A 60,948-nucleotide genomic window follows, 5' to 3' on the forward strand; every position below is an offset into this window, starting at 1 on the left:
ACATTTACTTCTTTTCAAACTTGTTATTTGTAGTACTATGAACCAAGACAAATAAAATTTACATCCTCTCGAGGTTTTTACAACTTTCTCTCGAGCTTTTTATACCCTACTATATACCCTCAAGTTACCAGTCAATTAACTTTTTTTTCACTTTTCAGACAACATTAAAATTTTCAACAAAACCCTTGTCTTGAAACAGAGCCAGTGGTTCCCAGCATAAGGAATTTATAATTATCTGGATCTAAAAGAAAATATTTGTCATGGCTGGAACACACACACAAAAAAGGCAGCAGAAACAATCTGAACTTTGTATCTGAAAATGCAAACAGCATCAGGTCAGTGATATAATGAGTTGTCTGCTTTGCCTGCCTGCACAGGCAGACAGAGCCGAGCTTGAGCTTGGGGGTGGGGACTGGTCTGGCGCACGAGTGTAGGTGGAACACGCAGAGTGGGATGAGTGTCAGGACGGGGTGTGTGTTAGGACGCAGTGTGCAGGGGCAGGGCTGGGACTGCTCCCAGAAACGCGCAAGGCAGAGGTGACGATGGCGCACAGGGGCAGTGCTCGCCATAGCAGTGGGCTCATGGCGGCAGTGATGGCAACAGGCTCGTGGCGCATGGGCGTGTGGCGCACAGGGGGTGGGGCGGAGCTGGGAGATGGCCTGACGCAGCGCGAAGCCGGGCAGCTCCGGGAGGCACGCGGCCAGTAGCCAGTGGACTTGGAGCCCAACCACCACATGAACTAGCCGCTCGCAGGATTAGGGTGCAGCGTTAAAGCTGAACCACGAAGACCTAGCTGCATGAGAGCCGAGACATCCTGTGGAGCCGGGAGGCAGCACAAGAGCCCAAAACTGCCCAAAGCAGTCCCACATGTATCTCTCAACACTATTTGGGCTCATTTCCCATCTTGGTGGGGAATGGGCTGGTGCACATGGCAGGGGGGAGGGGGAGGAGCCGGCGAGGAAACAAAAGTGATGGGGATGCTGGCAGGAAAGGACACATTCTCAAAACAAAGGCTTGAAAATAGAGTTTGTAAACTTGTCAGCAGTGTGATAAGCCATAGATAGGTATGGTTTTGGGGGGGACAGGAAGTGGTCCCTGAGATAAAATCTGGTGTGGAGTCTAGCCCACGGGGTTACAGCCAGATGAGGCAACCGACCGTGGTCTGCCAAGTTCAAAGTCGTCACTTTTTTACTGCAGACCGATCGGTTATTATATGGCTCCAAAACTCTTAACAGTTGGCCGTCATCAATATTATGAGTGGACTTCCATGTGGGTCTAGTAACAGCTCTACCCATGAGAACTTAAAAAGCTCTGAAGGACGGGAGGGTCTCTCAGTGTGGGTGGTCCAGAAAACTCTGCCTTGGGCTATCCGAACCCAAAGGACGTGAGGGTTTTCGAGTGTGGACACAGGTTGCCCACAAGGACCCTGCCTTGAGGTGAGGACGTGAGAGCTTTATGTGAACCCATGGAAAGGGGGAGAAAACCCGCCTGGGGCCTGGCCCAGTGGCAATCTCCGGGAGTTGCTCACCTGTGGTAAATTGGGTCGGTGTTGTTTGCGAACCAAGGAGCGACAAACTTACAGCTCCTGAGTGTAGAAGTGAGGAATTAATGCAGGATGCAGTGCGGTCCTGGTCCTGAATGGCATGGCACTCAAACTGGGAACCAGCCCCAGGAGTCTCTCATCTGCCATTCCTGGTCAGGGAATCATATGATAGAATGGTGGGGACTGGCAGCGACTGAAAAGATAAGAAGTATGAACTATAAATGACCTTTATTTTGAGATGCAGGGAGAGACCCTGATCCCCTGGGGTGTGGCATCTCCACCCCGGGGTCGGTGATCTCTCCATGGAACACGTGGAGTGAAGCACATAAGTAGCCTCGGTTTGGGGTGGAACTTAAGGGGGCATTAGGGATGCACAGGTAGCCCATTGGTCTTTGGTGCCAGAGCTAGATTCCTAAGGGTGGAGGAGATAGGAGCTCCTTGACTTTACCCGCTACAGTGTCCTGTCTGGGCCAAAATCCTTTCAGCAACTAATCTACAAAGCTTGTGAGGGCAGGTGGTGGGGAGGCCGTGGGCCCTCGTGAATCCTGCTTCAAGAAGACAGCCTTGGCCTGGTGAGATACTGGACTGGATGGAGGTGACTGCTGAAGAGAAGAGCAACCATTTGTTGACAAGCTGAAATAAGTACCTATTCTGTTTTCAAAAGGAAATGTCATGAGCCCAAGAGGTGGAAGTGGAAGCCTCTTCTTAATTTAGAGTACTTAATGTTTACTTCCAATTACTTGCAATTTTGTCTTTTGTTGGAAAAGCAAGCTGCGGACTGGTACACCGTGGTAGCAGCGTGGTACCAGGAACGCAGCTGAAGTTAGTACCCTATAGACCACAGGCACGGTCCCGTGGGGAAGCACAACTGCCAGCCGCACACCACACCAGGCGCTTCTGTGAAGAGGTCTAAGGAGCTCAGCCTGCACTCTCCTACAGTGCGGGGAGGGCAACTCCCAGAACGCCCCACCCCGCGGAGTCTCTGGAGCACTTACGAGGCGGCTGGGAAACCGGAAGTGGGCGGGGCCTCGCGCTGCTTCCTTCTTCCAGGGCCTCTGGGCAGGTGTTCCCAGCCACGCTTTCCTGCTTTCTCAACAAAGCGGTTTTGCTTCCTGAGTTTCAGCCAAGGTATGGGCCCCCTTAAATATTAGAATTTAAAGACACAGCTAGAAAGTGTGGGCCCTTGCAGGATCCCAGACCAAAACGGGGCTGCAGGAGCTCTGGTTTTCATGCGGAGTGACCCGAAACTCAATGCTATATATTGTGTGTGTGCTTTTGAAGATTAGGTTCCAGACACAAGTACAAGGCTTTCAAAACGTGATGGTGTTAGTGCACAATTTCTCAGGCTGTTCATGAAAGAATTTTAAATCGATACCACAGCATGCTGATTTGCACAGACAAACCTGATAAAACCAGTAATTTTTAAAATGAAATACTCAGGTGAAGTTACCAAGTATAAACTCAACCATGGCAAAGCATGTATTAAAAACATAATGGGTCAGATGTGGGCCTAACTATTCAAAAATGAAATACGAAAGGCCTCAGGAAACCTGGATTCTACTTCTACTTGTAGCACTACAAGGGTGATATCGCGCAAGTGGCATCTCAGACTTAGAATGGGTTGCAGCACAACATGATAGCCAAAACTAGCACTTTATAGGCTGACTATTTAAATGCAATGATGTCTTTGGTGGGCCACACATTTAAACTCAATTTCTCTGGCTTGAGAGTGTTGGAAATGGCTGATCATTCACCCAGCAGAGCTGAGAGCACCAAGGGCCCGTGCAAACACCCTGAGGGCAAGGTGTGCCCCAGCCCAAGAACCTTGAGCTTGAGGGGCCAGCTAGTTGAGCACAAGGGTGCCACATGACAAATGTATAAATAGACACATTGTGGTTATTGTAAACCCAAATACCGAGTTCAGTCATCTAAGTATTGTAATCCTCTTTCTAGTTTTCCTCTCAATGCAAAAAGTTATATTTGTAATCCCATTGAGACGTTATTGGAATCCCAGCCGATCAATTCCAATCTACCACCACCAATGCAACCCACAGCGAGAGTAAAGACACCAAGACATATCCCAAGTTAAGGGCAGCCAAGGGGTCCTAAATCCATTTCTAGTGAGGACATGTGGACAAAGTTCTCGGTCCGAGGCCTCTCCCAGCATTTATTATCTTGTGAAGAAAGAGGGGGGGGGGTTGCTCAGGGGTGAGACATAGTGAGAATGTCCAGGATTATTGAATAACTTGAGCTGGCTGGCCAGGTGCAAGGATGGCATCTCTGTAATTTGTAAGATAAAGATATGCAGAAAGATCAATTTATATAACCCAATTAAGGTAACAGTGGTATTGTTTTGGGGGGCTATCACTTCTGTTTGTGATATGCAAACTCTTCTGCCCTGGGGAGTCATAGCCTCTTATCTTGAGGCTCATACCCAGTTGACATTCCTGGAGCTGTTTGCTGTTAACATCTCACCAGCTCAATCCTGTGGAGAGAACCATGCGAGGAAACAGGACTGATGGCTATAGATTTTGCACATTAGCACCTCAGCTAGCCTTATTTGCAATGCTTAGAGCCAATTGAAGAGAGAAGGAAATACCCTAGCCAGCCTCTCACATATCATTGTAAGGAAATGAGTCCCCAAGTAATCAAAGTCACAGTAATTGTTTTGGATCCAAAGGGAGTCACTGGGGTTGTCTCTCACGTCTGTGATGGCTGCACATTAGCACCTGGGCTAGCCTTGTTTGCCATGCTCAGTTAATTGAAGAGAAGGAGATACCCTAGCCACCTTTTTACATATTGTTGTACTCTAAGAAAATGTTGCACTCCCTTCATTATTTTGTGTATTATAGCAAACCTGCAACGTGGCTTACTAAATGTGTTTGTTTTATCCTTTTCCCCTAACTAATATGTTAAGTGACCTAACTGATATGTTGAGCAATACTCCCCTCTGTAAAGAATTACAAGAATCTCACCTAATTGATATGTTAACCATTGTTGCCCTCTACAAACTACAGAAGTTGTGCTAAAACAAGCTAACAAGGGTTGTTAATCACTGTTAGGCGCCTCTATTCTCTGCTAAAGAGCTAAAGAAAACTAGGATGGCCCACTAATTTACACTTGTTTGAAATAACTTGCTTGTGTGCAGAGAGATTTGTGTATGAGTTTAACCCTTTACCTGACTTTGACACATAACTGCAGTTTTCTGTTCTGTATGGGGCCTTATTGCCTCCCTCTCCCCTCACCTATCTATCTAGGCCATAAAGAATTTGGGTTTCTGGTGACCTCTTCCTGACCCGGTGATGATCTGTCATAAAATGAGCCTGCCCCAATTTTAAGAACTGTTTAGCTTCAAAGAAATTACCGGGAAATACTATGGCCCAAACCCCAATCGGTGCTTTCCTTTTGTTGTGTATGCATCAAATGAGTTAGATATCAGATCTTTGTAAAACTTAAGTTTCAGCTTCTTGTAACTCTTGACCCCTTCACACCCACTAGCAAAAACGAGCTGTCCTGGGATAATTAACTGTCCACTTTCTTCTCCAAATATTGCTGCAGATGTGCCACTCCAAGATAATGTCAGTCTGTAAGATGGGAGTAATTTGAGAAACACCAGGAACTCCCGAGATTGTCAGAGCTAAGTGGACAGCAATACAGTTTCCAGACTCGGGTCAACAAGTTTGATGGCTCTGCAGGTTTCTTTGTTTCTCCCCCCACCCTTTTCCTCCAGCCTCTTTTTAAAGTCCTCCCTTCAGTCTCTGGGACACAGTCTCCAAATTGGCTCCCGGAGACTGGTCGCCAGGCCTGGAAATAAAGCCTTTGCCACCTAAATTTTTGGTCTCTTGCTTCCTTGGATTTTATACCAGGGCCTGAGTTATAACAATATCAGTATAAGGAAATGAGTCTCCAAATATTCAAAGTCACAGTAATTGTTTTGGATTCAAAGGGAGACACTGGAGTTGTCTCCCACAGTGATCAACGGTTCCTTTCCTCCCTCAGGAGAGAGGGCTTCGTCTGACCTCAGCTTTCTGTATATTGTCTTTCTCAATTGTCTTGCTGACCTTTCTCCTGGAACTTTGAGAGCAGCGCAGGAAGTGACACAGGAATCCAGTCTTTCTAAAGCTGTTGAAGTGCCACAGATCCTCAGGTGGAGAATAGCATATTTACTACTCTTGTATTAGCCTGGTTTTTAATTTAGGGAATCACACTTCCTCTAATTCATGTCCTCACTGGGTTAAACCACAGGGTGTTAAACTTAATGGGCAAACATTTTGATTTGTGGTTTTCTTGGAGTTACTATTACTGCTGTCTGGTAGCTACCCAAGGGGACCATTCAGGGTCTCTACTGATAAGCTGAGCTCCCACTGCTGAAGAGAGAATACCACTCCACCCGGCCACATCATGTTTTGAGGCTGTGGTCATGAGCCAAGATGTAGAAGGCAACAACTAGATTTGTACTGCAACAAATGCCACTGGGACTGTGACAAAGCTGACATTAGGAAAGCACTAAGAAAATCATCAAATGGGCACAGGAGTGTGCCTGGCTAGGAGGAATAACTTTCTTTTCTTCTTGTGCTGGGGTTGAACCTGGAGCTTTATGCATGCTAGACAAATACTCTCTCACTGGGCTACAACTCTAGCCCTGGGATGACTTATGTTATAAAGCACAGTAGGATAACTACACCAATTCAAAAGAGCTAGTAGAGAAGTTTGAATGTCCCAATACAAAAAGTAATGTCTGAGGGGATAGCTTTGTCAGTTATTCTTACCTGATCATTACACATAGTTTACATGTAAGGAAATGTAACAATGTATCCCATATTAAGTTACTAAGTCAACTTTAAAATAGCATCATAATCCAAAAAATGGGCATCTGAGATGAACACACACTTCTCAGATGAAGAAGTACAAACAGCAAATAAATTTGAGAAAAAATGTTCAACAGCATTGGTCATTGGAGAGATGCAAATTAAAACAACATTGAGATTTCACCTCACCCCAGAAAGAATGGCTACTATTAAATCAGTAACAAATGCTGGAGGGGCTGTGGGAAAAGGAACACTTCTCCATTGTTGGTAGCAGTGCTGACTGGTGCAACCACTGTGGAAACCAGTGTGGAGATTTCTCAAAACACTAAGATTGGAGGTCTCATTCAACCCAGCTATTCCCCTTCTGGGTATCTTCTTACAAGAATTAAAAATATCATACCACAGGTATACATGTGCACTCATGTTTATAGCAGCACAGTTTATAATAGCCCGGTCTTAGAAATAACCTAAATGCCCATCAACTGCAGAATAGATAAAAAAGATGTGGTACTTCTATATGATGGAATACTACTCACCCACAAAGAATGACAAACTGGACATTTTTATAGATAAATGGATGTACCTTGAGAACATATTAGTAAAGTAAGTGTCATGCATGTATAAATATCATAGTTTCATTAGTGACCAGCTGAAAGAAAAAAAACATGTATTTTGTCCCAGAGAGAATGACTTCAGCCAAAGCAGTGACTCAGGCAACACCTGCCTTTACTTTAAACCACTGTGAGCCATTCTGAGTTGACTTTTGGATGTCTTAGGAATTTTTGTGCTATAAAGTTTGGGTTTTTTACATAGGGATATCCAGTTGTTCCAGTATATTTATTGAAGACACAACCCTTTCTCCACTTAATTGCTTTTGCATCTTTCACAGAAATCAATTGTTATGTAGGTATCTATTTTGGGACTTCATATTAGTACCTTGGTGGTTTGTCTATCTTGGTATCAATGCCGTTTTGTCATGATGGGTATAACTTTGTGATAAGTCCTGGGATCAGGGAGAGCTGGAGCTCTAATTTTGTTCCCTTATCAAAGTTATTTAGACTATTCTAAGTCTTTTGTATTTTTACAAAAATGTAAGAATCAAAATGTTAATCTTTATGAAAAATGTTAGCATTTTGATAAAGGATTGTTTTCTGATCTTTATTAGTTTATTTTTTTTATTCTTTTAATTTCTTAAGATAGGATATTTTATAACTTCTAATAAATTTACTTGGGTGTTCTGATCTTTATTAGTTTATTCTACATTTTTGGTTTTATTCTGTCTTAATTTCTTAAGGCATGATAAGAGATATTTTATAACTTTTCTAATAAATTTACTTGGACATTAAGAAAAACAGCATTATCAATCGTTTGTCAAGACACTAATACATATGTTTCTGTGAACTCCAAACAGTAAGGCTTCTTAATAATCTTAGAAACCACAAAATACACTTACAAGAGTTCCTTAAAACAGGACATATCTTAATTATAATGCAAGTCTTTCATATTTCTTCCATTTGACTTAAATGTATCTAGAGCATTTTAAATATTTTGGGCCAGAAAACTCATTACTGTGCTATGAATGCAGGTTGTTCAGTAGCATCCTGGCCTCTTATCTACTAGATGACTGTCAGCTGTCCAACAGTGGTGCAACCAATGGTGTCTCTACATACTGCTAAATTTCTCCTAGTGATAACTACTGACCTAACCTCAGATATAAAAGCCTATTATTCTCAAGCACTTTTGTCATTATAACCTTTACACAACTGTCTTCAGTGTTTTTTCTTCTTTATTCATAAACAAGTCTGGCCAAGCAGAGCTTCAGATTTCAACTTTTGACAGATATCCTTCGAGTTGGATTTTTTTGCTTTACTCTTAAGGGATAGTCAGATTCCCATGTACTAGTGCTATATATTCTACAGAAATAGGTCTATACTTAATCACACAAAGTAGTAAAGCCACATCATTGAATGCTGCTTAAAGATGTGTACAGATAACACCACAAATAATCCACACAATAATTCAACAAGCATTTATTAAATGCCTAGTATGTGCTCAGCACTGTACTAAGCACTAAGGGGTGCAATAATACAAATGTGAAATATTCCTGCCCTCAAGGAGCTTACAATTTAATTCTGGAAATAAATACAAATGTAGAACTACGATCTAGAAAATAACTGCAGAGCAACGTATCAGTAAGTGCATGGATCACAGCTCAAACTGCAGAAGTGCTGAGGCAGCACAAGAGCAAGGAAGGCGTCAGTGTGCGGTGCAGTGCGACAGAGGGGTCACTCAGAAGTCATGAACAAAGACGGGTTTGGAGGGAGTAATGAACACGAGCTGGGGCCAAACAGCAAACAAACACAATACCACAAGAAAGGCACAGAGGCAAGGGCTGTAAGACAGCAGTAGAAGGCTGAAGGAAGTTTGCATGTGCTAAGTCAAGGTGAACATGCTGAACAGTAATGAGGCGGAAGCGGTTAGGCACAGAGGACAAGGTACCGAGAACTTGGCACACCTCTGCCCTGAAAGGAATTACCTGCTCAATATTGAGTAGAAAGGAGGCATGAAAATGGAGTTTGAGGAGCATCACTTTTGAAGTTTTATACAAGACAGGGATTCTGAGAGCAAGGAAAGTAGAAAGAATTATACTAACCTGGACTTTATGTGATGTGCACCTGCATGGAAGGATGTAAAGGAATCATAGAGAAGGCAAAGATTAAGGCGTAAGGAGACCAAGAATTGGGTTGACAGCAAGACTGTGGACAAGGAGAGCTGCAGTCAAAGACGATAGTGTATCTTTAAGGCTGGGATAAAAATAAAAGGTGGTGAGTCTTTCAGGGAAGAGTGGTTAAGCAATGATGCTATTTAAAAAGAATATGGGAGCCTGAGACAGTGATGTGTAACTTTAATACTGTTATCACGCTAGGAGACTGAGGCAGGAGGGTCACAAGTTTGAGGAAAATACAGGCAATTTAGTGATACCCTGTTTTAAAATAAAAAAGGCTGTAGCTCAATGTCAAGGCCCTGGGTTCATCCCTGATACTGCAAAAATAAAAAGAAAGTGACAATTAGAGCAAGAGAGTGATGAGTTTCGTTTTCAATACCAACTTGTGTACATATGTGTGGAAAATACCACAATCATGAGATATTAGCATAGGAAATATGAAGTCATTCAAATGTATAAGCAATATGGATAAACAAAGATAGAAAAAGTAGTGAGAAAAATAAGATACAGGTATATTTTTCAGTGACGAGCAGGAAAAAAAAACTTAAAAAACAAAAAAACAAAACAAAACAAAAAAACTAAACTAAAAAAAAAAAAAAAGCCAAATATTGAAGAAAAAGGATCCCGTGAGCCAAAGGAGAAGAGAATTCCCAAAACTGGGCAAAAAGTCAACAATAAGAGATATACATGAGATTAAGAAGAACACAAACTTTTAAAAAGTCTTAATACTTATACAATGGGATCCAGAGGCTATTTCAATGGAATGGTGAGTAAAAAAATGAGAAATGTTGAGACTAAATTAAGGAAAAACTGGTTAACAATGGATGACGTTTGAGCCGGCAATGTCTGAGGAAAACTAGCATGGCAGCTGGAAATGGGTGGTAAGGCGGGAAGTTCCCACATTTGTGCCATCCTCACTGTCCATCTGCCCAGCCTAGGACACGGGTAACTTTTTCCCTCTACAATTCTACTTTTCCGTAGGCAGTTTAGAGGAAATGTATCTGAATCTGTAAGTTATCACTGCTGCATCCTCCCAGTTACTTTTACGTGTTTTACTTTTGTAACTCAGTTTCCTAGTATTCATCAAAAGTATCAATATTTAAAGATGATATAATCTCAAATGCTATTTTCAAGTAATTGCAATGGATTTGCACTATACAGTGTGTTATTTACTCAGTGTCTCATAACCAAGTTTATGTGCTCCCTAAATGGCTGGCCATTGTTAAGTGTTCACTGTAGGTAGCAGAACAGTGGTCAGAAGCACAGGCTCTCCAGTCAGGACAGGAGGGCAGAGCCTTAATGTATCCATCAGGAGCAGGGAATGCTTCACATAGGGTTTGGCAGCTATCATTACCTAGAGACTTGGAATGAACCAAGAGTAAACCTAAACTGCTACCTAATAAGGCACCAAATTCTCCCATGCCACCCTGCCTCACAGAGAAGATCTCTGAAACCTACGGTGCCTCTCCAGGGACTGTTGGATGGCAGCAGAGTTATGGACGAACCATCTTATCATGTCAGGTGCTAAAATAAGAAGCTGAGAATGAGCCAAAAATACTAATGAAAAGTTCACTTCAGAGTAAAAGTATAGAGAAGTCTGCAAAATAGTGAATAGATGCTACACCATTAAGAGCTTAGAATATCACACAGTCTGAATGGTTTTCTAACATTTGGAGAACTTGCCAGATCTTATGAATTTAGTACAGAGTGTGACTATAGAGAACGACTTCAGCTTATACACTCCAAGTACCTGCAGCCTGTTTCTACTGTCTTATCACTGGGCTTTTTCTATACATACACTCAGTCTTTCAAGTGACAGTCTTCTCTCACATTCACTGACATTGATCTTCAGTGTAATATGAATCTCTCTAATCATGTTACTTTCTTGAACTTCTGAAAAAGTTTAGTAATTCTGAGATTTGAGTAACCTGGGTGTATATCACTCTGAGAACTGCTGCCAAAGGGAATGCTGCTCTGCTAAGAGCTTTTTACTGGAACCGAAGGGAAGGTTTCATCTGAAGTATTTGAGTGTGTGTGTACTATGCATGTGCACTTACACGTGCATCTTCCTCTGACAGTGGAGCCATCCTATGTGACAGCTGCACAAGGGGCAGCAGTGGGCCTAGGCAGAATCAGTACCACAGAGGGGAAGGCACAACTGACACACAGGGTGAGGACCCGGACCAAATAGATTTACTTGTTTCTGCTTTGTGAAAATTTCAAACACAGGGAATTAGGAATGGTAATCTCTATGTCAAAAAAAGAAGAGGGGCTAGCGATACAGCTCAGTGGCAGGGCGTTTGCCTAGCACGCACAAGGCCCTGGGATCAATTCCCAGTACCACAGAAGAGAAAGAAAAGTGAAGAAAGAAAAAAAGAAAAAACAAAACAAGAGGATAAATGACAAGGGAAGAATAGATACCAATGGCTTCATGAAACAAGTGTTCATAATCCTAGCATTGTTATTCATCAAGATGAGCCATAGGGGCACACAGATGTTACGGAGAAAATTGTGAATCATAGGATGACTCCAATGTGAGGTTTTTTTTTTTTTTTTGTCTTTTTCATTTTTATCGGTACCGGGGATCGAACTCACGACCGCCTGCTTGCAAGGCAGGTGCTTATGCTGCTGAGCTAAACCCCAGCCCCATGATGTGAGATTTTATAACTGATTTTTAACACATCGATCAGAAAAACATGATTTTTATACTTTTTCAGGACAGTAACAGTGTGAAACTGTACTTTCTCTTGGAGGCTTCATTAGAACCTATATAATTGGTCTTCTGAATACCCTGAATACAATTTCAAATTTGAGAGTTAAGTTTTGAAAGCACAAGTTATTCAATTCCTACTTCAGTGAATAAGTGGCTAATCAAATGGCAAAAATGGAATTCAATTAGGAGTAATAGAAGGTTTTCTTATGTGATTAAATGAACTTCTAAGAACGTTCCATATATTTGGAGAAATAGCAGCACCATTAAATGATAGTACTTAAAAATAGCACTTGAGAATGTGTAGTACTGACCAATTTAAAGGATACTCTATTTTGAATTCATAAGATCCGGCACGTTGTTTTAAATCATTCTCAAAGCCTTCACAGATGACACACAGTGCCTGGTGCTCACGTTCCTGAAGTCACAGCTGATCTGAGCTATACACTCTTCCTACATATTGCAGAGTTAATAAGTATGTCTTGTTAGTAGATTACAAACACTGACTAGTGATGGAATGTACCAGAATTCAAGATGAGGAATTGTGAGGTAAGATATCTGATAGATCAACAGGGGCATTAAATCGTACAAATGAATGGCAAGGAACTGATGGAGGGATGTGTGAGGAGCCGCAGCCGTCTGAGGAGGTGTGGGTCCAGGGCAACCTCAGCTGTGGGAGCCTGTCTAGTCAGGACATTTGTGCAGGTGGATGGGCACCTGAGATAGCAGCATGTAACAGGCCAAAGGGATGCTGTAAGTGTTTTGGAATGGATTCTTACGACTCCTTTATGACCCTGCCTACTCTCTGTCCCACAGGATGACATAATTAGGAGAGTGAAAACACTCTTTGTATCCCAGTGTACAGTGGAGAAATGGAAGGACAGAGGTCACCACAAAGGACAAATGTCCATGCTCAAGAGCAGCCAGGTTGAGTCTCCACTCACCTTTCTCTGCATCATTCCCACAACCATCACTAATGTGTCCACTTCCTTTGCTGACACAGGTACTGGGATGAGGGTGGTGAAGGATACACACAGATGCTCAGTGACTCAGTGGAGTCAGTAACGTGATAAATGAAGCAAAATGCTGAAGTGCTGTTAAAAATATAGCATTCTGGGTCTGCATGGGCATGTGGATTTCCACCAACTAGAAGGAACATTAGAATAAAAAGTGAAACACTTAAGCATATACAAACTGTGACTGTGAAAACTTCCCTAGAACTAGACTCTTAGAAAGCTAACTACAAGTAAGTCTCACAGCGGGGCTGCCCAGGACACTACAGCAGCTTCTCAGATGAGGAGCATGAGGGTACCTTCAGGGGAATAATGGGAGAAGGCATCACAGGGGATGGGAAGAAGCAGATGAGCTGGGAACAGCAGCCTCTCAAACCTACAGCTACTCAAAGTTCAGTGTTTCAAGCCATGATAAGCAACTTGCTCTAGTGCTATTTTAAGTTTCTAAGGGATGTGGTAGGCTGTTGGAAACTCTCCTCCATCAGAGCTCCAAAGAAGCCAAGCTAATCCACCTGGGTCTTATACCGGGCCCAACCTACTAAAGAGCTATTCTAACCCTGCCATTTCTAGAGTTGCCACTACATGATGTCAGCTTTGTTCTTGCCTTTTTATTTAACTACTGAAAGACTTCACCAGTGTATGGTTTTCATGCTGCATAATGCTCAAACTGTTATTAAGGCTATTCCCTAAACTCCTATGGATTCAGATTTTTCTCCACTGTGGATTCGCTGATGTCGAATAAGACTGGACCTCTGAATAAAGGCCTTCCCACACTCATTGCATTGATAGGGCTTCTCCCCTGTGTGGATTCTCAGATGCTGAATGAGCCCAGTGTTCCCATTGAAAGCTTTCCCACACTCTTTACATTTATAGGGTCTTTCTCCAGTGTGGATTCTCTGGTGTTCAATGAGGCCTGACTTCTGACTGAAGGCCCTCCCACACTCATTGCACTTGTAGGGTTTCTCTCCTGTGTGGCTTCTCTGATGGCCAATAAGATGTGAGCTCCGCCTGAAGGTTTTGCCACACTCATCACACTCATAGGGCTTCTCCCCAGTGTGGATCCTCTGGTGTCCAATGAGGTGCGAGCTATGGCTGAACGCCTTCCCACACTCACTGCATTCATAGGGTCTCTCCCCACTGTGGATTCGCTGGTGCAGAATAAGGCCTGCACTCTGGCTGAACGCCTTCCCACACTGGTTGCACTGATATGGCTTCTCTCCAGTGTGGATCCTCTGGTGCAGGATCAGGCCTGTGTTCTGGCTGAAGGCCTTACCACACTCCTTACAGTGGTATCGTTTTACCTTGTTGTGGATATCCTGATGGGAAAGCAGGGCTGACCTGTAACTGAAGGCTTTACTACATACGTTACACTGATAGGGTTTTTCCCCAGTGTGGATCCTCCAGTGTCGAACAAGGCCTGAGCTCTGAGCAAAGGTTTTCCCACATTCATCACATTTATGTCGTCTTTCTTGGGTGGGATTTCCCCGCTGCCTCTCTAATCTGCCCAGAAGGTCCTGGGCTTCTCCACGCTCCAGAACCCTGATAACATCCCCGTTGCATCTGGCAGCTGTCTCTCCATGGGGTTGGATTTCAGCAGATATTACCTGTTTTGAAGCTAATTCCTTGTTCTCATTACTGGTCTCACCACCTGAAACAAACATGTAATAAGTAAACATCGAGCCAGCGTAGCTTCCTGTTGGATATGCTAAGAAAAAGGAACACAGTCTAAAGTACATGGAACACAGTCTAAAGAACACAGTCTAAAAGCAGAAACAAAACTCTGTCCCAAAGTACCTTCATAACAGGCAGTTCTAGGCTGGGATAAAAAGAGAAATACCACAGGCCAACAGGGGAAGAGGGGCCATGGAAAAGGAGTTACTAAGGGGGAGTGAAGTTCGGGAAGGGACCAGCTGAAGAGCAGCGGAAGATGGGATGTGGGGAGGACCAGGGAATACTAAGAGATCCAATGAGTGGGGCAGAAATGGGCGAATACACAGCACAGTCACAGACAGGGAGGAAGCACAGTAAATTTAAGAGAGAAAATCCTATAAAGATCCAATGGGAACTAGGAGAAGAAATGTGTGAACCCAGAGAGTGCTAGAAAGATGCTAATTTCTGTAGGAGATAATGTGAAGGATTACAATAAATTTCCAACTGGCAAACAGAACAATGCCCAGGTGCAAACTGTGAGGAATTCCTGGCTTGGAGAACAAAGGTTTCAGTTTACACCTTGAAAAGTCTCAACCTTATAACCCTCTGTTGGAGCTGGAGTTTAATTTTGTATCCTCCAGAAAGCTCAGAGCTACTATATAGCTAACAAAGAAACGATGAAATCTTCAGTGTAACCATCATCACAGCTTCCTTACCCAGCGAGACCACGTGCCCACAATTCTCTGGCCTGTTATCTATACTCAGACTCTTCTTCACAGGATCAAGAATCCACTTCTCTTGAACAATGGATACAGCCACATCTTCAGTCTTCTCCAAAGTCTGAAACAAAACAAAATCCTCCTTTGGGGTCTGAAGTATTCCATAATGTCAGAGAGGCCTACCAGTGTTAGGAGAGCATTAAGAGATAGGAATTTAGTGTGGAAAGGGATCTAAGTAACTGGAAAAAGAAGAAAAATCACTAGATTTATTGAGTGAAAAAAAAGGATCAATCTGTCACCAAGCAAAAGAATGTGAGGTAGGGCTGGGGATTTAGCTCACTGGCATAACTGCCTCCCTGCTAAGTGTGAGACTGTGAGTTTGATCCCCAGTACCAAAAAAGAAAAAAAAAAGTTTAAGAATGTGAGGCAAACTTCAACAGATATTACGACAGATGGTTCAGATACAGTGTAGACACTAGGAACACCAGAGCTGTGGTGTTTTAGTAAGACGTGCACAACTTGCCTGGAACTCTGCATCGCGAGGTGTGACCGTCATCTTCTGGTCTTCAGAACTTCCTTTCTGGGAAAGGGAGGAACTCTGAGATGTAGAAATGGCTGAAGGGAGAAAGGAACTATGAATGAGACAAGACTTGTCTGTAGCTGTGGCAGCCAGCACTCATCCATTCCAAACTATGTGTATTTCAGCAGACATATGTGTCCAAAAATTTCCATATAAAGGGTTGATATCTTGGACTCTGGGCCCATACCTATGGCTGCCCATGAAACATCTGCATTTTGGTGTCCTTAGGCTTAGCCTGAAATGATACTCGATAATACAAAGTATATGGATTTCCTTGCAGGAGTTGTTTTTCAATTCTTCTCTATCACCAAAACTATCTTTGTGCGCATATATTGTGTTTGTTTAGGTCCTGATCACCTAGTAAACTGAACACGAAAATCAATCTGTCACTCCAAACTCAATTACCTTTCTTATATGCCTACCATGATTGCCAGGATCTGTTTCCTAAGGCTATCAGGTGCCTAATTACGAAAATCAACATAGACTATTGTCATGGTTTATGTCTGTGTCCCCCAGGCCTCATGAGTTTGCATTGTGTATTTGTGATTGGTTCATTGTCTAGTGCTTGGATTGATGGTTTCAGTGCTCCACCCACAAAGGGGTGGAGCCAGGATGTGATGTAATGGCAGGAAGAAGGTGTGTCTGGCTCTTTGCTGGTTCCTGTTTGCTGTTGGCAGCCGCCATGAACTGCGGCCCAGCCATGCCCGCCTGCCTTGGAGCCAAGTGAGTGCAGACTGAAACCTCCAAAAACTGTAAGAAATAAAACTTTCCTTTCCCAACTTGGGCTTCAGGTATTTTGTCTCAGCAACGAGTAAAAAGTAACTAAGACAAATATTTATTATGTCTTGGGAAACAAGCTTAAGACTTCAGACAAGAATTTATTATTAATTCAGAGTATTTCTATACTTCTTCAGAAATATTAACAATTTATAACCTACATAAGTGAAAAAAATACAAAATGCAGGAGAATATGAGCCTGGAACATCTTGTTCTGTAAGAAACTAAGGAAATTCTTAAAAAAATAACAGGAAAATGTCAAAAGGACACAGAAGCCTGACATAAGGGACTTCCTCTGTCCAAGTCTGAGGTGATTTAAGCATCAAAATGAAGACAGTAATAAAATATCTATGGGACAAAAGACTATTAATAAAGGGGGAACATACTTTTCTTTAGAGCAAACAACAAATATATGTACAAAGAATCACAGAACAAGAACATTACTGTTTTGTAACTGGCTTAGTAATCATGGACTCAGTGAAGAATCACCAATGAATATTGAAACTAGTGTTCTAGCATCAAAAGTTAATAGGTACTAGGATATTTACATAGAATATCAAGGATATTACATAGAATATCAAGAATATCTCCCCACAAATTATTAATTACAAAGGGAAAAACAGTGGACTATTAGCAAGAATAACCTTAACCAATTCATTGAAGACAGTATTGCCAATAATAAGACAAATTTTTTGTCTTGTACCTCTAAGGAAGATACAATATCACTTTTGGAGCAGTCTGTCAAATACATACAGTGTGACTCTAAATGTGAGAAAACATGAAACAAAGTCAAATTATAGCCATTCTACAACATAACTAACCAGTATTTATCAAGACTGTTAAGATCTTGAAAACGACAACTTAGGAACTATGCCAAAGTAAAGGAGAGTTACAATGAACTGAACTAATGATCTTGGACTGCACGTGGAACACAAGAAACATTACTGGGACAAAGGGTAAAGTATGACTAGACTCATCTTTTCTGGTTAGGAACCTGACACGCATCCTGAAATGTACCTTTCTTTCTACTTTTTCATCCTTGTGAATGAACTCTGCCTCCTTACCTTTCTCCTGGAGCACTGGAGATTTACACCCGGCCACCACAGGTTGGAGTGGAGTACTTGGAGGCTCTGTTGCAGGTTGTGAAGGCGTCAGCTCCTCCCAGAGTACCCGATGCTTCTGTACATGAGCTGGGACCTAGAAACAATGGGGCTGCTGAATTACCAGGAGTTTCTTTCAGTGATGCAGGGAGCAATGTTAAGACCCACAGCCCAACTACAGGGGCCCACACTAGGGGAAGGAAGTGAATCTCAATTACTCCCAGGGACACAAAGGACATAAGTATTTTGGTGACCACGGAAAGAAAAGTATCATTTCTGCTCAGGACTAAAGGAAAAAGTTTCTGCTGATGTCTACAAGAAGCACTAATATTTTGTGCTTCTGAGCCACAGGGTGGGGGAAGGAAAAGGATAAACAAAGACTTAAAACAGGGCCATAGGACACCGAAAAGGATCTAGGGAAACCTAGATAAGGATCTAGGGAAACGTATAGCACATGTGTCATAGGCAGGTGTTGTCATCATGGAAAGCCCTAAAAGGTTTGCCATCATTGATCTAGGGAGACCGAATTCTAGTCTCAGATCTACTTTTGGTTTTTTGGGTATCCCTGAAAAAATCATTTAAACTTCCCATATATCAGGTTGCCATCTGGCAAACAGTAACAAATACAGTTATAGGGATATGATGATTAAAAAATGAATGGTAGCCTTTACCAAAGTTAAAAGGAATCTACAAGTATGGGACACACTACATGATAACTATTTCTGTCTTCATCCCAAGGACACCAGTGCCCAGCACTTACTCTCTCCCAGGAGGCCAATATTCCTCTGCCAGGCCACTCCCAATCAGCATGCATCACTCCTACTCACTTGTCGTCCTAGAACGTCAATCTGCCTCTCCAAATCCTCCAACAGGGTCACCACCTCCTCTCCATTCTCCAACTGATGATCCTTAATGAGGGCCTGCAGGTCTTTGGGCAGGATGGTCAGGAACTGCTCCAGCACCAGCAGCTCCATTATCTGCTCCTTGCTGTTCAAATCTGGCCTCAGCCACTGGTGGCAAAGTGCCCGGAGTTGGATCATGGCCTCTCGAGGTCCCAGCGTCTCCTGGTAACACAGCTGCCTGAAGCGTAGGCGGAAGAGTTCTTGGCCAGGAGAGTTATTCTCATGCAGGCTAGACTCCTGTTCCCACCCATGATCCTCTTCTACTTTAATAATGATTAGGTCCTCCTCAGGAGTCTGGTCTTGTGGAGATGAGGCTGATGAAGGCTTACTTGATTCTGCCGCCATTTAGGGCCAGAACAACTCAGGAGGCTTGTTTCCACTGTCTTCTTTACCTTCTTAAGAGAACCTTCTAAAGGCCACAAGGCTATTTCTTTGAAAGAGAAAAGAATGCACACTGTTAAGGCAAGTCGAATGGCAGTGACTGAGGAAGCGCCCATCCCCCTTGTGGCTCAGCTGTTTCCATGGTCTTCTCTATCCCTGAGTAACTTCTTCCCTCTTTAATCTTTGGCCCTGGTCAGCCTGCCTAGGGAATAAACCCTGCCTTTTGCTTCTTCTGTTTAGAAGAAGATCTTCTGATATGGAAGGCAGTAAACAAAGTCAGGAAACCACAGAGACTGGGCCTGTCTGAAATTCTCTGTTCAACTTAAGCTGGTCCTCAGTGCTGCTAGGTAACTGCTTTTAGCATTCATTACACCATCTATACTAAACTAGTCCTGTAACAGTCAACTCCACAAACGTTTCCCTAATTCACAACACATGGGACTACCTCCCATATACTACAGCTCAAAGTACTCTTCTCCAACTAACATTCAGCATCCTGTGTTCCATCCTATCTCTACTTCAGACCTTATGTCTAGCTCTGAAACTCTCTGCAGCAGGGTATTTCCAAAGAACCTGCATGCCCGGTCACTACCAACAACGCAAAAATTTAATCCTACTTAATTTAAATAAAAACTGGCATATACATTTTTGAGTCTGGTTTAACTCCATTTAACATATTTGATATTAATCAATGCTCTATCAGTAGCCTAATCCTTACACAGATGTTTACCCATCCCCATTGAGAGATATCTGAGTTGTTTTCATTTTTTGACGATTCTAACTAAAGCCACTAAGAACATGTACAGATGAAATTTTGGTGAAAACAGGTTTTATTTAACTTGGGTTAAGTACCCAGAACTAAAACTGTTTTGTTATAAAGTGTACAGATAAGTTTATAAGAAATAGTCAAACTGTTTTCTAAAGTGGCTACAGAATTTGCATTTCACTAACCAATAAATGAGAATCACAGCTGCTCTCCATACTGATAGCACCTGATACTGCTTCTTTAAAAGTGTACCTCTCCTCAATGGGCAGTATCTGTTTGGTTTGCCTTTCCTCACTACTAACAATAACATCTTTTTATGTGCTTGTCTGCCACGGGTTTATTTTCTCTGGTGATCTAATTGAAACAGTTGCTTATTTTTGAGTTTTTAAAACATTTTTTAGAATTACTTATATATCCGGAGTAAAAACTCTTGATGAGATATGCCACGTACAAATATTTCCTTCCTTTCATTCTTTTAACGGTGGCTTCTGAAAAGCAAGTTTGTAATTTTTTTGAAGCCTAACATCAATTTTTTTCCTTTTAAGAGTTGTTTTTCATATCATTTCTAACAATTTTTTGCTTAGCCCAAATTTTCTTCTAAAATTTTTTTGTAGTTTTAGCTTTTACATTTAGATCTCTAAGTTACTGAGTTAAGTTTTCTGCAGTTTGAGGTATGAACAGAGGTTCTTCTCCCCGCCCCGATATACAGATCCAAACTGTTCCAGCACCATTTGCAGGAAAAATTATCCTTTACCTGTCAAACTGTCCTTATATCTGTGTCAAAAATCAATTGACCATGTATATAAGGGTCCATTTCTGGTATTTCTGTTCTGTTCCTGTAGGCTGTGATATAGGAGAAAGCAATACAATACTGATTTTGTTGTTGTGGATTTTCAAATCTTGAAATCAAGCAGTTTAGGAGAAATAAAAAGAATTAAGATATGCTATGTACATGTACCAAGTGCCTACAATCAATATGATCATTATGTACTGGGAACGTAATAAGAAGAAAAAGAAAAAAAGGAACCAAGTATTTTGAGTCCTGCAACTTAGTTTATGTTTTAAACTTTCTTGGCTTTTCCATTTCTATTGCCTTTGAATACGTATTTTAGAACAGCTTGTTCATTCCTATTAAAAAAAAAATCCCACAATTGGATTTGTGTTGAATCTATTGCTCAGTTTAGGGATAATATCTTAACAATATTGTTATATTAGCAATATCTTTTTTTTTTATCGGTACCTGGGATCGAACTCACAACTGCCTGCTTGCAAGGCAGGTTCTTATGCTGCTGAGCTAAATCCCCAGCCCCATATTAGCAATATCTTAAAAAAGCATTGAGTTTTCCATTCCATGAACACTGATACTGGTCTTCATTTAATTCATTCATTAGTGTGTCATCTATTTTTAAAGGGCAAGATAAAATAATTGTCTTTAGGATCCTTTCCTGTTGACTCCAGCTGGAATTTATTTCCCTCTTACTCTCCACTTTAGATAAATGTATATTGCTTTCTCCATAACTGTGTATTTATTAGTTGTAAAGGAGTTTTGACTTCCTAACATATTCCTCATGAGTACAGGTTAATCTTACTGATACAATAAAAAAGCTGGAGGGTTATATTTACAATAACAAACAAAAAAATGTGTCTTTATTGGTTTTCAGAGTGAGGGTCAGAAACAAAACTCAAGGCCAGGAGAATTCAATTTCATGATGTTATTTCTTGGTGGAATATGTCTGTGTTTTTTAATTCCTGATACAGACATCTTCCCCTGCCTAAGGCTGCAGTGGTAACTGATATTTGTACCTTTGCATGTGCTTTTTCTCCCATTCATAGTCTACAGTGCTGCGTGTTAAGGGTAGGTCTATGTTCCCCCAAAAGACAGAGATCCTAACCTGTGCTCCTTGCAAATTTGACCTTATTTGGAAACAGGATCTTTGCAAGTGTAATCAGTTTAAGATGAATTTATGGTGGAGTAAGGTTTATTATTAATCCAGTATGGTATATTAATCTAGTATGGAGTAAGGTATATTAATCCAGTATGATTACTGTATTTTTAAGAGAAGAGATACAGAGGAGAAAGTTATGTGAGACACACAGATGAAAGAGAACTATCATTATAGAGGCAAAGGAGGAGTTACATAGCTGTAAGCCACAAAATGTTAAGGATTGCTGGTAATCACGAGGAACTAGAAAAACATGGCTCCAATGACGCCTTGATTTTTGGCTTCTAGCTTTCCTCACTATCAAAGAAGAAATTTCTATAACATAAAGCCCCCAAGTTGGTGATACTCTTGTTTAAACAAGGAAGCTAGGAAGCTAATATATTACCCGAGAGACTTAACAAATATGTCATATGATTACCTCTTTTAAAGTCTTGTAATAGGAAACCAAACCTGGTATGGAAGCCTCTGCTTAGCTACTGAGCTAAACACTCATTCACATTGATTTTAATGACTGTGGTGCTCACCACAGGGAACACACCTACCTCAGGAACCTTTGGCAATGTCTGGAAACATTTTTTGATGTCACAACTGGAAAAAGGGTTGCTGCAAGCACCTAGTGCCCTAAAAGGGCAAAGGATGCTACTAAACATCTAGAGTGCAAACAGAACCCCCAAAGTGTCAAAAACTGATGTAAAAATTGATTAATCTGAATGCATTCCAATCTAACACCAACTGATCTATTAACTTTTTTCATGAGTTTTTCTGTTACTCCCCAACCTGCAGACTGAGGTGGCTCATTCCTGCTTAAATATTTTCTGTATGGCCCAAATATGACACTTACATACAGTGTAGAGTACAAAAAATGTCAGCTTATGGCCATGGCCTTCTTACAAATGTTTCTTAGTGGCAGCGATCTTCTCCTGAGACCCTTTTAAATTTGGCTGAGTGTGGTGGTGCTTGCCTGTAATTCCAGCACTAGGGAGGCTGAAGGAGGACTGCTGCAAGTTCAGCGCCAGTCTGGGCTACATAGTGAATTCAAAACAAGACTGAAATAAATAATGAGACCCTGTCTCAAAAAAAAATTGGGGAAGTTACACTACAGATTTGTAGGCTAGGAAGATCACAATGGCACCGCAGATGGTGAGAAAGATGACCAAAGGAAGGTAGCACTGTAGAGGACAGAGAAGAGCACAAAGGCAGATATCCACAAGCAGTCGGCAGGGAGGCAACACCAACACAAGACCACAGACCTGTAGTTCACAAAGAGACATAAGAGACAGATACTTTAGGAAGAAAATCTGCACACACAGTTCGTGACGAGTCTTCAAAGCAATGCTTCATGATTTTTCACATTTTTTGCAAAGGTTTGATCGTAGATTCCTTAATCTAATAAAAATATAGAGCTTCTCCCTAGAAAATGGCATGAGATTTTACATTTGAGGACAGTGCCAGGCATGGTGGTGCACACCTGTAATCCCAGCACTTGGGAAGCTGAGGCAAGAGGACTATTGTGCGTTTAAGGCCAGGCTGGGCTACACAGTGAGACCTTGTCTTAAAAACAAAGAAATAAACAAAACCAAAATAAAAAACAAAACAAAAACAAACCACCACCAACCAAAAAAATCTGAATAATTTCAAGGCAGTTTACAGACTGGAGACTCATCCAAGAATGTCAGGAAGATTAAAAAATTCCTAGAGATTGTGTACAGAAGAGAATTTGAAAAATTAACTTCATTGTATGTGGGAGGGGAGTAAGCTACAGACAGAACTAAGGGGCAACAGACAAGGTTAATTATGGGGCTTCACACTACAGGTCTGATACAATATGAATTTAGAGACACATGATTGGATTTGTTAGAATACTGAGATTTGGGGAAGAATCAATTTGGACAAGATGGTGGGATTTTGTGTTTCACAACCTGATGCTATGGAATTATAGATTTATCCTCTTTTATTAATTTCCTTAAAGTCAAGGCTCATTTTTATCTACTGAACAACTGCTCATCTTACAATCAATCCTCATCTAAAACTATAAAAAACTCGATGTAAAGTGAACATGACTCAGTAATTTATGTTGTTGGTGTATTAGTCTCAACAGCCTTGCTGATAAAACTAGTTATCACGTGTTCATATTTTATACCAAATATGCCTATCCTTGTTTTAATTCTTTTGTGTGACCAGTATTCCATTTTTTCTCTTCCTTCTTCAACCAGAAAGTTTCTGAAAATTTCAATCTATAAATGAATGTGAAATTAGCTCATGGTGTATCTTCCCTTCAAACAGTTTTGTGTGTACACATGAGTGTTAAGTTGGTAAGCACCTGTAGATAAAGACTGATTTTTACACATCCCCCTTAAAAACATTCAGGTTCATAGACTTCTACATTTCTCTGTCAGTACTGAGAATTGAACCCAGGAGTATTCTACCACTGAACAACATCCCCAGCTCTAGACAGAGTCTTGCTGAGTTCCTCAGGCTAGCCTTAAGCTTGAATCTTCCTGCCACAACCTTCCCAGGAGCTAGGATTACAAGTGTGCACCACCATGTCTGGCTTGATTTATAAATCTGTGGAAATCTTTACAGGTTCTTGTGGGTCTCAAGTGTTACAATCCTGTGAATTACTGAAGGGATGACTCAACTTTTAGCAGCACTGTGATTCGACCGGTGTAGAAGACACGTATTCTTTCTTTGGGCTCTAAGTCTAATTTGAGACATGTTTGAAAACAAGAACAGACAGACTTCTCCCAGGTTTTAAAGATCAAGGAAAAGTAGATGAAGCAAATGCTTTTATGTATTGCATTTCCCAACTACAACAGAAATTCAAAATCTGTGCATCACTAAAACCAAGACTGCTGCATGCTGTGCAAAGTACTCTGAATAAGGTCGAATCCTACAGTATCCTAAATTTTCAAAAATGTTTCTCTTGCACATTCATCCAGCCAGCACACCACCATTTCACAGTATATTAAAAAGAGCAGAATACTCATTTTCCGAGTACAATAAGCGCAAAGATGGAGAGTATGTATGGACTACGGGGACCCCAAAAGCAAACTATTTGTAAAACATTAGACGGGAACCTCACCACGCTTGAAAGCCCAAATCGCCAACTGAAAATAGTTCAGACGAACAGCAAGGGCGGAGCAGCGCCCTACGCTCGGTGCCACCATGCACGACTCGACTCCTCGCCTGGAGACCCGCAGGGAACGCGCCCCGCGGACACGCAGGTCCTGCGCCCCCGCCCCGCCCCCTCGCGCGGCCGGCCTACTCACTGCGAGTTGCGGGCTGGCGGGGTCGCGCGGGGAGATCCGCGCGGAAGCTGCGCGCGCACAGGGCCCTGCAGCCCCTGACTTCCACGCCTGTGGAGCCCCCGCGCCGGCCCGCGCGTCTCGAGCCCTAGAGACACTTCCGGCGGCTCTCTAGGAATCGGGAGGCCCGAGAGCTCTATGGTCAGCGAAGGGGCAGCTAGCCGGCTCAGCAGTCCAGCTGCGCTGCAAACCTCGCGTTTTTTCTCCTGAGCCACTCTGCATTTTGTAGTGTTCTTTTCTCAGACTTCTCCAGTGTCCAGCACAGACAGCACGTTTCCAGCTAAGCATAGCTTATAATCCTGAAAATCCCCGGGGTCAGAATAGGAGTGTTTGGGGCCAAAGGAACCCAGGCCGACCGAGAGCCAGTTGTGTTGGCGGGTGGTGCACGTACTGGGCACAGAGGTCCTAGGTTGGTTGTTCGGGCCTAGAGAGAGGCGAGAAATCCCAAGCAAACCAACTAAGCACAGGAGGGGCAAAGAGAGGCAGTGGAAGTACCAGTCCGTTGAAAGATCTCTAGTGAATGCGGTGTGAAGGCCAGCCAACCCTCAGTGCCCTGAAGGTAGCAGAACTGTGGCCAGTGCGCAGAGACCAAGGGCCAGGAAAAGAAGAAAGTGTCTGCAGGCTGCACAGTGAGTATGAAGAATTCACGCCGAAAACTCAGGGGCAGATGCTGAAGCAGGAGATGAAGGGAGCTAGGTTTCTTGTGCTCCTGGAAGAAACAGGTCCCAGTGTTTGATGACCAGCTCTTGAATGTCCCAGAGACGGTGGAAACAGAGGGAACCAGGAATTCCTGAAATACAGTTGATTGCCGAACCCTAAGGAAGTCCCCACCTCAGTGAAGACCCAGCAGGCCTGCAGACCTGCTTGAGATGAGCTTGCTCCTTCTGAGGCTTCAACCACCATGTGTTCCCTCATTGGGGTCCTAAAAGGGTCCTAGGACTCTGACCAACAAGGCTCAAGTCCTAATTGATCATTCAGCTGTGGATTCCTTACATGCTTTCCAAGAGGGGATATACACATATCCCCTCTTCTGATAGTGTAGTCCATAGTGTAGTCACATCTCCAGGCCCCACTTGAAACTGTTGCTGCAATGAGAAACCAGGCCTCCCTGCATGAGTGCCTGTATGAGAGCGAAGTGGTGATCCCACAGATGGAGACCAAAACATTACCAATAGATATCTGCTGCGTTTCACGTGGCCCTTGAGGTTGCTTGGGTAAAGGACTGCGAAAGGATGAAAATTAAAGAGACAAAAGCTGGGGTCAGGTGGAGCCCTTACTTACTTTCCGGATGAAAGGAAATGAACTAACCCCTCATTGTAGGGTTATTTATTTATACATTTAGTAAAACAGTGTCACTTGGTACCCCTTTGCCTGGCAAGCCATTGCTTGGATTGTCTAGGGCTTGGTGTTTTCTGGGGTGAAGCTGCTTCTTCATGTGACTTGCCCCAAGCACACTTTGTTCTTGGGATGGTCATGCCCTAGCCCTGCATGTGTGATTAATTTCCATCTTCAAGGGCTCCCCACTAATATCCTGTGTTCTAGAAAAGCAAGCCTGGGACCCTACAAACCCCAAAACAAAAGAGCTTCTTAAGTACCTCAATGTTTCTAAACAACATAAGATCATGTCTTTTGAACTATGTGTATTGCCAGCAAAGCAGACTTCCCTGGGTAGGCGATGGCTAGATTGGCCCTGCACAATGAACTGGGTTTTCCAGTGATAGTGACACACAGGTCTCCAGGACAGTGGTCTTCTCATTCTTACAAAATCAGAATTATCAGAAGCCTAGGCAAACAGTGCTGTCCATTGAAATGAGGAAAGGAGCTCACTATGCATATTTCTCAATTTTCCCAAAATGAATGGCTACTGGACAATGACCATACTTTTATCCTAAACTAAAGTTTCAAACTCATTGCTCAGAGGCAACCTGTGCACCTCTTCTTGATACCTTAGTCTCTGATATCAGGGTTAAGATGGCTTGACATTTGTCATCATCATATGAGGGCAGGTGATAGGCTCAGGTAATAAGGGCCAAGTGGACTGCTGAAAAGAACAACCGAGTTGGTTGAAGCCATTTTTTTAAATTTAAGAATTAATTTTTTAAATTTAAGAATTATTTTTTTAAAATTAATAATTAAGGAATGTAACACTGGGTCCACTTTCTACTGTCAGTTTGTACTTTATTGTAGTAGTAGCCAGCTGTGCCTCTCAGTACCTGTTCCTGATGAATACAGGAAGCAATCTATGTGTTTGTCTACTTGGTATGATGAACATCAAGGTGTGTGCAAATGGTGTGTGGGATTTTTACCTACAGTATGCATCATCTTACTGGTCTTGCATATGTTTACTCAAGCATCACAGAAGGTCCAATAGACCCGTAGCACACCAGGATTTGTTTAAAATTAGTTTTCTTCCGATTTTTCTGGTAGAAGTAGCCCAATTCAGGACAATGGTACATGAAAAAACAGATTATTAGTAAGTGTTGGAGGACGTTGAAAGTGAATCATCAGATTACTCATGCATGGATGATGAAGATGATCCATTATGGTAAAATGCATGCCTTTGTAACAGAAGAGTGATGTGGGTGGATGATGCTGATGCTGATGACTTTGAGACTGGCCAAATAAATTTCCTGTGACACTGAAATGGAGCAAGAATTGACTGATACAGACACATCAAGTAGGGAATTCTGCTAGCCAGCTGACTCACTGACCCTGGGCAGCCGGTATTTAATCAGAACAAGTAAGGAGTTGAGTGGAAAATGCAGGAAACCTGAGCAGGATCTTGGGAGGCATTCAAGAACCCCTCAGAGCAACAGCCCAAGCTAATTAAGGAAAACTCTCCAGAAGTCTCCAGGTGGCCTCAGCTGTGGCCTATCTTGCCCCTGAGGTGTCTCCTCGTTCTCGGTTCAGCCATGCCCAGGCCATGCCACAGCCCTGCACGTGTATTCAGCTTCAATGGCTCGAACACCCTTGTAGATTTGAAGACTGAATATGTTTTCAATTTAGACATTATCCTGGAACTCAGCCATCAGGTTCTTATTTGTATTTCAATAGACCTAATGATGTTGTGAACAGAGTTGTTGCTTCCATCCCCTAAACTAATTGGAATGTAACATCTGACAATTGGTTTACCAGTTTTCAGTTGATGCTAACAAAGCACAAGTACACCAGTGCAGGAATTGTACTTAGGAACAAGGCAAAAATTCCAAGTGAAATGTTGCAATTTCGAAACAGAGAATTGTATAGTACAGTCTTGAGATTTCAGAAAGATATAACATTGACCTCATCTATGGCAAGAAAAACCAACAGGTACTGTTGTTGACATTTCTCTATGATGGGGCAATATTGATAAGGAAATCTCAACAAAGCAAAAGCCTGAGATGGAAACTCTCTAAAACAAAATTGAAAGTGGAGATGTCATTGATGAGTTTATGCAGGAACTATGAAGTACAAAGTATTGGGCAATAGTTGTGTTTTACTTGATTCTAGACATATGTGGCATACTTTGATAGTTCAATAAGTGAAAAATATCATGGAGAAATTTTCTTAGAGGATTGAGAATGGAACTTATAAGAGATCATTTATAGCAGAGGAAAAGCAAGATGTTTCTCCCCAGGGAAATATGCAAAGAAATTATGGAGCACCTTAGTAAACGGACAGGTGAACAAGCATGAACAGCATCACAAAGACCTACTAGGACAACAGGAAAACAAAAATGATGTCAACTGTGCTCTGCAAGACAGGACAGGAAAACAAAACATAAGTGCTATCAGCATAAGTGATACTTGTGTACGGAACATGAGGTTGTCAGGTGTAAAGACTGGCTTGGTTATGACAGTTGAAGCAAAGCTTATTTCTGTGGTAAACTTTTGTGTTCACATTGTAGTTCACATCAGTTTTTATTGATGTTATCTTTTAGGTTTTGTAAGCAAGTACACAGTTGATGTGAAAATGTTGATGTCTAAATACTCATTATATATTTGACATTTTATTTTATTAATATTTTATCGATTTTTTTTTTGTCTTTTTGAGACAGGGTCTCGCTATGCAGTTCAGGCTGGCCTTGGACTCACTTTGTAGCCCAGGCTGGTCTCGAACTCGCGACAATCCTTGTACATCAGCCTCCCAAGTGCTGGGACTACAGGAGTGTACCACCACGCCGAGCTTTATTGATATTTTATTTCCCTGATGAGTGCATATTCTGCAATATAGTAGGGAGCTCATGGAAAAACAGAGAAGAGAGGTGAAAGACCACCACACAAGAAAGGAAAGATAAGCACATGTACGATCAGTGTAAGCAGGACATATGCACAGAACTTGCAGTTTTCTTGTGTGAAGACTGCTTTGGATGTGACAATTGAAGCTAAATTTATTTTTGTGGTAGACTTTTTCTTTTGTTTACATTATTGTTTTGATTTTCTTTTAGGTTTTGTAAACAAGTGAACAGCTGATGTGAAAATGTTAATGTCTATTCTAAACACATGAGACATAGTAAGAAGAGTCCAGGGATTTAGCTCAGTAGCTCAAGTGCTTGCCTGATAAGTGTGAGGTCATGAGTTTGAGCTCTAATACAAAAAAATTCTTAATGCTTTATTTTATTGATATTTTATGTTTCTGTTAACTACACATTGTATAATACAAAAAGAACCTTCTGACAAAACAGCAAAACCATTGAGATGTCAAGTATGTCCTACAAAAAAGGCAGGAAAACAAAACACATGTGCTGTCAGTGTAAGCCATGTGTGTGTAAGGAATGTGCACAGACTGCCTCAGTAGTGATAATTGAAGTAAAGATAATTTTTTGTAATGCACTATTGGCATTTTCATTGTAGTTAATATAAGAATTTATTCCTTTCTTTTTTAGATTTTTTTTATAACAAAAAACGATGTCGAAAATTTTGATGCTTTTATATAAATTAAATGTTAAAAATTCAATACTTCATTATTGACTCCCTATTTTCTCATTTTGAGATTCTATATCACTTCTAGTATTTTGTTGTGTTGTGCTTTATTCTTTTTTGTTTTGATTATGTTAAATTCGATGGCATGGGCAGCTGTTTCAATGATAGTAAGTTATGTTATGGTAGTGATTTTGGATTTACTATTGGCTTGTTTTGAAATCCTTTATTGCATTCATTGTTTTGTGTTTATTTTTTCTATTCTATTCTGTTCTGTTTGATTTTTACTATGTCCAAAGTTATCTGCAGCTATTTTGAAGCCATCAAAAGACATGGTAACTATTGTTGATTTCATAATGTTTTGAAGTCCTGTATCTCTTACACTGGTTTGTTTTGATTGGTTTTATTCTGTTTTATCCTCTTTAAAATTAAAAAAAGACATTAATACTTTACTTTTGTGATTTTTTCAGCTTAATTATTAAATATAAAAAACTCATAAAATTAAAATCAATAAGTCATCAAAAGAAATATTCTAAAGAATAAATGTGGGTCTGGAAAACCTATGTCTCTGCATCTTTATGATAAAAGTACTCTTATGATCCTTAATAGCACAAGAAAAGGTACAAGAGACCAGAGGTGAATAGCTTCATTAAAATGTGAGAAGGAAAGTGTCTTGAATGAATCTGAAATGATTAAAATGTTTGATTTCCTTTAAAAAATTGTAAAACTCTAGCAGAAATGCCCAGAAGCAAACACTCAGACACTGAGGAAAAAGAGGGTCACTCACCACAAAGTAATAAATTAGTTAGAGTCCAAAGACTTCCCCCTTGCAAAGGAAAAGCCCACATATTAACAGAGTAGTCATCAAATGCTGAGATGAGATACATGCAGAAAAGAGAAAAGGCTATCCACTCCACGGATGATTCCCAACTTCTATGTCAAGAAACAAATGAAGTAAGATTCACAAATTTCTTTTTCCACTTCTCAAAGGGCAAAACTTTCTTTTGAATTCAATAGGGTATGTAGTTGGGAGAATATAGGGTAAAAGGTCCTTTCACATTCAAAGTTTGAGAGTTGAATGAGAATAAACTCATACATGTCAAGATATATACGAGGTGTCTATTGAGATATATAATAAACTTTGGGCTGTAACTTGTGATTGCTTCAGAAGATGAACACAAATTTTAACTTGATAAATACGTGATGCAAAGTGAATAATTTCTGACACCAGACATCAGGAAATCACAACTGAGCCAATGGTTCTCTCTGTCTCTCTGCAGGATTGTGGGTGATTTTCTTCTAACAGCAAGTGGTTGTGTAGGAGATCTCATTAGCAGAAGATGAGGGGAAAAAGGCAGAGGAATCCTTCACTTGAGATTAAGGACATGTGTAAGATGTTAGAAACAGTGAAAGTTTTTGTATAAAAACACCACTCAAAAAGAGCAGTAATACTACAGATTATGAATCTGATTTTACTTTTTTTGGTACTGAGGATTGAACTCAGGACTTTATGCTTTTTGGGTAGGCATTCACACCACTGAGTTATATCCCCAGAAGCAGAGGGCGAATCTGTTTAATGGCAATGCAGTGTCAGAATTCTGCAAAAATCCTCAAAAGGAGGCAAAAGCAAATGTCATTGGGTAGCTCCTTGTTAAAGTTGCACAAAAAGAAAAAGATTTCTTAGAGCCAATAGATAGAAGTAATTCCATTAGTCAAAGTGAAAGTCATCCTGGACAATAACCCTCCTCCCTCTTGTCTCCTTCACACTAGCTATGAAAGTGCAGGTTAATTTATTTTTCTTTATAGTTTGTATTATATTACAGTATTATAACCATTTTTATATGATTATTTTTGGGTTTTGGAATGAATCATCTGAGTTTCCATTATTTCTTATGGGGAAATGCACTTTGATATATATTCAAGTGTTTTCGATTACAAGCATGTTTACAGAATTAATTATGCTTCTGAACCAAGGTTTTACTGTATATTTCACTTAATTCCAGCTATATTTCTCAAAACAAATTAGTAAAAAGAGAATTTCACATTTTTGGAAACTTTTTAAATGTGTGGCTTAATAAAAGCTGTATGAATTCTTCTATCTGCTTCTAAGCAATGCCCCCTACTTTTTAAAATTTTTGGAGACAGGGTCTCATTAAGTTGCTAAATTTCCCAGATTGGGCTTTATTGTGGTCAGAGATTGTAAGGAGAACAATTACATACAGGACACAGAATTTGTAATATTATTTTATGGTGGTCACCTAGAGTTAAATACAAGAAAGTGCAGACAATCTGTCTATAACACTAAAGATCTAGAAAATCCAGCCAAGGGTCTGGATCCCACAGCAATATCCTGCATGAGCCCAGCTGAAAACCCAGAACCTATGACAATGCCTTCCACAAGTCCAAATGGAGGTCTAGAGCCCACATAATGACTCATGCTAGTCTGTTTTATGGATCTGAACTGGGAAAGCCCAAGGACTCAAATAACAACACTTAGGAGAACCGACAATGCCTCATTCTTCCTTGCCATGTCTCCTTTTATGCTGGAAGCTAGAAAGTCTATGCCAGCCAGGTGAAGGGTCTATGCTAGTAGGTTGAGGGTTCTACACTGCAGCCAAGAAGTGATAATTAAAACAGGAACTGAAAAGTACCACAACCATCCTCAGTGACAATGACATCCCAAGCTTCTCTGACCATGAGGACAATTGAGTACAGCCAGGAAGCCGTGTGCCAAGCTGCTCCTGGAGATTAAATGGCATACATCTTCCCCTCTGGAGCCAGGAAGTGAGGCTCAGTGTAAGGAACAGAGCTCCCCCAAAGTAAACCACAGCCATTCTCAGCGACAAGGTCCCAAGCTCCTCTGACGAATAATGGCCGAATTCATTTCAGGGAAGCCAGCATGACAAGCTCCTTCAGGAGAGCCAATGACTCCAAATAACGACACTTAGGAGAACCCACAATGCCACATTCTTCCTTGCAACATCTTTTATGCTGGCAGCTTTCCTCAGGTGGGCCATCTACACTCAGCATCATGTTGATTTAATTCAGCTGGTGTTAAATCGACTAGTTTTTAATCCAGGTTTTGACCCTCCTATTTCAGGCTCCCAGAGTATTGGAATTACAGGCTTGTTTCACCATACCTGGCTCCTCAGATTATTTTTTAATTATGTTTTATCTACTTCTGGGGCAAATTTGTTTCTAGAGTAGGGTAATAAAGAGAATGTCTCACTCTGGGGTGAGGCTGAGCCAAGATTAGTTTTCCTAAGCTAGAGATTCCTCTGCTAGGACACAAATGCGATGTGTGAGCAACACCCAGTTGCCCCTTCCATGACACTTCCGTGTGCATTGGAGAAAGAGGAACATGAAGGCTCCTGTGTCATTAAATAGACTTACGTCTCTGACCCGAGTCTAGTATCTTCTACCTGTATCCATGACATGGTAAGTTAAACTGTTAGTCTGCAAGCAGAATGAAATCTTCAAAACCCTTTATATAACAGCAACAACTATTACGTTTGTAATGCATTTTTTCCTTTACACAAATACCACACAGGATTGCTTTCACCTGTATGTAGTTTTTCTTAGTGTTTTCTGGTGTAATAACGGAGCAGAATATAAGAAAAAGTAAAGTGGCCTTTTTATTTGAAGGATGTGGAGAGGAGCCCTCAACCAGCAAGGGTTTGGTTTTCTCCTCTGCCTGGATATGGGGTGTGGGGTATATGTGACCTTTGACTGGATGTGGTGCTTGGGAGAGGCATTGATGGTGAGTGAGAAGCTGTTTGCAGTTTTCTTCAGGTGCACTGGGAAAGAAAGGAGGAAGTTTTAACTGGGGAAGAAGGAGGAAGTACCTGAGTAAGCATCCCCTATTTGGCCTTCCACCATGTTGAACTACTGCCATAATGCCCTGTAATTTATTATAGGGCAAAACGCTTTCAGTTTTTTTCCCAGATGGAATAAATATCTGACACAGTCATTTTTTTGTTAACTCAGAAATTTTAATGGCTGAGTAGTAGTCCACGAAGAATTTGGCATATGTAACTATTCCTCTACTGATGTTTATTTTCTTTTTTTATTATTTGCCATTTATTGTCCTTCAGAGTATCCATCTCCCTCCTGCTAGACATTTCCCAAATCAAAGAAGTTGTCTGCTTGCTTTCTACTCAATCGAAACACTACTCTAATATTCTGTGATAACACTCTCAACTGTCCTTATAGCTTAGACTTTATTACTGTATTTTGCTCAGATTACATTGTCTTATATTACTACTATCATATTTTCTATCAAATAGTTTCCTCAGTTTAGGTGCTTAATATTTGTTCTGATAGCCTTTCCAATTCCCCAGTGTGGCAGCACTTAAAATATGTACAAGTCCCACACAGTTTTGACAAGAAAAGAGGTTTAACTTGTTTTGTCAACTGCCTGCCCGGAACCACAGCAGCCTGGGAAGGCCGGACTCTTTTTCCTCGCGCACCGCCCCTTGAACCCAGTTCCGGCCATAAAGCCAAGAGCTTTTCCGGACCGCGGAGGAGGCGATGGTGAGTGTGGGACAGCCGGGGCACGGGCCGGAGGTCGTTCTCCGCTGGGCCAGCTGGTTGGGTCGGGAATTAAGGTGACTGCCAACGTGTCGTGCGTTATTTAAAACACAGCAGCAACGTGAGGGGGTTCACAAAGGTGGAGCCCGGGTCCTGACTCGAGCGGCCTTAAAGGAAGGGGCTGTGGCCTGATGGTAGCGATTTACACTGTGTGCCAGGCCTTGTTCTGAACTTTTACATTTGGCCATTCATTTAACTTTGTTGTGAGGGAGGTACCATTATGATACCGTCTTGTAGACCGGGAAACCAAGGCACAGACAATGCGTTCAGTACGAAGGTTATGTAAACTGGCTCTAGCAGTTTCTAGATTAACGTTTCTAGATTAACCTGTGTGCTTTCACTGACAACTAGGTTTCTTTTTCCCGAAACTGTGGAGCCCAGGCGTCCTGCACGCTGGGCGCCCAGTCCTCTTGAGCCTGATGACCCACTTGAAGGGCACCATCCAGGTGGGAGAAGTGCGTACAGAGTTACTCTAGCAATATTGAGAATCTTACCTGATGCCTTAGTTTCTTTTTTTTCCTTACTGAGACAAAATACCTGACAGACAAAAAGGAGGAAAATTTGTAGAGGTTTCAGTTCCAATTTGGGTCACAGTTTGTAGATGTTTCAGTCAGTAATTGGCTGGCTCCAAGTCAGGGCAGTGGGTCATCCATTCATTCTAGTGGAAGACAGCAAAAGCAACAAGAGAGAGTGACTCTTTCTGTCCCTTCTATTGTATCCGGTCTACTCGGTTTAGGGCAATGCCAATCCAGTCAGTGGACTGATTCACTCGTAATCCCAGCATTGCACTACAGTCAATCACAAACCCTAGATTCAGCTATCCCCCAAAATACTATGACTGCAGGAGGCTTTAGGGGGACATTAGACACAAACCATAACACCTGGCTTGCTGGCAGTATGTCTTTAGCCAGAGGTGTTCCCTGACAAGGATGCTTTCACACAGTTATGAGAAGAGAAAAATAAAATTCTTCCATTCGATTCCTCTACATAGTCTTTTTGTCCTTGTTTATATAGCTTAAGTACTAATTTGAAATTGCTATTATTTGGCCTGCAGAAACTAAACAAACATCTGGGTTTTTTTGGTTGTCATAAGTGGAGAATGGTATGGCATTAGTGGATAGAGGCCAGGGATACTAATGAATATCCTTACGGTACTGAGGACAGCTTTCCAGCAACAAAGAGGTCCGAAATATAATGGAACTGGCCATTGAGAAACCCTGTCATGATTAGAATAAAATGAGACAACCACTCTTCTAAAACTTGAGCCTGACTCACTTGTGATATATTAAGTGAAGAATAGGTGGGATTGAAGTATTTCAATTTCCATTGTTGATGACCTTATGATTATTAAACTAATGAAACAATTTCATACTTAGGATGAAAATGTAGATCACATAATATAAATAGTATATGCTGTGCCCTGAAGAGTTAAAGTACTTAGACACCAGGAGCCAATGTTTATCTTTGTATGACTTATCTGTGACCCGTTCTTTCAGATAGGATTGATGTCAATACATTAGTATTACTTATCTCTTTCTTCTGTTTTTCATATCCCTTATTTTAGCTCTTCCATTTCCTATGCTCTTTTAAAAATTCTCTTTTCCTTCTATCCTTTTTTTTGGTACTGGGGATCTGACTCAAGACCTTGCACTTGCCAGGCAGGCACTTGTACTGCTGATCTAAACCCCTGCATTATGTTTTCTCCCTGTTCATCAAGAGGGACCTCCCACAGCCCCAACATTCACTGCTTCCTCTCTCCATTGCCTCCTGCTGTGTTTGTCCTCCAAAAGTTCATGTTGCTGAAGGCCTGGACCCCATTGGTGTCCTTATAGAGGTAATCAGAGAAACAAACTGATCATATCTCTTTAAGGTAAAATGCTGGTTGCCTGGCAAGTGGGAGTTCATGAGTTCAACCCCTGATTTCTCCCCTCAAAAAAGGCAAGATAATTGGTAATAGTGAAAAATTAATAAGAAGCACTGTTTTAGTTCTGAATTTCAAAAAATAATTTTTGTCTAATTTATCAAAACACAGGTATTGGGAATTTAGGTCAGTGGCCTAAGTGCCCACTTAGAAACTAGCACAAGGGGGCAGAGGATTTAGCTCAGTGGTTCAAGCACTTGCTTGGTAAACACAAGATGTGAGTTTGATCCCTGTACCAAAAAAAAAAACAAAAGACAGAAAAGAAACTAGCACAAGGTTGTGAGTTCGAGCTCCAGTGCCAAACAAAATATAAAAAAACTACCCCCCCCCACAAAAAAAACACAGCTATTATCATTTAGGGGAATTGAAGGCAGAGAACAAGTAGAAAGTCTTGCCAAATGCCGTACACTGGTTGAGTGCAGAGAGCTGGAGTAGAAGAGAAATCATTTTGAACAGGAAGCCTCAGTTGTGGCATACAGTTGTGGATAAGGCTTTCTGAAATAACATTTCTCCTAAAAAACTCCATTCAGAAATAAAAGGATATTTTACTGAGACAGATTCTGTGGTGCTAGAGAACAGTTAAATGCAGTCTCTGAGGTAGATTCTCTGGCAACACATTAGGCCCGAGTGTCGAGAGAACTTTGTTACCTCCACTGCATTAGTAGAGCTTACTTGCTATATGAATTCTTTGATGTCTAATAAGAGCTGAACGTGCACAGAAGGACCTTCCACACACATCACACTCATAGGATTTTTTGCCTGTGTGGATTCTTTGATGCTGAGTAAGGCCTCTGTGCCCACTGAAATCTCCCACACTCTTTACTTTTATAGGGTTTCACTCCAATATTGCTTATGTCCAGTAAGCTGGGAGTGTTGAGTGAAGGCTTTTCCACATACATCACATTTTTAGGGCTTCTCTCCAGTGTGAGCTCTGTGTTTACTAAGGTCTGAGCTATGGCTAAAACTTTCCACATTCATCACATTTATATTGTTTTCTTTCCTTCTGTTGCCATTTTATTCTGCTCTCACTTTCAGTAGCATCTTTTAACTCTGGGTATTGAGGAATGTCTTCACTAAGTCTGTCTTATCTCCCTGATGAGTTCTTTTTTTTAAATTTTATTTAAGGAGAAAAGAAAAAAAAAAAGCAGAGAAAGGGTACAAGTTACACAGATTTACAGAAAAAAAAATAAACAGGAAATCACTAGTTAATGGATTACATATTGTCATCTTAGAAATAATTGTTCAAGTCACAAAATTAAAGCTTGTAAAGTGGACATTCCAACAATGATACTGCAAACAGTTCTGTTCAATGATCCAATAAAACTCAGTGATATCATTTTCTATCTTATACACTTAAATATAGATGCAGTTATATAGTTTAGAGCACTTTCCTTTCCTCTCTTTTGTACAATGACTATTATACATTTTGGGTTTCATTTCTCCCACGGTTCTTATTATTTTTTTGGAAGAGAGTAAAACCAAATGTGACATAACAGAACAGAATCGGTCAAGTCAAAAGGGTGGACATAATAGATAATGTATAAACATAATACAAGGTGATCAACAATGGTTACCATAATGCCTCCCGCTATCTCTAATAGAATTGCCTATATCATTAGTTATAATACAATTGAACAAAACAGTAAAGAATAAAATCGACAAAACCAAAACATTGGAGACATTGTAGGTCTTCAAAAGTAGATAAAAGTCAACGAGAATGGGCGTTATAATGAATCTCATTATCTTCACAGCTGATGCCTAAACTTTCGAACCTGATACTATCCAGCAAAACAGAATAGGGGAACATCAGTCAAAAACAAGATGGTGAGAGTAATACAGGGCTTTAAATCGAGATAATGGAAAGTCAAAGTGGGTTACTATAATATATCCTGCTATTTTTTTCCTTTAATTAAAAGGATAAAAATAAAAAAGTAAATAATGGAGTGGAGATTGAGATAAAAGAGGGCATAACAGCGAAACAGCGCAGATCAAAACATAACCATTTAAGCAGAATAGTGTTTCACCACCAGATAATCCTGACCTAAAAGTAGTTACCATATTGTCTCTTTCCTTGAAATCCTTGAGTACAACTTCGTATACTGTAGCATTAAGTATATCAAAACAATGTAAAACCATTTAAGAGACAGCATTACAGAGTATTTAGAATCGACTAACAGAAAATGAACAATGGTTTCTGTATAATCTCCTTGTCTTTAAAAGGTTTTTGCTTATACTTCGTACATAATAAAATCCAATAAGATACAACCTATTTAGACCATTGGAGACAGAAGAACAAAAGCTAGATGAGACTTCAAAACAAGATGATACTAAATCAGTATTACCTATTAAGGTGTCATTTTCTCCAAAATAGCTGTTCCTATCATCCAGTCTTCTCTGCCTCATTTCTGTTGAGCTCTTTTTCTGTCAGTAGCTGTCAGTTTGTCTTCTTCATTTTGTTCTCTGCTCCATTCATTGTGGCCTCCCCGCCACTATTTCTGGATTCTTTGTATTTTTCTTTTTTTTAGAATATCCTGCAATACTCTCTGTAGAGTTGAATCGGTGGTTGCAAATTCCCCCAGTTCCTCTTTATCCTGGAAGCACCTTGTTTTTCCATCAATTTCCAGGGACAGTTGTGCAGGATATCTCAATCTTGGCTGGAGATTATTATCTTTCAAAGCTTGAATTATTTCCCCCCACGCTCTTCGTGATTTGATGGTTTGTGCAGAGAAATCTGCTGTAATTCTGATTGGTGTTCCCTTGTAAGTGGTCTGTTTCTTGTCTCTGACAGCTTTTAGTATTCTGTTCTTGTATTGAATTTCTGGAATTTTTATTATTATATGCCTGGGTGTTGCTCTGTTTGGGTTGTAGGTAGCTGGGGTCCTGTATGCCTCATACATCTGGGCATCTTTACCTTTTGCTAAATTAGGAAAATTCTCCTGGATTATTTCTGTGAGTAGCTTTTGTAGTTCACTTGTTTGTGTCCCTACTTCTTCTTTTATGTTCTTAATCCTTAAGTTATGGATCCTCTTATCATCTTCTTGTCTTTGTATTATTCTGTTTGTTTCTTTGTTATTTTTAAGAAGTTTTTCATTTCATTCTCCCATATTACAAGTCTGCCCTCCAGTTCAGATAGTCTGTCCTTAGTTTCTTTCAAGCTGTTATGCCAGTCTTCGATAGACTTCTTAGTTTCTTGGTAGTCCCTTTGAACCTGCTTCACGTATTCTATGCTTTCTCTGTTTTCTCCATCACACAATTCTCCCCTCTTTTTCTGTTCTTCCATTCCACCATCTGTTTTTTCCTGGGTGGTGCTTAGCATTTCTCTAACTATTCTGCATACTTCTAGTTTCAGGTCGTTGATAACTTCATTCCTGAATTGATCTATGAGGCTCTCTATATGGTGCTTTATGTCTATTGGTGCGGTGTCCGCTATTGCCTGTTTCTCAGAATTGGGGGCTGAGGAGCCTTTCTTGTTGCTGCCTTTTCCCATATTCTCTGTTCCTTATATATGCAAGCTTACATAGGAGGCCCAGCTTCTTTCCCTGTCAGCCACAGCCTGATCGAATTGCGCCGGTTAGGTGTTCCCGCCCACCGCAGCGCACCAGGGAGTTACGGACCAGGCAGCCTATGCGGGGCCCGCCCCTCCCGGCCACCGTCAGGCTCTGGGATCTGGGTTGGGCCAGCCTACTGGGTCCACCAGCAGCGTCACATAGGCCAGGCACTTTTCACCAATCCCGCCGGAGAGGGGGATATGTGGCTGGAATCGCCACTCTGCCCTGCTCCTGCAGGACTGCCCGGGCCCAGAAAGTCCTCCGCTGGAGTCAAACTGTGGTAGAGTGTCAGTTTCTCTCACTCACCTCACCACAAGCCAGTGCACACCTCCCTGCCCGTCCTGTTTTCGACTGCATTCACAGACCCCTGTTCTCAGAGCTTCCGCGCGTCTCTCTCCTTGCCGAGCCGCTGTAGAGGCAGGAAACCCAAATCGTGGCTTCCAGTGGCGCGGGGTCCAGCCTCCACACTGAGGCTTTTCTGTTCCTGTTTTAGCACCAGGACTGCATTCCAAGTTGGTTTCTCTCAGCCCAGTTCGTTCCTGAGTCAGCAGAGCATATCTCCACCTGCTTATGTCTCCTTACTCCGCACCCTTCCTGACTTCTGAACCAAGCCTTTCAGAGAGCCTCCGTAGTATCTGTTATCTGTCTGCCATGTTCTCCCCCCAATGAGTTCTGAATCTTTGAGTTTATCTTCCTTTTGGAATGACTCTTCATTCTCAATCCTGATTTTATCACCTGTAATAATAGTACACAAACAGGTCCTATTCTAGGTTTAAGAAATAATCCTATAGAAAAGAGAACATGTAAACATTAAAAATACCTTATGAAATAATAAGTCATAACATATGTATGACATATTTGGTATCCTTCCTATCGCTCCTTTTTGGTATCTGTTGGGGACCACAAATTGTAAATTGAGGCTGGGGTCTGTAGGAGGCCAGTGGTTGTCTTGCCTTGTGGGTCAGAAACTCCTGCTCTTTCTTGGCTGCGGCTGAGGCTGTACAGTGTCATAACGCTTACAGGGCAAGGTCAGATCTGTTGAGGATACCATCTGTCTTTAGAACAATACAGTAGCAGTAGTTTCACTTGGGGAAAAAGCAGGTTCTCTATATTAAGCCATGTTGTATTCTTGCAAGAATGTTTTGGTCCCCTTCTTATTACTATCCCATTTCAATGGTCACTGCTGTTCCTTGAATCATTCACTACCTTCTCTGAATGAGGTTATGTATTCAGTAAACAGTGGCAAGCTGAGTGTCTTTGTCTCTGCCCGTCCTGGTGCACTGACCTCCCAGCCCCCTTTATGCATTCCTCATATTCTCTTTGTCTTTTATTTCAGCCTACACTATACCCCTCAAACAGGCAGCCAGGGGTCTTGGTCTGGTCCCTGTGAGGTATCATCATAATGTATCATCTCAAAAAATGAGAAGAAGCCATAAAGAAGATAGTAGCATGATAAATTATTTGTTTTGTGGTACCCAAGATTGAATCTAGGGCCTTCCCACTAAGTTACATCCTTAGCTCTTAATTTTTTAAAAAAAATTTGAAAAAAGCTCTGGCTAACTGTTAAGTTGCCTAGGATAGCTTCAAACATCCCCGTCTTGTTTTAGCCTCCCAAACCGCTGGGATTACAGGCAGGCCTATCATGCCTGGCCAGGGACAAGCTACTTGAGAGCAGACTGAAAGGAAAAGGCAAATGACTACCTGCAGTCCTGCACAAAACCAGAGTGTAAGCAGGAAGCTATAAACTCACCAGAGGTCCTGAGGAGTAGATGGAGAATGGAGAACTGAGATGATGACCTGAAACATAGGTGGCCAGTGAGAGTGAAAGTGATTGGAGAGGACGGTAAGGTTTGGGCTCTGAGGGGAAGATAGTGAAAAGAGCTGTCTGAAGAGGGCAGCACCTTGGTTGCTGGAATAGCTTGGATCAGAGTGAGCATGGTAGAAAACAACAGAAACAGAAATAAGCAGGAGACTGCAGTGGGTGGCCTAGTATATGCGCTGGGTTCACTTTATTTCCCATGAAAGTGACATTCTTGTCATCTTCTGTCTAAAGCCTAGTTTGGTGTATTTTTTTTGTTTTTTGTGTTTCATTTTTATTGTCTTTCATTTTTATCGGTACCAAGGATTGAACTCACAACCGGCTGCTTGCAAGGCAGGTGCGTATGCCGCTGAGCTAAATCCCCAGCCCCCTAGTTTGGTGTTTTTAACTATATTATACATTGTAATTGCATGAGTTGCTTATTAAAACAGAGTACTGAACCCCCTACCCCCCTTTCACTTCTCATTTGGTAGAAATGGGGAAAACCCAATTGTCCATTACTTTTCTTATTGCTGAGACAAAATACCCAACATCCACAGGGTAAAGTAGGAAAGGTTTATTTAGCTCAGAGTTTCTAGAGATTTTACTTCATAATTGGCTGGCTCCAAGGCAGGGTAGCTTGGCAGAAGGGCATCACAGAGGAGAACTAGTCCATGGTTTAAGCAGAAGACAGCAAAAGCAAACAAGCAAGAGAGAAGACAAATGTTTTTTCTGTCCCTTAGGCTGTATCCAGTCTATTGGGATTAAGCAGTGCCAAACCAATCAGTTTATTGATTTAGTAGTCACACCCCCTTAATATCAGCATCACACACACCCTCTAGATTCAGTCACGTCTGAAGAAGCCCCACCTGTGACCACACGAGGCTTTGGAGGGACATCTAGAGCCAAACCATAACACCAGTAGTTTGCAGATGTCTAGCAGATTTGTTGTGAGACAGATATGGCTGGTTCAGGGACCATGCTTTGAGAATCACTGGCCACGCCATTGTGTAGACTGCATCTCAAATGCTGTCAGTTCCAGGATGGCTTACCTGACCTCCCCAGATAGATGTGTTTAGTCCCTCCTCCTAATCCTGGTATCTTTATCTTAGCTCAGTGCAGAGCTTGGCACAAATCAAGTCCATAATAAATATTAGGGTCAAATTCTGTAAGACAGCTCTTTTGATGCCTGGGAGGGAGTAAGAGAAACTATGTATTTGGTCCTGTTGGAACTGGCGTCTCTGCACTCACAGAACACCAGCTGTGCAGCAGCCCCTGGTTCCAGTCTGTGTACCTTCTCCGTGCAGCATGGCAAAAGCAGCAGGAAGAACGACTGGAGTATTGCGCTGCAGGACTGGATCTGGAAAGCTCTGGCCTCACTGAATTCCGTGAACGAATTCCACCCACAGTTGCCATCTCCCAGACAAATCTTTTTTCCTACCAAATCTTCCTCATCTTAACCTCCTTTCCTACAGTTACTTGTTCTAAAGCAATAGAAGTATTCTCCACAGTAAATTGGAAGCTAGACATCTACCGTGGAGGCGCTGGCAGGCCTTGCTTACTCTGGAAGGTATGGGGGATTCCTTCCTTGCCTCTTCTAGCCTTTGGTACCCCAGGCATTCCTTGCTTGTGCCTGTGTAACTTTGTTCTTTTTCTCGGTTCATAGGGTATCATTTGCCTGTGTCTGTCGCCAGAATCCCTACAGTTACTTTAATAGGAAATGGTCTTCCTGAAAGTTTCATATCATTCTGGAATCTAATTGCCACATTACCCATGGCAAGAAATTATGAGGACTAGATTAGAACCAGCAAGTCCAAATGCCAGTCCTGTTTCTGTAACTGTTGCAAGTTTGGCAAGTATAACAACTCTGTTTTCCTTGTAACTTCTGTGCCTTCCCCCTTACTTAATATTCAGATGATCTGTTGAGGTAATATATGATAAAGATTGAAAAAGCATATGTGGATAGAAGTATCATTAATGCTGTAAGGTGGTAATTATTAGCCAAAGCATGTAAATCATAAACACTTCCATACTTAAAAAAATGTTCTGAAAAATCAATGTATTTGCTCAATGTCTTTTACATATAGGAAGTCACTGCTGATTGGCTTTCCTGTGTGTTACCAATGGCAATGAATTTAAAAAAAAAAGATGTAAAGAGTCAGCACCAATGGTACTTCAAATGATTTAAATAAAATGTAGTCAATTTTCAATGCTTGGCAATCAAATTATAACCCTTTAACCCCCTTTCACTTTAATTTCTTCCAGACCATCCATACATAACTGACAGTTACCCTTTAAAACTTTGTACATGTCCGGATTAAAATTGGGCCTCAACTGTGATGATTCCTATTTCCTCTTGTGTTTTAAGTGCAAACTAACATGTAAGTGAACATTAGCATCAAGTGGTGCAGACAAATGTATGTATTTGCTTGATTCAGTCTGTTGTGACTTTACCAGTTTTTAATTGGGATTGCACCATTTCATAGGCAAATGAAACTAAAGTATATTGCTGCACTTTTAAGTTTTCAAAAACAGTGTTTAAAAATTGCATTGTTTTTATTTTTTTAAACTCATTTGAAAAAGACTGAAACCTTCTTTCAAAAGAGGCATCTAAACATGTTCCTAATTTTGTATGTGGGCTTAGGTTTCATAACCAATAAAAAAGCTGCTATCAAAAAATGCCATCATCAGGGGCTGGGGATTTAGCTCAGCGGCATAAGCACCTGCCTTGCAAGCAGGCAGTCATGAGTTCGCTCTCCGGTACCGATAAAAAGGAAAAAGACCAAAAAAAAAAAAAGCCATCATCTGTATTACCCACTCTTCTATTTAAAATAACAGACCTCTATCTGGTAGGTTTAGGTATTTTGTTTTTGCAGCATACTTTTCAGGATTGTACTTTGATTCTTCCTTCTGCAACATCCTTTGTATCAAAATCAAAACAGCTGCTGTTATATAAGTGCACTCATGTTTATAGCAATACAATTTGTAATAGCTAGAGCTTAGAAACAACCTAAATGGCCATCAACTGAAGAATGTTTAAGAAAACTGGTATTTTAATAAAATGGAGTACTACTCAGTCATAAAGAAGGATAATCTTGAGGCTTTTATAGATAAATGGAGGCAACTAAATACCATGCTCACATAAGTGAAATAAATCACATGTGTAAACATAGTATTGTTTATATCTCTAGTGTGAGAAGCTAAACAATGTATGTATGTTATGTATATGTGTATATACATATATATTTATGTATATATATATGATAGTTATACTACAGATTTCACTTAGGTCATTGAAAAAAATTTGTGCAGGTACTGTTTGGACAACTAAATGCAGATATCTTGTACTCTGAGTAACTAAAGATAACAATACGCAGTGTATTAACCATTGTTACCTTCTATCATATTTTGAAATTTTATTTTTTTCTCTTTAAAATAAAATTTAAAAAACAAAGCAAACAACAAAAAAGTTGCTGTTAGAATCAGTTATGCTCATGTACTTTTACAATGTTCTCTCTGCCTAGATTGTCTTCTCAGTTACATCTATCTGACTATCTTAGTTGAAGCAACCCTGCTGTAATAGAGGCCCACCATAGGGCCTATTTTTTGTGTTTTTCTTGTAGCTCAAAACTTCTCCTATGGTGCAATTATTCTCATCATATAATCGATCACTTTCTTGCTTGGAGTATCTTAAGTGTCTTATTTTTGGATTCCTTATAAGACATGGTATCTGGCATATTGCTGCTGCTTGATGAATATTCACAGTGGAATGAATGAACAGAACAAGAGGATTATTAAACTCATGTCTGTAGCCAAGTAGTGACCAGCATTTTACTTCTAGAGTTAAAACTCTGATGTAACTGCACATCACTCTATGTATCAGCTAGGAACATTTTAGTTCAAAATGATTTTTCATATTAGGCAAATTACTTAGGTGAGCTCCTAGGGATGAGAGTGCTGTATTGGTAAAGTAGTAAAACTACTTGTTTAAGTAGTAAAACTGTAGAGTAGGCCACAATATATGATAGTCTGGAAGGTGACAGAGGGATTTATGGATAGACAAGTCTCCGGAGACAGTACAGGAAGCACAGAAAAGGTCTGAACCAATTGGGCCTTAAAATCCGCATAATTTTTAGTGTAGCCCCGAGACACACTAGTTACCTGGTTGGTATTTAGTGAGCTTGGATGAGAACTAGACCCAGTCATTTTGATGTACAGACTTAAACAGCACTCTTGTATTGACTGAAACCTGCTCTCTTTTCCCTGTTTCTTTCAGCATGGAGTTGCTACAGACTGAGTTGAGGCATTAGCCCTGAATGTGCTTGTGTTTGAAGAGTGGGCTTTTAATAAGGTAAATAAGGTTAAATGAGTCCTAAGGTGGGGCCCTAATGCTGCAGGAGTGGAATGTTAAGAAGAGGAAGAGATACCAGGAAGGTACAGGCACAAAGAAAGGGCCATATATGAAGGCATAGCGAGCAGAGTGCGAGCCTGGGAAAGAGGCCTCATTAGAGACTGACCCTGATCTTGGACTTCCAGCCTCCAGAACTGTGAGCAAATCAGTTTCCATTGGTTAAGCTATCTGGTCTATAGTATTCCTTTATTGGAGCTGACTAATGCAGGGCATCATAAATTCTCCTGTCTCAAATTGGAAGTTTGAAGGAATTCAAACTAGACTTACTAGATAACAATAGACAAAAGATAAGGTATAACTTGAATGAGTGTTTAAACCCCATCATCTACCCTTTGGACCAAACAGACCTCTTATATACAGTGAAAAATGTAATTCATTCTGTGTTGGGACAAGGGTGCAAAGATAAAATTTTCCATAGTGAGGCGGAAGACAAGAAGAGGAAGTCTTTACAAAGAGAAGATAAAAATGAGAAAATTTTCTGCTGCTATTATTTGAATATAGTTTGTCCCCTCTGAAACACATTGGCAATTCATCCTCACTGTGAGATAGTAAGGTATATACCTAATCAAGAGCATGGTGTTTAGAGATGGGGCCTTTTCTGGAGTCCCCATGACTGGATACTGGTGACTTTATAAGAACAGGAGGGAGAGAGACCAGCAAACACATATACTCCTGTTTGTTGGCACGTGATACCCTCTACTTCCTTGGCACTCTGCCAGTAAGTAGTCATCAGTAGATGCAGCCTTAGACTTTGGACCAGAACTGTGAGCCAAAACTAAATCTTTGTTCCTTATCACATACCCAGCCTGTGATGATGTATATTATACGTGAGAGAAAACAGATTAAGATATCTTCTAACCTGAGACATCATCTCCTCATCGTATATACAGAACCAGCTCCTTCGCGTTCTTTTGTAGCTTCCCATATTCCTGCTCTAGTGGGGTCTCACTGGGATGAAGTTGGACAGTCAGTGACTCATGTGGCCTTCCCAAGGTAGCCACCTTGTCCCAGAGTGTGTGCTGTTTTCCTGAACTGGCTAGGACCTGGGAGCATCGGGGTCTGATTGGGCTTGTCAGATAGATTTTGGGGAGACTCAGAGAATTTCATAAAAAACATCCAGGGGACAAATTTTCATTCAGTTGTGGCAATAATAGCAATGATTAGGAGAACCAGTTGCTATAGTTGAGAGAAATTCTGTCTGTTCTGTTGACCCTACAGAGGCCCAAGGGCATGACTCGGAATTTTGGAAGGTACCCAACTTCCAGCAATGGGGTATTTCTCTAGTTCTTTAACATGGAAACAAGCAAATACAGCTGAGCACTTGAGATGCGGTTAGTCTAACATAGACTAAGTGTACATATAAAATTTTGAAAACTTGAATAAATCTAAATATCTCATTTTAAATATTAATTACATGATTAAATGTTTTGGGTTAAATTACATTTAATTTGACCAGTTTTTACTTTTTTTTTTGTCTTTTTCCTTTTCCCTTTTTTTCCGGTACCGGGGATCGAACTCAACGACTGCCTGCTTGCAAGGCAGGCGCTTATGCCGCTGAGCTAAATTTCCAGCTCCAACTACTTTTAATAAAATTAGCTCTATGGATAGTTGAAAATTTAGATAACATATATAGCTTATATTTCTGTTGATTTAATGTCCTTCATAGCGACTTGAGTACTTCTGAGGGAAGGGAGTGTCTTATGGAGTTGTTCAATTATTTATTGGTAACTTTGAATGTTAGAAAAGTCTACGTTTTTGGTGGATACCTGTTTGTTCCCTGTAACTTCCTACTGATCCTAGCATCCCAAACTGAAACAGAACCAATCTGGTCTTTTACTCAGCCACATTTCACTTACTTGACAGTGGCAGTCACCTCCCTTCCTCAGCTTCGTTGTTGTCTAGTGTACACAAGTTAAGTACTTTCAGGTACTTGTATTTTTTTGGTACTGGAGATTGAACTCAACCTCACGCTTGCTAGGAAGGTGCTTGTGCCACTGAGCTAAATCCCAAACCCCTCAGGTAACTTTTTCATAGGCCTTTTGTTTTGGCTTGGTCCTGGCCACTGTTAGCCACATGCCTGCCCCATCACACCTGTTTTGGGGTTCATCAAGCTCTGTTTCCAGATCTTCCAGCACAGCCCCTGCCTCCTCCAGTCTGTGGGTGGCGTGCCTGCAACCCGTGCTTGCAAGTCCTGCTGGAGAACTGCTCCAGCCCCAGCATCTCTTGAATCTGCCCCTTGGCAGCGGAGTGCCCAGGGCTGGGTGAAAGCTTCATAGAGTCCAGGGTGTCCTGATAGCTGATTTCCCTCCTGTGAGGACGGCCCTTCTGTGCCCTGGGGCCCTGTCCCAGGAAAGGCTCACTGCCCTAACTTTAAGAAGTCTTTTTCTGATTTCGGGCTCGAAGCCATTCTGGGCTTTCTCAGCAGTTAGCCTTCTGTGTGCGACTGATAGAAGGAGAGGCTGATAATGCTGGCTGTGGTAGCTCACACCTGTAATCCCAGCACTTGGGAGACTGAGGCAGGAGGATCCTTGTGAGTTCGAGACCAGCCTAGGCTACAAAGTGAGCTCAAGGCAAGCCTTAACTGCACAGTGAGACCCTATCTCAAAAAGACAAAAAAAAAAAAAAAAAAAAAAAAGGAGAGGCTGAAGATCTTGCCTCAAAGACACATAAAATTTTCACCATAGAGAAACGACAAAAGCAGCCACGACCTCACACTCATGAAGCCAGGCCACGAGTGGGAGTCAGAAAGCACAGTATATAAACAGGAGCAGTGAGCTGATCAGACTGCGCTCCACCAGGTGATGCAGCGGGAGCAACCGGTTGGGAGTCACAGCGCCAGGTGATGCGCGCCTGTCTCTCCGAGGGCGATGTATAGATTAAACTCAAAGGTCTGCAGAGGGTGTGCGAAGATGGGGTCAATGGGACGTCCTGGGCTGGCGGTGGTCGCGCTCAGCCAATAATGTCTGGGAACAGGGTGCCCACTTAGGGAGACCTCCAGAGGCCTGGAGCAGCCAAACTCTATGCTGCCGCGGTGAGGGCACTTCCCGTGGCCGCGCTGCTACCGAATGGGCATCGCGAGGCTTTATGCTTAAAAACCTCCTCGAGATTTTTCCTATTTGATTATTAAGTAATATAAATAAACAATCTTTTACATGAATTTATTAAAGTCAGTAAATATCCGCCAGGATCTAGTTTGATGTGTTTCTCTTGACGTCTTGCTTTGGGAGGCACTATTCTGGGTTGCTGAATTTTACTCCAAGCTAAGAAGCCATTTCGGGCTTCTGAGCAGAGGTACTCTCGTTTAGGTACTGAAAATATTTTTCTGGGTGCTACGTTAAAATACAGGAGCGTGTGAAAAGATTTGCACAAGGGCAGAGGCAGGAAGACAGGTTGTAAGCTGTTATCTCATTGGCATGCAGTGGGGCTTTAAGAATATTCTAAAGACACAAAACCAAAGCAATCTGAAGGAAAAGATGATAATATCTTTGTAAAAAATTTTGAATTAAAATCAAAATACAAGTGAAATTAAAATATATCAATATTTTAGAGACACAGAGCTGATTTTTCCAATATGCAGATTTCTTTAAAAACATAAATAAGGCAATACAGAAAACTGGCAAAAGATGTAAGTAGGCACATAAAGAACACAGATATTAAGGAGAAGGAGAACAATGAATAGGAAAAGTCTCCCTAGTAAAGAATTTTTATAAAGACTTTTTTTCCAGGTTGCAAAAGACAAAACAATGGGTGATACCAGAGTGTATGAAGATCCAGTCACATTTTTGTACATTTTTAGAAAGAACGATCCAGTAAAATTAGTATGTCCACACCCCTTGATACAACTTCTTGAAATCATCCATTTAGAAATGCTTACACATAGGGCTGGGGATATAGCTCAGTGTCTTCATAAAATCTGTTTTAAAAATTTAAAAGATGCCAAAGGTACATTTCATATACAAATAAATTAACAAATACTATGTGGCCAACATTTTGGTAAATAATAATGTCTGATGTAGTCACAGTAGTTTGTTGTTGTTGTTGTTTTTTTTTTTTTGTGGTGCGGGGATGAATGCAGAGCCTCATACATACCAGGCAAGCACTCCACCACGAGGCCTCATCACCAGCACCCCAGTGACTATCAACTGGGGGAAAAGTACAGATATTATACTTACTATGTCATATTTCTAAATTTCTATAAAGTTTTGATTTTTTTTTACAAAATGTTCTACTAGTATAAGTAATACAGTTTTTGAAAAACCCAATTTACTCATCATAACACTTATGTTTCTTTCCTGTTTAGAGAATATCATCATTATTTGTTTTCTGGGTCCTACATGAGGGTGACTGAGTGGGTCCTCCCCACCAGGGCACCAAGTAGGCTGGGGACTGCATGTCAGCCTGCTGTTGTGCCACAGTGAGTCATTACCCTTCCTGTGAGTGAGGGACTATATGAACCCCAGAGCCTGGAGCTGTGCTTATAGTTGCTGCCCCCTGGGCTGTGGTGTGAACCCTGCACCTTCCCTGAGACCCCAATATCCACAGCAGAACTGTCAGCCTATCTGCAAAAATCCTGTGACCTTCACTTCTCACATCCTCTGAGACCACAGTGGGAACCATATGCTGTTTGCTGCTTCCTTGATCCTCCTGCATAAGCCCAGACAGCTCCTTCAGATACTGCTCTCCCCTTTGTGATCCGCATCTCACGCAGAGCAAAGAACTCATTGTGGAGCTGGTAGCACTAACAGCTGGTAAATAACAGAACTGTGCTTTTTGCGCTCATGCTCACAAACAGAACAAGACCCTCACCAGATTGGCTGCACCTAGTGAGGAGTACAGGGGAAAGATGAGGTCTTTTCTCCACTATTTCCTGGGGCTGGTGTGAGTGGGCACTGGGCAGATGTGGGTCTGTAGTTACAGCTGTCCCTGTCATCTTAAGAATCCCATTCCTGGGGGCAGAGAGAAGCCTTCTGGGAGCATACAGGCAGGAAGTGCACATCTAACTCTTGGCCTCAGTACCAGGTTGTTAAACTGTGGGTCCATTGCTCTCAGGTGCCACAAGACTTTGGGTGGCTAATGCAGGGCACAGGGGCTGCTTTTGGCTGGTCGGCAGCAAGCTTGCAGGCCCAGAAGGTACAGCACTGTGGGATTGATTTCGGATCGTGCCATGATAGTGAAGTGCTGCCTCATGAGCCTTCTAAAAGGGTGATACTCTTCCCTTTACCCTCGCCACCTTCTCTTCAAAGTTAATGTACAAATACTGTCTGACTCCCTGCACTGAAAAAGGCTGAGGCAGGCCGATCACCAAGTTCCAGTCCCACCCAGGCAATTTAGCAAGACTGTCTCAAAACAAAGAATAGAAAGGGTAGGGGAGGTAGCTCAGTGTGAAGCCCTGGGTTCAATTCCCAGTATCACAAGAACAAACGAAACATGCTAAGGTATTTCTTTCAGAATCTCTTAGTGGAAGATTTAGTACATTTTCACATTAGAGAAGACTTTTCAAACTGGGCGTGGTGGCTCACACCTGTAATCTCAGCACTCCTGAGGCTAAGGCAGGAGGATCATAGCAAATTTGAGACCAGCCTGGGTTACAAAGTGAGCTCAAGGCCAGCTTGAACTGCATAGTGAAACCCTGTCTCCAAAAGACCACCACCACCAACAACAAAAAAAAGAAAAAAGAGACTTTTCATATTGTGATCCTATTTAAATGTTATAATGTAAAAATTAGGTAATGAGGAATATTTAAAACCTTATATAATCACTTTTAATTCTGACATCAGTGAAAGAAACTGTGTCTCATCAAACAGATAAATGTAGCAGTTTACTTTTGTATCTTTAAAATACTGGTAGAGGCGGGGCGTGGTAGCTCACTCTTGTAATCCCAGCACTCGGGAGGCTGAGGAAGGGGGATCGCTGGGAGTTCGAGACCAGCCTGGGCTACAACGTGAGCTCAAGGCCAGCCTGAACTGCATAGTGAGATCCCGTCTCAAAAAGACAAAAAAACAAAACAAAACAAACAAACAAACAAAAAACCAAAAAAAAAAAAAAAAAAACTGGTAGAACTCCCAACTGTTACAGATCCCATCCCTCTCTAAACTCTTTCAAATACTGTCACTGTACCCCTCAGTCTTTTCTAAAGAGGAATGCAACTAACAGCAATGAAATATATTTGAGTACTGACTAATCCCTCTTCCACGGTTGGCCAGGAGCCAGAAAACCCTGTAAGTTTCTCGTTCAGGCAGCTCCCTAAAACTTTATATCAACCTAGTCCAGCAAGACACCAAAACACGGTGGAAGGCAGTCAAAGCCTGGTTGTACTACAGTGTCCACCGTACAAACGATTAGGCTTAATTTAATTTGAAATTCTTTCCTCACCCCAACTCAATTTGTTTTTCAAAACAGGGTCTCATTCTGCAATTCAGGCTGGCTTTGAACTTGCCATGTAGGCCAGGTTAGCCTCAAAGTCATGGCAGTTCTTCTGCTTCAGTGTCCTAAGTGCTGGGATTACAGGGCTGCTCCACACCAACCCAGTTTTTGCTTAATCTCTGGAGTCTGGTCTCATTTTGGATACTTTCCTGATTATGCTTACTTCCTGGCATGATCTTTTGGCCTCTTATTAGAATGCTACAATTATGTATATTTTCTTAGTTGACATGATGAACCTGTGACCATCAAACTTAGTTCTGTGGTCTTCCTTTTTTAGAGGAATGTTCTGTAGGCAGTGTGCAAGACCTTTTACGACTTGGCCTGGGGATATAGCTCAGTGGTAGTGCACTTGTGGAACTCTGGCTTCAATTCCTAGCATCATAAGGGGAACATTTTTACTCTTGAGCTTAGTCTACCTTCTCTGTGGAGAACAAATTAACTAGGAGAATGAACTAGGGCTGATGATCAGTCTCTCTACCTGAATCTTCCTTTTCTTCTCACATGCAGTTATTTCCCAGGACAGTCTATGTTCCCTACACCCTCACTGCTGTGGACTAATCTCTTCACAGTCTTCCCTCTAATTAGGTTCTTCTAGTTTGACTTTAGCAGTCTGTGACAGACTAATCCCAAGTTTCACAGAAAGCCTGACAGAGGTGAAGACCATATATGGAACAGCAGCCCTAAGAATGAGAAAACATCTAATGGTTTTTTAGTCATTCATCTCACTCAAGGTGTTTCTTATTTAACATTTTTCACATTCTGCTTTTTCCTCAGCATTTCCACATGAATTTCCTCACATTAGCAGGTTTTCTCGAATGTGAATTCTCTGATGTTGACTCAGATAAGAGCTCTGACTGAAGGCTTTCCCACACTTGCTGCATTCATAGGGCTTGTCTCCAGTGTGGGTTCTCAGGTGTCGAATAAGGTGTGTGCTCACTCAGGTTTCCCCACATTCACTGTATTTACAGGGTTTCTCTCTGGTATGAATTCTCTGATGCTGGACAAGATGTGAGTTCAGGATAAATGTTTTCCCACCTTCTTTGCATCTGAAAGGTCTTTCCCCAGTGTGAGTTCACTGATGTCTAATGAGATCTGAGCTGTCTCCAAAGCCTTTCTCACATTCATTACATACATAGGGCTTTTCTCCAGTATGGATTCTCTGATGCCTAACAAGTTGTGAACTATGCCTGAATGCTTTTCCACAACTACACTGATGGCTTTTCTCTCCATTGAAAATTGCTGCAGGTTTCACAAAGTTTGGGCTCTTAAAGGTTTTCCGTAGTGGTGAATTTGTTCTTCAGGACAAATTCTTTGATGCTTAAAATCTGAATTCCACTTGAAACTCTGGTCATCAATACCTGCTTCATAGAATATGATTACACAACTTATTTCAACACAAAATTTAAATTATTTAAACCTAAAAACATTGCTAAATATTAACAAAACAATGTGATTAAATTATATAAAGAAAATAAAGGCCTAAAGAGAAAAATGATATAAGTGCTTTATAAAATGGGATGGGATTGCATAGTGATTGCATTGGTCAAGGGACGCTTACTGAAATTCTGAAGAAAGGATGAAATTTGACCAGGAAATGGTAGAGAGAAACGGGAAATTACAAGCAGATAAACCGTGTGGACAACTGGCTAAGGGTCAGAATACAGGAAGTGGGAAAGCAAAAAGCTCAGTAAGTTTATATAAGAATTACAAAAGAAGGGATTGTGGAAAGCACTATGAGTCAGGTTCTAGAATTTATTGAGTTCCTAGTTTAGGTATGAGGAAGCCAATGAAAGTTTCTGTGCAGAAAGAATAACCAGCGGAGTAAGTTCTATAAAGGAGGGTATTTTTCATTTCTAGGATGGATTGCGAAATGAAGAAAGGAGGCCGCTGTACTCACACAAGCAGAGGAAAATACAAACTTGGATTGTTACAGTTAAACCTCGTCAGGAAATGGAACCAGGATAGTTACATTTATTGAGAATGAAGAACTAGGAGTACTTGGAAATCTCTTAAATGACAGAATAAGGGAATTACTCCTCGGCGCCAGATGATAGAGATAGTGGTAACGGGCTCCTTGACCAAAAGTCCAGTAGGTTTTCTATTGCTCCAGTAATTCCTCATGTGCCTTTCCAATTTTATAACTCTGTCCATGTTTTGATTACTAAAGTTCTACTGCAACCCCAGCACGCAGAACACACGAAACATCAGCAGTGTGACCCGGGCACACTGGAGCTAGGGCAAGGTAACAGCCCCATCCCGGGAAACAGGCCCGTAGGGCCCCGCTGCAGTCAGCCGAGTCCACCCGTACACCAGCGGCCCCGCCCCGGGCCCCGCCCCAGCCCACCGCGATGACGTCACCCGCTCCTGGAAGTCTCCTTACTCCAGATCTCGGGCGGGGAAGCTGGCCAACGCCGAAGGTAGTTCCTCTTTTCTCTTGGTCTCTTCTGAGCCACTGGGGTCAGATGGCTCGAGGGTGCTCTATCCTGAAGGGACCACGAAAAGGCCTGGATGTTTGGAGGGGGACTCAGGCCCGGTCACCTGGACCCCCAAACGCACCTTTCTCACAGGGCTGATTCCGGTCGGACACTTCCGGTGGGTGAACAGAGTGGCTCCACCCCTCCTGGAGCTGGTTCCTGCCGGACACTTCGATGGGAGGCTGAAGAGGTGAACCGGACACTTCCGGCGGGGACAGCGGTTTCTCTTCTCCGGGAGCCCTGTTCTTCCCGTAGACTTTGCAGGCTTAGGACCCGGTTTCCCCGTCCACCGCGCCAAACCCTGAGGTTCTCAAAGTCAGAAGGTGGACGCGCCTTTTTGTCTTCATTTTCGTTTGGTAGCATACTTGACACTGTTGTGTCCCCTTACGTCCCCAGCTTCGACGTTACTTCTAGGTGATGAAATTGTAGCCCCTATAGCAGGGATGTTAAACAGACTTCACCTCTGCTGCAAAACTGCGCCCCAAAGCCACCCTATTTCTGTTTTGTCCGTCCCCTTACACTGTCAAATATACAAAAAGGGGTTAAAGGTAACCCTTGCTGCATGCATGGCCCTGTTACCCAGTCTGTAAGAACTAGAGATTGATAATAATTTACGTTTACTACTCCTTGTCAAGTCTCTTTGTACCTCTCTCCTTATAATCACTTTCAAAGTTTGTACATTGTTTCCTTGATTTTTAAAAAAATAGTTGTATTGAGTATGTATATATGACCAAATTTTAACTTTAGTTGTCCCTAAAAGGCGACATGCCTTATGTAACCTATGTTTGCTTTTTTTCTCGTAACAGTATGTTACTAAGATATATTCACATTGTTGAGTTACGATTATCAGCTTTGTATAACATTTCAGTTGTGAATACAGCACTGCATTTATCGTTCTAAAGATGGGCTGATAGATCATAATGTGTCTTCAGGACTACTGCAGTAGTTTCGGTGGTCCCTTTGCTTTCACTTTAATTGATCACATTTTATTCTCAATGGAACAGCTCCAGTGATACTGTTTAAGCATAAGCTCTATCACAAACCTTCAGTTTAAAACCCTTCAGCAAGTTCCTCATTTCATTAAAGATAAAAACCAAAGACCTTTGCATGGCCTGTAAAGTCCTGCATAAATTTTACTGTGTGTGATATGGTGCAAGATTATACATATCTTTTCCACTTGCTCATCCTGCTCCATCCCAATAGAATTTCTGGTCTGGAATATGTAAGACATATTATTGCACAGGACTATGTTTCTGGTTGTTTGCTCAAAGTATGGCTAATTCTTACCCCTCTAGGTTTTGCCCAAGTCATATGTCCTCAATAATATTTATCTTGCACCTGTCCCTATCCCTCACCCCACTCCAGCTTGTAAGACGGGACCCAGATCCTGCTGTATGCTAAGCAAGGGCTCTGTCATGAGCTACATAGTCTGCCCTCTATCACACTTTCTAACATACTATTTAATTTATTCGATATGTTGTCTCCTTGGCTGCAGTATAAGATCTTTAAAATCATGGTTCTTGTCTGTTCACTGCTATAAGCAAATATTTAGGATGGGCCCTATCATGAATCTACCCTTAATAAATATTTGTCAAATGAATGGGCATTTAGATTACTTCCACCTTTCAGAAATTACAAACAATGCTTCTATGAATCCTCATGTACATGTACAAGAATTTCAGAATTATAATTATTGAATGTAAGGTATGTAAGAATCAAACATTGGAAAATAATGTCAAACTGTTTTCCAGAGTTTATTTTCCCATAATCCGTGCTTACGCAGTCCTGTTAATTATACTTTCTTTAACAGTTGGTTTGGTAGACTTTTAAATTTTTTTCCAATTGAACGAGCATAAAGCATTATCTTTATATAGCTCCAAGAGATTGGACATCGTTTAGTATTTATTGCTATTGCAGTTCCTTTACTGTGATACAACTGCTCATATCTTTTGCCCATTTTTCTATTCTTTAAACTTTTCTTAATGGTTTGTATGAGTATGTAGTCTAGATACCATGTTTTTATTGGTTTTATGTGTTATAAACACTTTCTTCTAATTGTGGCACTTTGTTTTTATTTTTGTTGTGAGTTCTTTTGCTGAATAAATTGAATTTAATATAGAAAATTTTATTAATATTTTCTTTTACCGTTAGCAGTTAATGAGAGCCGTCAGAGCGCTATCAATCAGCAACATTCCCAGCAACTATAGAAATATATCTTTAGTTCTGAAGAGAAATCTGGTAGGCACAGATCCCTGCTGTTTATTGCAGACAAAAATTGGACATACTCTTTCAGGCAAGGATGTGTGTTTCATGTGTGACCACTCATGTATGCCTCCCTGTTTGAATTTAGCATAGATGTTACGAAGAATTAGAGACACTAGAAAAGCTCTTGGTGGTGGTGGCAGTGGCACGAATGTGAATTTATAGGTTAGTAGTCAAGGGCATCCAGTGATTGGGGCAAGCTGCAACACCCACTGTTTGTTGACAGTGTCTTTAGTCAATTCCTCAGATGGTTTCACATGTTGTTTTGGCTCTGGTTTGAGGATAGGCCTTTGAGCCTGGTTCTCCAACCTTATGAATGTTTTTACAAAATCCTCAACTCTTTTTACTTCTGTTTCTGGTTTTCATTCATCACATCACATGAAAATAACAGCATATTTTTCACAGAGTTTAAAGAGATAGTTTTGGTGATGTGACAGAATATTGCTATGTGACATACAGAAAAGCACACCATCTGGGCTCTCCGGAACATTGTGTACCCAGTGAAATCAGATACAAACTGCAAATCAAGTCACAGATATGCTTCTTTATATGGACAACTCTATGCATGTTCCAGAGCAAATAAGTATGGAGTTTTAAACATCAACATGATAATTACATGCTTTTTAGGGTTGGTGCGATGGCATCCTCCTGTTATCTCAGCACTAGGGAGACTGAGGCAGGAAGATTACTGTGAGTTCAAGCCAGACTGGACTACATAGTGAGACCCTATCTCAACCCTCCCACCCCCCAAAAATTTTTTAGGCATTCTTCATAGCCGAGGACAATCCAGACATACATGTAAGTTCTGCTTTTTACACAAGAGAGTGAAGAGAGGTTCTAGGAAATGTACACAACATAATATATGAATACACACAAAATAGAATAAAAATGTATCCTGACTTTTATCAATCCTTAATATGATATCACACTCCTCAACTATTAGTTTTCCTGCTGTGTTCTGAATATTCTCATTCCCGTGGAAAACATCCACACTCAAGGCACAGAATAAGTGCTGTCTTTTTCTTCTAGCTTTGCTTGACTTTTGAATCTCATATCTTCTCCATCTGATTTCACAGTGGGGTCATGGTTTGAACCCTTTATAACATAGTGCTTTTATTCTGCAGTGTTTTTTAATGCATGAAGAGTACAATCCTGGGAAAGTACTCTAGTTTGCACTCTGGTATATTTGCATGTTATTCTGGGCCTTGAGTTGTATCTTAGTGATTAAAATGTTGATACCATATTTGATTTTTCAGAGACTTGAGATAATATTTGTCTACATCTATAGAATCTTGGACTCCAATGGGTAAGATCTATGATTGTGTCACTTCTAGAACATGTAGCAAAATCTGGACAAATTTAATTAGGTTGTTAATAGTAGTCTTGTAATTGACAATAAAACCTGATCTCATTAGAGTTTTTCTCTTGTTAAGCTCATTGGGAAAATATTTTGTGGTGACCTAGGCTCTTTTTTAAAGCCTCTTTGAGCTCATTGTTTCTGAGGCTGTAAATAAAGGGATTCAACACAGGAGCTATGATCATGAAAATTACTGATGCAGCTGAGTCTTTTTCAGTTGAATGGCTGGAGGAAGGGGTCATGTAGACCCCTGTGATTGCTCCATAGAAAAGGATAACCAAGGCAAGATGAGATCCACAGGTGGAGAAAGCCTTGAGTTTTCCTTGGACAGAAGGAACTTTCATCACAGCAGAGATGATACGACTGTAGGATACCAGGATGCACATTGAAGGAATCACAAAGATAAGCCCCACCACAGCCAGAACCATCAACTGATTCAGACTGGTATTTGAACAGGAGAGAGGAAGGAGAGAGTTGGTATCACAGAAGAAATGGTGGATGACATTGTCAGAGCAGAAGTGCAGGCGAGCCATCATGAGAGTATGTAAGAGAGGATTCAAAATTGCAATGACCCAAGGTATGGCCACCAGTGAGGCACAGAGGCGCTGGGTCATAATGGTGGAGTAATGCAAGGGATGACAAATGGCTACATATCGATCATATGCCATCACCGTGAGAAGAAAATTGTCCATGTTGGCAAACATCATACAGAAATACATCTGAGCCAGGCATCCAGGATAGGAGATGGATTGTGTCTGGGTTTGGATGTTTGCTAGCATCTTGGGGACTGTAGCTGAAGCAAGGCAGAGATCAACAAAGGACAAATTGGCAAGAAAAAAATACATAGGTGTGTGTAGGCGATGGTCTGCGCCAATAACCAGCAGAATGAGTAAGTTTCCAAACAGCCCGGTCAAATAAAGACACAAGAAAAGTATGAAGAGAAGTTCCTGCTGTCCTAGCCAATTTGAGAAGCCCAGAAGAAGAAATTCAGAGACACTGGTTTGGTTTTCCTTTTCCATTGTTTAGATATCTGCATGGAGTTTCAGAAAAAGTGATAAGATACTCTTGCTAAATAAAATTTCTCTTGGTATGTTTTGCATATTCACCTAGTCTTAGACTGTTCGCTGAGTGGTCTTTTTTAGGCCATCCTGTCTCCTCTCTGATGCTCTCTCCCAGCCTCATGGGGGCTGGTATACCTCTCTGTCTCCTCAATCATCTACATCCCTCCTCCCTCACTGCAACCTCATGTCATCCGCAGTTGACTCTTCTCAGTAGGCAGAGATTGTTTTTCTGCTCTTGATATTGACACCAACATTCGCATACTCTGTGTTGTGTGTAGTTACCTGTCTGCTGTCTATGGAATACATCCATGAGTCTCATACACTAAGAAGCTCCATCCCAACATTGAGAGTAAAATGAAGTTTTTCCAAATACTTGTCCACACCATATGAACCATCCTGCTTGGGAACTAGTCATACCTACCATAGTATGAGTGTAAATTACCTTATCTGGTTAACATTCAAAATAAAAATTTCCTTGAAAAATGTGAAAAGTTAAGCCTCCAAAGTAGTTTACATGAACTGTGAACACCAGAATAACATTTGTGCCTTTAATCCCAGTACTCAGGAGGCTGAGGCAAGAGGATCACTGAAAATTCAAAGCCAGCTTGGGTTACATAGTGAGTTCAAAGCCAGCCTGAACTATATAGAGTCCCTGTCATTAAAAAAAAAATACAAATATGTTATACGAAATGCTGTTACACATGCATGTAAGACTCCAGGACAATACATGATAAAGATTGTGTTGAGACAATATCAGATTTCAGATTTTCAATGTTTTTGTAATATTTTAACTATAACTGAAAGGAAGTGGTTCATATATATGAGATGTCATTAGTTTGATTACTCCATTTTTGGCACTGTAAAAGCACAAAGTAAGAGTTCTTGAAGTGATAAATTTTAGAATTAGCTTAGGAGGAAAAATACGTGTTCACTGAAAATAATAAGTAAGTAGGGATTTACATAACCCTAGGAGGTGGTATCAGAACAGAAGACCGTAAGGAGGAGAAGAGACGCCAGTGAGTGTGGGCTGCGGGGGAGGCCCACACTGAAACCAGCCCCCTCCATGGCCTGGGTAATCTGGGCAGGTGCTCACGCTTCCTCATCTGGGAAATTACAATAAACCCAGCTTTCTCCCTCCACATGGTCTTTCTTGTAATCATCCCATCTTGCATCCCAAAGAATTATCCATCTAAAACAAGAATTTCCCCACTTTCTTCCAAAAAATATTCCAATGTTTTTAATTCTCTTAAACTCGAATTCCAAATTCTTCATCATGGCATACA

The 60,948-nt window shown here is 41.3% G+C and overlaps 2 protein-coding genes and 1 long non-coding RNA gene across 9 annotated transcripts; 1 reads left to right on the forward strand and 2 right to left on the reverse strand.

Annotated features, from left to right (window-relative positions):
- Nucleotides 1-8,365: 8,365 nt before the first annotated feature.
- Nucleotides 8,366-26,052, reverse strand: Zkscan8 (zinc finger with KRAB and SCAN domains 8). The gene is made up of 6 exons (XM_005000624.4): nt 24,887-26,052; nt 18,453-18,957; nt 17,590-17,722; nt 15,692-15,783; nt 15,166-15,289; nt 8,366-14,447 (listed from the first exon to the last, which is right to left on the reverse strand). Exons 2-6 carry the CDS (start codon nt 18,870-18,872, stop codon nt 13,486-13,488), a joined length of 1,731 nt encoding a protein of 576 aa, XP_005000681.1. The 5' UTR covers nt 18,873-18,957; nt 24,887-26,052; the 3' UTR covers nt 8,366-13,485.
- Nucleotides 26,053-33,856: 7,804 nt separating this feature from the next.
- LOC101787763 (uncharacterized) lies at nt 33,857-58,663 on the forward strand. Of its 7 annotated transcripts, XR_010051065.1 has the most exons (7): nt 33,857-34,353; nt 42,003-42,035; nt 42,931-43,247; nt 43,344-44,058; nt 45,954-46,028; nt 50,389-50,502; nt 53,286-58,663. It is a non-coding gene; the product is annotated as an uncharacterized LOC101787763 (long non-coding RNA). The 7 variants fall into 7 exon arrangements; XR_010051066.1 differs by having other exon boundaries at nt 33,863-34,353; nt 42,985-43,247; nt 50,389-58,663; XR_002789627.2 differs by having other exon boundaries at nt 33,874-34,353; nt 50,389-58,663.
- Nucleotides 58,664-58,681: 18 nt separating this feature from the next.
- LOC100735151 (putative olfactory receptor 1F12P) lies at nt 58,682-59,623 on the reverse strand. The gene has a single exon (XM_063259773.1). The coding sequence runs from the start codon at nt 59,621-59,623 to the stop codon at nt 58,682-58,684; it is 942 nt and encodes a 313-aa protein (XP_063115843.1).
- Between the last annotated feature and the right edge of the window lie 1,325 nt (nt 59,624-60,948).

The sequence above is a fragment of the Cavia porcellus genome, unplaced genomic scaffold (assembly GCF_034190915.1).
Source record: "Cavia porcellus strain 051 isolate PalLab524CR breed Dunkin Hartley unplaced genomic scaffold, mCavPor4.1 scaffold_13, whole genome shotgun sequence".
Taxonomy (NCBI): Eukaryota; Metazoa; Chordata; class Mammalia; order Rodentia; family Caviidae; genus Cavia; species Cavia porcellus.

Coding starts and splice junctions, on each gene's coding strand:
- Zkscan8 (XM_005000624.4), bottom strand. CDS start 18,872: ATGGCGGCAGAATCAAGTAAGCCTTCATCAGCCTCATCTCCACAAGAC. Junction 17,723..18,452: donor TTGACGTTCTAGGACGACAA/GTGAGTAGGAGT, acceptor CATTGTTTCTAG/GTCCCAGCTCATGTACAGAA. Junction 15,290..15,691: donor CTCGCGATGCAGAGTTCCAG/GCAAGTTGTGCA, acceptor GTTTTGTTTCAG/ACTTTGGAGAAGACTGAAGA.
- LOC100735151 (XM_063259773.1), bottom strand. CDS start 59,623: ATGGAAAAGGAAAACCAAACCAGTGTCTCTGAATTTCTTCTTCTGGGC.